Source organism: Myotis lucifugus, unplaced genomic scaffold, assembly GCF_000147115.1.
Source record: "Myotis lucifugus unplaced genomic scaffold, Myoluc2.0 scaffold_314, whole genome shotgun sequence".
Taxonomy (NCBI): Eukaryota; Metazoa; Chordata; class Mammalia; order Chiroptera; family Vespertilionidae; genus Myotis; species Myotis lucifugus.
This window is the reverse complement of record NW_005871362.1, coordinates 870,074-942,162: the sequence shown is the minus strand read 5'-3', so window position 1 is coordinate 942,162 and position 72,089 is coordinate 870,074. Positions and strand designations below refer to the sequence as shown.

Below are 72,089 nucleotides of genomic sequence, written 5' to 3'. Positions count from 1 at the left end.
TAACTAAAAGCTCAATCCTAGTAACCTACTCATTGAGTACCTAACACTTTACGAAAACAAAACAAAACATAAGAATACTGAAACATTGCTGTTTCAGTCCAAATGTGTCCACTTTAGACTTCTCAGTAGAAAAATACTAAAAGATACATTGGAATCTGCTAATAAAAAATGTCTTGGTTCCTGGAGAGCAGATGTTCAGGAAGAACTAGGAAAAAAAACAAAACAAGAACTAGGAGTCCTGAGACCCTGACTCATGTCTCAGATTAGTGTTTCCGCCATCACTACTCACTGCTTAAGTGGATCCTTTGTTGTGTTTGTACATGTCCCTAATTTTGACTAGTATGTGAGCTTCTTGCCTGCCTGAAGGACTCCAGTCACGTCTCTATTGTTGAGGAATTGAGGGCAGGAGTCTCACAGAGGGTTGCCAGCTAGGCTTCAATATCACCCAGGCACTTTCATGTTTAACTTAATTTAGTTCCAAAATGCGTACAGCATGAAAGCTGGAGAAAGGTCCTGATGTGACTTACAAAAAGAAGGATTCATAATGGTCCATGCAGTAATGGTAACTTTATGACATCTCTGCACTTAGGATGTGATTATTCATTTGTTGATCTGGAGATGTGGAATGGACTCCTAGGATGTACCTACCAGTCACTATCCAGGGCCCTAAGGGCATGAGAGTGGATGAGAGGGACAAACTGGACATTATTGCTGATGTCCAACTATTTATTTGACAGCTAATATCTAAAATGCATTTCAAGATGCCCTAAGATCCTTGATCCCCGCCAAACTTCTGACCTCAATGTGCTCCTCCAGAATTTTCCTGAATCTCTCTCACTGTCTCCCATACCCCACATCCAATCTTTCAGCAAATCCTCTTAATTCCATGCTTTCAACAAATACAGAACTGACCCCTTCCTCCCACACTAGTCTGACCACCCTCACTTGTCACCTGAATGACTGCACTTGCCTCCTCACTGGGCTCCCTGCCCTCCACAAAGCAACCACACAGATGCTGAGGAAAGTAGGCTAAGGTGAACATCCTGATTCTTTCTTGAATAAGTTTTTCTGTCTGAATCTATGGCAGGAATGGGGTAGGGAGGTGGGGTCAAAAGTTCTTTCTGAGTTTTGTTTCTTAAAAGCTTGAAATCAATATCCCAAATAGGAACTTCAGAGAGGCTAAATTTTGGATGCCTTCACTAAACACATATCACTCATGCAAACTGGGGCTCTGAGCCCTCTACAGGCTCCTCAGGTCACTCAGAGGGAAACCAGATTTGTGGCTATGGCTCCTCTCTCTGATTCCATCTCCTCTCATCTCCAGCTCTGTCAGTTCCAACCAGCTTGCCTGCTTTGGCTGTCCAAACATTTTAAATGGAAATAAATAAAAATACCCCACACATCCCTTATTTCACTCTAACGTACTATCACATTATTACTGTTGTTGCTGTGTGGGTTACTGGGCGACTGCCCCACCAGCATGACATGTCATTGAGGACTGGGATTTTCTCTGTTCTGTCTCACACCTGCACCCCCAGTACTTAGAGCAGTGTCAGCAGATGGTGAGCAGTAGTTGGTCTTCTTTGATAAGTGAGTAAAGAAGTTACACATGTGATCATGGTTGAAAGGGTAAAATATGGAGCGTCATGACCTCACCTAACTGAGATTCTGACCTAGACTGAGGGACCAGGGAGACTTTCCTGAAGAGCGGCATCTAATAGAGCAAGGGCCCCGGCTAAGCTAGAGCTGATGGGGGCAGGAGTAAGAGGTCCAGGCAGAGGGCACAGCAGATGCAAAGGCCAGGAGATGAAAAAGTCGAAGGAAGTAAATGAACTAAACTGACGCATTTGGGTGATTAAATGAGCTAATAGACCTGAAGTGCCAAGTACTCAGTGTGTGCTCCAGATAGACCAGCTGTTGTCATTATTGCACATTCAGGGTCTTCCCTCCTGGGAACCACACAAGCAACTCCTAATATGAATACTTGATTACACCTTGACTGTGGTAGAAGTGACAGGCAATAAAGCTTGAGTGTGGTATAAGTGACAGGCAATAAACCACACATACGTAAATACACACTCCCTGTCACGCAAAAGTTTCTCATGTGCTTTTGTAGTCCCTCTCTCTGAACCCCACCCCACAGTCATCAGGCAATCACTCATCCTGTCTTTCTTGATAGATTATTTTGCAATTTCTAGAATGTTATATACATGTAATTATATCATAGGCTCTCCTTTTGATATGGCTTCTTTCAGTAAACATAATTTTTATGAGGTGAAATTCTATAACAAGATATTAATCCTTTTAAAGTGAACATTTCACTGGCAGTATAGCCACAATGTTGTTCAGCCACCATAGTAGCTAGTACTAAAACATTTTCATCCCCCAAATAAACCTCTGTACCCAATGAGAGGTTGCTCCCATTCCCCAGCCCCTATCCCTCAAAACCACCAATCTGAATTCTGTCTCCTTCTCTGTCTTGTCCCCTGTTTTCTGTACCATCTACCCTGTCAGCCTGTACATCTGGTGCCCCAATTGTCCCAATGTCAGGGCACTAATCTAAGACTTCCAGACCTTATTCTTCCTCTGAACCCTGTTTCTCACCCCTCACATCCATCTAGCTCTTGGGGAATGGCACCCCAATACCACTGCACTAGCTCCAGTGGCTGCTTTCTCAACAGGTAGGTCAGCCCTCTCGTGTTCCTCAGCCCAACCTAAACTCACACATAGAAAGCCTTCCTACATTACACCCCTAGGTGCCTTTGAAGTCATAAAAAGCCTCTCACCCCTAAACCTCCCAAGCTTTACAATTTCCCATCCTGACTCTGAACAAAATCCAACATTCCACGACACCTTCCTATGCTCCCTTCTGCTTATCCACAATCCAACTATGGCCAGGTCTCCAAAATATTCCACCAAATACCCTAGAGGCCACAATGAGCAGGAAACAAAACAGAACCAGAGGAGAGATTTATTTCCATTTCCCAGGTTCTGCCTGTTGACTCTCTAAGGCCAGGCATATCGAGCTTTCAAAGCAAGAACAAAAGAGAGACAAAGAATGAGGACCCTGATGTCTGGCCTGAGCTCTGGGTCATGGAGGACTGGCAACAGGGTCGTCCAGTGTGGGCCTGCAGGTGGCTGACATCACAGGGACGTGAATGTTTACTGGAGTTGTTCTTTTATCACTGAATATATGTTTAATTCTCTATGATATTGTTCTTCGAAGGTGCAGTGAAAATGAATATAGAATGAGCACACTTTGATGGTCACTCAGCAGGGCAGTGAGACTGACCTGAACACCACTGAAATAAAAGGCTGCAGAGATTTTAAGAACAGGAGAAGGAATCATAGGCATCTGTGTTTGCTAATTGGATAGACACATAAGCAAAATTAAATCTTAACAGGAGGGTTTTCATTATTGTTACATTTAAACCTCGCTCATGGATAAGTATTTATTGAATTGAAGAAAGAGAGAGAGAGAGAGAGAGAGAGAGAGAGAGAGAGAGAGAGAGAGATGCGAGAGATGCGATTGAAAATAATTAGTTGCCTCCCCAAAATGCCTTGACCGAGGATTGAACATGCAAACTTTAGGTGTTCGGGAGAAAGTGCTAACCAACTTGGCAACACTGGTGAGGGTAAGCAGGATTTTTTACATCTTGGTTTTAAGTGTCCCCACCCAAGTTAAGCTCCTCCCTTTCCTCAGAGACTGAAACACAGAAAACAGGAGAATTAAATTTTAGCAGAATGCACCCAAACCCTCTAGGCAGATTTTCTATGAATCATATCACTGGCAAGAAGTTATGTTTTTTAAAAATAGACTTTTATTGATTTCAGAGAGAGGAAGAAAGGAGGGGAGAGAAATAGAAACATCAATGATGAAGGGAATCATTGATTGGCTGCTTCTGGCCCACCCCTATTGGGGATCAAGCCTGAAACCCAGGCATGTGCCTTGACTGGGAATTAAACCATTACCGCCTGGTTCTTGGGTTCATGCACAACCACTGAACCACTCCAGCCGGGACGCAAGAAGCTTTTAAGGAGACTTAGGTATATTTTAAAAGGATAGAAAGAATTTGTAATTACAAATTGCAGTTACATTTGTAAAGAAATGCTCTAAAACAATAGAGATAAGAGTCCTAGTCAGGAAGAAAAATTACAGATTCTGAGAGAATAATGAGGCCTCTTGTTCATAACACAGCTACTTTCTGCACAGTGTAGGTAAACACAACTAAATCCAGTAAAGTCCCAGTTTGAATTGCCATCAGTTCCTGCAACTTATAAAGAAGTACAAGTTCCCAGCCATTTATAAATAGATGCCAAATAGTTGAGAGCCTGAACAGAGATGGCCACTGATCTCCCAGAAGGCTGTGCTTCTGGAGTTTTCCACGCAGACATTACATTTCTCTCTACAGTCACCTTCCCTTTGATCAATGGTAGGCTCCAAGGAAGAAGAGTATTTTGGTCCTATCACATATATGCCTGGTGTCTTCAATTTGCCCTGATTAATGACCTAAGTGCAGAGGAATGACATTCACCCTATAGTTTCCTCTGATGCTGGTTTTTCTTTGAAACCTGAGATAGGAGATTTAACAGCCTCTTGAGGTTAGGCGGCCTCACACTCACACTTCACCTGCAGTCTCTAGCTTTGGGTGATGCCCTCCTCTCAAACAGATGATGAGTCTTCAACAGGTCAAAAACAGCTCCATAAAAGGTGAGGTTGTTTATAATTCTGTGGGCATCAGTTTGAACTAGGACATTTGCTAAGCCATGGTTGCATTAACAACATTCCCAATTTTATTCTATCAACAAAGAGGACAGAGTACTACTGAATTCATGCAAATCAGTCTATTGCTATAAACATAAGAATACTCCAGAAGGCATTAGTAATTTTTTGGGACAAGTCAAACAGGGAGGCAAAGTCACTGTTGCATCTCACATAGGTGTTCTCTTGTCTATTCCCATTAATACAAGTGTCCAGGCACCCTCCACAGGTCTCCCTGGAAAGGGGAGAGAGCTCATGTTCCTGTGAGCTTATCTCTTACTCCTGCCAGTCATCACACAATGACTGTCATTCCTGTGAAACACATGGTGTCCCCTCCATTGTGGAGATGGCGCAAATGGAACCAACCAGAGATTGGGTCTAATGTGGAATGTTACATTACATCAACAATAATGACAATGCCAGCTTACATTTTTTAGTATTTATTGATTCAAAGCAATTCTTCTAAGTAATTTCCTCCAACACAAGAAATCTAATAGGTGCATTTTTATTTTATTTTATTTTTTTTATTTTAAGAGCATAGGGCAAGGGATGAGGATCACTAGTACTTGACATCTAACTCTACAGGCTCACTTTCAGTGGAGCTGACGGGGTTGGAGACTTTACACTGGTAGCTCCCAGCATCCACTCTCCTGGCAGGGTCTATGAGGAGGGTTCTGCGGTCCTTTGTTAGCTTCATCCTCTCCCTGAGCCGCAGACTCCTAGCATTGAATAACCAGTTGGTGGAGCTCTCATCTGTGTTGCAGGTCATGAACACGGCATCCTCATTCTCTGTGACTGTAAAGTTTCTTGCTAAGAGTGTGGGCACACTCACTGGCCTTGTGAAGAAATAGAGGGTGAGACTGATTGAGTGTGGGCTTGAGACCTGGGGCCATGCTCTTTCCTCAAAGATATCAGCCCTGACTCTGATGGTTCTGAGGTATTTGGTTCCACAGGTAAAGTTAATTAATTCTAAATGTGCCATCACTCCCCAGACCAAATCTACCCCTCTGAGCTAAAGACCCCTAAGAAGGAAGGATATGAAACAACGATTGATTTAGGGATCCAAAGACATCTAATAAGGCCACTGGGATTGGAGGAAAACATGGGGCTATGGCTACAGATAGACCTCAAGTGACTCAGATCAATTTTTCATGGTCTTTGGGATTCTGCTTAGGAACTCTATCTCCCTGTGCTTCACCTTCCCCTCAGTGAAGAAAAATGAATATTTGACTGCCAGGCTGACAATGTACTAATCATAAAATATTCACAGTATTTGACATATATATTGGGAAGTAAAACTACTCAAATAAGAGGCATTTGTTATTGATAGATTTCAGGAGAGAATCCCCTGGGCTGATCCCTGGTGGATGAGCAGCTGCCAGGAGCATCTTTTCTCCTGCTCTTCCCTTGGGCACTGTTCTTTCTCTGCACTCTCCTAAGTCCTGTAGAACAGTCAGATAAAAACCTGGGGAGCTAGTCCAGTTGTGCTCTCCACACACAGTCTCAGGTGAAGGAGGGTTCAGCCCCAAATAATGACCAGCTCAAGAGCCTTGTGACTCTGGCACTTGGGAAACTTGCTTTCACTCAGCCCTTCACAGACGGGAAAACCCAACCTGACACAGGCTCCCCAGGGACTCTGCAGTCAGGACATTGTGACAGGGGCCTGAGAGGGGTTGCCCAAGCTGAGTTTCTCTGTGAAGAACCCAGAGAGCCCCTCAGGCCAGGTCCTTACAGAGCCCTGCAGTTTCTACCTCAGGGACATGATCAGGGAAAGGGGCCCAGGGACCTGGACTGAGACTCCTCTTCCTCTGCTGACTCACTCCCATCAAATTGCTCCTTCTTTCTGTGGTGAATGTCTGTGGGGCTGGAATCTGGGAAGGAAACTCTGACCTTAGGATGTTTGTCTCCACTGTTTGTGTCCTGCACTAAATTCCCAAACCTAGCTTGGGACACGATGAAGAGGGGGATGGAGGAGAGTCCAGGGCTGGCAGTCCTGTGTGTGAAGTAGAATTCACCCCACCTGACACGTAGAGGTCAGAGAGCAATCACTCCCGGAATACATTGCACTTTCCAAATCCCATTTCTCTTCGTGAATTTGGAAGGACAGCTAGTATGACGCAAATTCCTAGGTCCCACACAGTGATGTTTCTTATGATCAGGGATTCTTCAAGGTTTATTTCCTCTCGACCACTGTATGCAGACCCTGTTCTATATCGTCTTAAATGAGTTACATACATAATCAAATTTTTGGAGTTAGTCCTATTCCCCTGTACCAAATAAACCCTGTAACATCGGGAGGCTTATTGCTGAGACGTAGACTCACATCCTGCCCTTCAAGAGCAATGGTCGAGTCAATAGCAAATTGTGCAGTGGTGGTGGGGATCCACAAGGTTAAGAGGAAGACTAGAAGGGAGGAGAGAGATTGATCAGTATTTCATCTGTGTATTGGGATGGAGAGATGAAGCATTTCTCTTCATCTCTCAGCCTTAGTCTGCATGAAGGTTCGTGTGTGCATCTCCTTGGTCAAGGTCAGCAACATGGCCACCATGGCTTCAGCATCTGGGAACCTATGCTTTTGTTTGAATTCTCTTTCCCAGCTGTCTGTGTGTCTGTCCCCCTCACTGCCCTCAGATCCCTGTTGACACACAGGGGCATTCTTGGAAGACCTTCCCTGACCTTGTCCTCTAAAGACCCTCTATCTTCACTCTCTGACCTGTCCCTGCTCTGCCCTTCAGGGCACTTGTGGGTACCTGATGTCACAAGTAGATCTCTTCTTGTTTCCTTTCTCCCCATAAAATGTGAGCTGCATGTGGGCAGGGGATTTTGTGATCTTGTGCCCCCAGTGCCTGCAATACGCTGCAAACACCTGTGGGTGCATGAATGAGTGTTCCCAGGCTTGTCCACATCCCATGTTGTATTTTCCCATATTTGTTGTTATTGGTGGGGACAATATTTAGTGCCCCTGGTTAAAATGTTTCTGATATCACCTGAAATAAATTGTTATTACAGTGGTCAGTTGTCAAAATTTAATACTCAGGGATGAATAACTTATCAAATGAACTGCAATTGAGGTTTTCCTGCCCCTCACCACTTGCACATGATGAGATATTCCTGTTGCTGAGCCCCCTCTCTCATCTGACTCTACACACCTGTCCTTTCAATCAGGTCCATAGGGAAGCCCTTCCTCCCCTCTGAGCGCTGTCCTCCCCAGGAGATCTTGGCCAGTTTCTGACTCCCAACTTCCCTTCCATTCCCAGGGATTCTCCCCTCCTTACTGGCCAGAAGGAGCCCCAGCCAGGGGACACGTCCTCTGTGGGCAGAAGCTGCAGGGAACTCCATGGGGACTGCTGCCTGCTCCATCCCTTTCTCTGAGAGAAGAGCACGAGGTCCAGTCAGGCTCCCAGACACTTCTGTCCAGACTGATGTGATGTGCTCTCTTTCCTCCCTGTGTGCTGAGCCTCCTGCTGGGACAAGATAACCTCCCTGGTCATGTGGGCCAGGGAGTGGTCAGGGCCCAGGACCCTCCCTCATCCTCCCCTCATTTTTTCTACCCTGTTGCCCTTTTCAGTTTACCTTTACTCTGTATTTTGATTCCCTGGGAACTCCTGAAGCCTCTGACAACACAAACATATACAAACACAAACTTACACATGCACAGACAGGTGCCCATAAAGCACTGGCCTGGGGCGTCCAGTTCCTGGTCATTCTCCATAGCTCCCTGTCAGTGCACATTTGACTTTTCCCTTCAGAGCAAGAGGTCTGGGGCCACTTCAGGAAAATTGTCACAGGGATGCCCCGGCTCTGCATTGGCTCTCCTTTGAAACTTTGTAAGGATTGAGATGCACAGGTGACATTTTTGAAAGGCTGCTTCAGCAGCTTCCCAGCAACATGGATGCCAGGATGAGACCCTATGATGTGAGGGTGGGGGGCCCTGCCCCTCCCCTGTGCACAGGGAGGGTCTCCACATCCTGATAAAATGCAGATTCTAGCCCTTACCAGTTTGACTTAGTGGATAGAGCCTCGGCCTGCGGACTTAAGGGTCCCAGGTTCGATTCTGGTCAAGAGCATGTACCTTGGTTGCGGGCACATCCCCAGTGGGGAGTGTGCAGGAGGTAGCTGATCGGTGTTTCTCTCTCATCGATATTTCTAACTCTCTATCCATCTCCCTTCCTCTCTGTAAAAAATCAATCAATAAAATATTTTTTAAAAAATGCAGATTCTGACTCGGCAGGTGTGCGATGGATCAGAGACTCTGCATCTAACAAGCTCTCAGGGGAGGTGGATCATACTGGCCTGTGGATCCCACTTGCAACAGCAAGGCTGAAGGAGGCACATGGCCTCCTGTGAGGATGACCCTCTCACTCCAGCATTGGCCCCTGCTACAGCTTGGTCTTGGGTCCATAAGCACCACACTGACAGCCCCACAGGCCCCAAACTGGAGTTTTTTTCTGGTCGTGACACAGAAACAAAGCTGGGCACTGGGTCTTTTCTGTGTTTTCAAATCCCCTAGGAAGTTGGGATTTCCTCCCAGCAGGAAGGCCACAGAGGGGACTGGGGGTGATATGGTGTCAAGCTGAGTGATGACAGCAGAGGAGACCTTCCCTCTATCTCAGGTTGTCACAAGCCTGGCCGTTGTTTCCAGAGACAGACTGAAAGGGCGAGATCTCAAACCTGCGGACACTTTCCAGGTGTGAAGGGAAAGGTGTGAAGCAAGAACTGTGGTGGGAGCTCAGGTGGCTGTGGGCTCCGAGGTACTTGGGGAGGGCCATGTGCTCAGCGGGGCTTATTCCCGGAAGGAGCCTCTGCTAGCTACACCCAGGATTTCTCTGGACTAACCAATGATAATCAAGGGAAGTGCATGCCATCACTATACCACATCCTGTGTAATGAGACACCTACTCACACCTGGCCAAATGGCGGGGCCCACAGTCCCCTCTCCCGGCCTTACTCCACCCCCCTATAAAACTCCTGGTCCCATCAGGCCTCGCTCTCTGGGCCACTTGGCTTGCCGTTGTGTCGGTGAGTGTGGTGGACGGGGAGCTCGAGCTAGCTTGAAATAAAGGACTCTTTGCTTTTGCATTGGACTAGCTGGTTCCCTGGTGGGCTCTTGGGAATCTTGAAATCTGGTCATAACATTTTGGGGCTCGCCCGGGATTCCCAAGACTATTGAGAGACCCTCGATCCGAAGAGTCTGACTGACTGCGGTAGGTGTCTGTTTCGTTGTGTGTTCTGTTCTGTGTGAGCTCGTTTCTGGAATATGTAAGTGCCTGAGGTGTCTAGGCGGACGCACCGTGAAAGACCACAGGCGGGGGAGAGTTGGAAGAATTTCCTCCCCCCCAGGAGGGATGAGTATGCTCCTCACTAGGGATGAGTATGCCCCTCACAAGGGATGAGTATGCCTCTCGCTGATTTGAGACGAGGCGGGTCGCTCCCGCTGGTTTAGCGTAAGGCCATCGTCTAGCTTTCGGGTTTGGCTTCCATGGAGTTGGAAGACTGTTTTGGTTCTGCTTCCATGGAGCTGTAAGGCTATATTTTTGGGCCCATTTAGTTTTCTTTGTTTGTACGTTTCTCTCTGTGGACTTACTGGACGGACGTTATGGGATGGACTCAGACTGCTCCTTTGGGCATTGTGATTGATCATTTCAAGGAGATTGGGGGAGGCTTTAGAGCTCCCTCAGGAGTTGGGAAATTGTTAGGAATTGAATGGATTGTTTAAACTCTGAATGAATGTCTGGTGAAAGTATGTGAATGTGGAGGGAGGGGGCCTGCCTTATCCCCTCCTTTGTGTGGCTATCTGAGTATGCCTAGTATGAAGTCTAAATGATAGAAGTTAATCTATTAATTGAAAATGCCTTATATTTTATTTGAAATGTATCCTTAAACATAAAAGTATTGATTTGAAAAATGCCAAGTATTTAATTTGCTATCTAAGATTTAAAGCTCTGAAAGTTTAAGGTCTCTTTTCTTGCCATTAAAAAGTTTATTTTGGTGGAGGGAGGGGTAGACACGCCCTTCCCCTAGCATTAAGCATGACTTTGGGAAAAATACACCATCTGAGTCATTTGCTGAAACTTCCCCCAAAGCACGATGTGGGGGAAGGGAAGAAGGGAACACATGGCGATCCAATATAGACGCCCCCTCCCCAAGCATTCTAATTTAAAGTTCTTCTTGTAATTGAAAAGTTTTAAAATGCATTCGGGATTTCTGTGCACATGTAAGGGGAAAAGGCCAGTTTAAAAACGAGTGTGCATAGTTTTGAGCTGAACTTGACCTTTTGCTATGTACAGAATAAAAACCCGAGACTGTTTTGGCCTTAAAAGTGGCGGAGATGAACCTGACAAAGAAATGCAGGCTGGTTTCCCAAGGCGATTTAAAATGGCTCTTTTGAAATTTCCCGCCCTGAGACAAGTACCACCAGGAAGTTGATAGTCAAGTTTACATGTGAATAGCTATGGGTTTGCTTCTTGATTTCCCCAGCAGGAAAATTGTGACCATTTTGAAATTTAGCAGCTATGCCAGGCTTATTGGCTGGAAACTTAAAACTTTTAAGTTCAAATCATCTATGAAGCAGAAAGTATGCTTGCCTCGCGGTGGATTTGTTTGTTTGTTTGTGATGAATACCATTTCTATATAAATAAGACATAGGTCAAGAATCCTGTCCTGGGATGTGGGAAAGGAAGACCCCCACATCTGTTCCTGCCAGGCCCCCATCAGGGGACTTGGGCGGTGTTCCTGTTATCTGCTCAAGATCCCAAGACCGTAAAAATACTTGTTCACTGAGAAGGTGTAAGTGTAAATGTTTATTTGATGTTTGTATGTCTACTTTGGTATAATTATTTGTTCATGTAAATGTGGAAGTCTGCGGAAAAAACCACGCGCTTGATTTCTTTGAGGCTGAGTGCTCTGACTGAAAGCAAAGCCCCCCCCGAGCGGCTATCCCCAAGGGCCCTTGCTGTCTGTCAGAGGTGAAATTGGCCTGCCTAACTAGTAAACATCTCTGTCTGTTTTTTTGCTGGGAACTTTGATTTGCTATGTGATATTCTGTGCTGGGTTGGGATTTTGGAATGCTGGGGTAGATTTAAAAGGTATTTGTGGCTTTTCTAGTCTGATTGGGACATTTAATGGTGGGGCTCACAGTTTCTCAGGGTAGAGATTTCATGGGCCCTTCCCCCTGCCTGTGCTGAATTAAATAGTACAGGCCAGTGTCATTTGGCTTGCTGGGTAAAGGAAGACAATGGGCCTTAGAATCTGTAAAGGTGGGCGGGAATGAAGCTGGTCAAATGTACTGAAAGGGTTTGGTACCTGTTGCTGCTAGCAAAGGAGGGGCTGATACCCCCTCCTAGTGCACTCCCTTGAAAGAGGCCTGGTTGCTGCTCTGCCACAAAGGGAACTGGTAGAAAGGCAAGAAAGCAGTGTGCTGTAACTGATAAACAGGGGTTACATAAAAGCCATCAGGACTTTGAAGTTTTCCAAAAAAAAAAGGAAAAATCTGACTCGGAGACTGGTGGGGACTGGGTGGCTCACCTATCATGTTTGGCGGGCGACCCCCTATAAAACCCTTTTCTTTAACTATCTCTTTCCTTGAGAGGGCTTCAGAAGGCGCATGAGGACATTTGGCCGTGCCTCCGCGCCATCTACGAAACCAGCCCAACCCCAACTCCTCATCAACATAGACCAAGAGATTGGGTCTATGTCAGAAGGCATCACCGAGAAACCCTTAAGCCACGTTGGAAGGGTCCCTACACTGTGGTGCTGACGATCCCCACCGCTCTCAAGGTAGACGGCGTCGTGACCTGGGTCCATCACACTCACGTCTGGTCAGCGGATCCATCCATGACCCAGAAAGACTTCGTCACCAAATGGAGCATCAATCAAGATCAACGCAACCCGCTCAAGCTCAAGCTGCGGCGTGCTCGACCTGCCTGATACTGGTAACATGACTCTCAATCACTCCTGTCACCAGGAGCCCCCACAATACTGTGTAATACACTTAGATAATGCCTGCATCTTCATGGACATATCTCCAAAGAGACAAGGACAATTTATAGGATCACATGTTTAGTATCAGAAGATTTGGCTACCTGAAGCGGCCATGATGCCAATATTATGTTTCTTTGTATTGATATGTTATATTAACCTTTGATTGTTTTGCAGGTTTGAATGTATGTTGGCTGTCCTGGAAGGGAGCTGTGTGGGGTGACCCCCAAAAGTAAACGGTGCCTAGCTGCCAAGAGGGCAGGTGCCCAACTGGGCAGGGAACGGTGCCCATCAGGTTTTGGTCTCTGTTGAGAGACAGCTAACAGTTGGCAGCCTGTAATACTGTCTTGCAGGCCTGAGTCACCATGCCCATGTCAGGGGTAGTAAAGCTGGGAAAAAAGCCTGTTTAGAATAGAAGGTCTGAAGCATGGTTATGCATAGAAAGAAGGTTTTATACCAACAGTTACTGTTTTGTTTTAAATCCAAGAAAAGGAATTAGCAAGGAAAGTCAGAAAATCTTAGAGTAGATCAGTATGTGTTTCTCCTTATGTAATTCCTCCGAAATCTGGCAATACGTGAAGGGATTTATTCCCTCCTGGGAAGGCACTTAAGCATTCTGTATTGCCAAGAGGATCCCAATTGTCTACAGCTGTTGTCTGAGCTCTCCGTTCCAGCTGGGTTCATGAAAAGCTGGTGCCATGGATCTGTCTCTTGCCCAATGGCGTAAGCTGGGCCCTCTCTGGAGAAGAAACCTGGGTTCCCCAAGATATGTGATCAATGCCGGGACCCCACCAGCAGGCAAGGGGATCCAAAGGCAGTTGCTGGGCATGGAGGCCACAGGGGCATAGGCTATCAAGGAGACAGAACTGAACCTCACATCACCCTACTTGGCCGAGAGATGGCTGGTAGTCAATGACGGGCAAGACCCCACAGGGTGGGGCAACCTAAGACAGGCACAGCTGGGGGCCAGTAGGAGAAAACTTGGGGTTCAACAGAGGTGGGGCACAGATCGTCACCCCCCCCCCAATGGTGCAGGGGCTTGAACACTCGCCCCCTTCTGAGGAAGGTCTCCTGTCCCCATGGCTGCTTCTTGCTTCCCATGCCCAGCCCAAACCAGGAACCAAATAACAGAAGAGACTTGGTCCAGCTGACCCAGAAAAATGAAGGCTTAGTTTAACGGACTCTAAATTTAAACCTAGCCTAACAAACAGAAATGCCTGAGCCTCCTCAAGGAATCTTGATTTGGCTTTTTGATAGCCATGGAGGAATTTTAAGAAGAAAAATCCTATTTCAATAGAAGTTGTTAAATCTAAAATGGTTTCTTTCCCTTTCCCCGGACCATTTGTTAAGCTTATAGAGATAGTTCAGTTGATAGTTCTGGTGGAATAGAAATGCAGTCTGTCTCATGATTAAGCCGGAAGTTCCAAGACAAGGGAGGAATGAAAGGGCGAGATCTCAAACCTGCGGACACGCGGCCCCCGACCTTCCCCGCATTCTCAGTGAAGGGGCGGGGACTGCGCCCTCCATCTTACCCTGAGTCCTCCATTTTTGGGCAGGACCATGTGCTTGGAGGGGCTTCTTACCGGAAGGAGCCTCTGCTAGCCACACCCAGGATTTCTCTGGACTAACCAATGATAATAAAGGGAAGTGCACGCCATCACTATGACCACATCCTGTGTAATGAGACACCGACTCGCGCCTGGCACAGGCCCCAAACTGAAGATTTTTTCTAGTGGTGACACAGAAACAAAGCTGGGCACCGGGTCTTTTTTGTGTTTTAAACTCGGCCACTTGGCTTGCCATTGTGTCGGTGAGTGTGGTGCACAGGGAGCTCAAGCTAGCTTGAAATAAAGGACTCTTTGCTTTTGCATTGGACTAGCTGGTTCCCTGGTGGGCTCTTGGGAATCTTGAAATCTGGGCATAACAGAGACCACATCACCACGTGTCTTAGAAGGATCTGCAGTATCCAGGTGTGAAGGGTAAGGTGTGAAGCAAGAACTGTGGTGGGAGCTCAGGTGGCTGTGGGCTTCCTGGTCCTTGGGGAATGTTTTCAAGGAGACCCTCCCTCCCTTTGTTGGTTGACCCTCTCCATGTCCTCCCTGACTGTTGGGCAGCCTCTGTCCTCTGCCTGGGGGACTTTATTGAGGTCACATCGCCTTACCCATGTGTGATTCCAGTTATGAGTTGGGAAGCACCATATAGATCCCTGAAAAAGCAGCTGCTCCTAGACCCTGTCAAGGTCAGAAATGTCCAAACCTGTGGAGGATTGTTATGAGTATTTCAGCTGAATTGATGTCATATGACTGCAAGCAAGATCTCAAATACTGAGAAGAAGAGCAGTTTTGTAGCTTATGTTATACATTAAAATCAAAGAAGAAGATGAAAAAGTTGCATGAAATCTATGGGAAAGTGAGGGAAAGCATATTAGGGAGATCTCTAGAAATAAATAAAAGCAAAATGGAGAAACACATATTATTTTTACTTTGGAGGGTCGGACAGTTAACATTTCCAGCAGGTACAGAGGCTGTGCAGATAATCAGGCAACATGAGCACTCTGTGGTCTTGTATTCTGGTGCCACAGGCTCTTCAATGGGTCTAGCAAGAAAATTTGCTGGAGGTATGTGATGTCAAATGTATGTTATCCATGATGCATAAGAACAGGGAAAGGGCTTACTTGAGGTAAAGTCTGACATTTGCTAAGGAAGCTGTGGGCCTGTGACCAGACTACCTGCCATCACCTGCCCAGTGAGGCATTTGTGATCATGCCGCACTGTGCTCACTGAGCTTGTCAGGCCTGCCATGGGGTCCCTGGGATTATCAGGTTCCTTGCACAGCCCCCTTTTCAATCACAGTTTCTGGAAAGAGCAGGTTGGACAGCGCAGGCATGACAGAGGGGCCCAGTAAAATCTGATAGTCAGGGAATGGAAATAGGTCTCCTTCTGCACCTCCTTAAGCAAAGCCCAGTTCAAGTGTGGATTTCCTGTTTTGTATTTGCTTCTCAATATCGCCCCCTGGAAGGCAAAAGGAGACCTGCAGGCAATGTCAGGTACTGCCCTAGGAATGCTGTCCAGGCTCCAGAAGGTGAGAGCTCACTGAGAGCCCTGGACAGAGGTGAGCTCTGATGAATAGACTAAGAGCCAGCCATCCGAGGCTTGGTCCCTGTGTGTCTCATGCCTCCTGACTGCATCCCAGGGCAGGCTGAGCCCAGTGAGAGGACTGGATTTTTCCAGAGTATTATGAATTCAGTGTCTGGGGAGCTGTCCCCTCTGGTCGATGTGCTGTTTCAGGAGGATGTGCCATTCCAGGTTTTCAAAGCCAGGGCCAGGTGAGGCTCTTTTGGGAGAGGGCGCTAGCCTGGATGGTTGATCCACAAAATGCCCTCTGTTTCTCATCACAGCATTAGGATGTAGCATCCAGTCCCCTGTGTCCCCGTCTGTCATCTGCTCTAGGCCTCCCCACCGGGCCCAAGTTCTGGAGCAGCTCCACATGGAGTGTCAACTAGGGGACTCTGTGAGTTCCTCTGTTAGGGGAGGGGGTCCCCCGTGGGAATCTTTGCCCCTCTGAGATGGAAGCACTCCCAGTTCCTGAGTTCTCCTCTCCCATCCTGCTGAGGAAGTTCCCCTTGTTCCCCAGGACACCGTGGGCTGGTGAGATGTTTTTAGGGGACACAGGCAACTGTATTCAGACCAGGGACCTTGGGAATGGGGAGTCATCCCCTAGTTTGCTTGAGGTGGTTGTGAGCACTCTCCTGTATTGGTAGAAACTCTATCTTGGATGGAGAACTCAGAATGTCTGCCAGGTCAGGGATCTGTGATAAAAGGAAGAACATGGGCTGCTTTCCAGTCCCTGAAGATGTGAGGGGTTGGGAGGGCTGTGCTTTCCTGTCAATGAAAGCAGAGTGGTCTGGCACCTCACTGTTAGGAGGTTCCTGTCCCTCTTTCTGAATATAAGTGGGGTAAACACCTGTCCCTGGGACATCTCCTTGTAAAAAGTGGCTGTGGCCTCCTCCCAGGCTGATACCAAGGCCTTCGTGTGGATAAGGAACAGGATCTGACTGCAAGTGTCACACAGGGTGACCGGCTTCCATTATATGACTTCCCTCATCCATTTAATGAGTGTTTACTGAGTATCTGTGGTGAGTGTGGTCAGGGCTGGGCAATGTGAACACCACAGAGAGCAGGGAATACGTGGGCCCTGCGCTCTTTGAGTCTAACTTTTAAGGAGAGACAGGCTCTATGATAAATGTTCCATATACATTTGTGTAGAAAAGTCTTTCACACAAAGAATTAGGTGCTTGTAAAATTATCAAAGTGCTAGAGAAATGGAAGTTGAAGAGTTGCCAATAGTAGTTCGGTTTCAAGGTCACGCAGGCACAGCTCCTCCCACAGGTAAAGAATTAGCTGTTTCTGCCAGAGGCCACCCATCAGACCACACAGTATCAGAAATAATAGGCCCATCTCCTTTCCAGCTTCCAAATTACACACAAGTGCATCTCAGGCTGAGTTTAATTCACATCTGGATTCTCATCACAAGGAAAGGGAGAATGGAGTATTTAAACTTTTAGTCTTCCTGATATCAGAGGGAACATGGAAAGGGGAGGAACATAAATGCCATGTGCCAATCCATTGCATGTCTGAGCCCACATGCAGGCTTTGGGACTCTAGGCAAGTGATCCCACCTCAATAATCTTCAGTTTCCCTATGTGATATCATACAAAGATATTTGGTATTATTTCCTGGTTCTTAGAAATGAGCAACAAAAAATAGTTGGAATTTTCTCATTTATAAGTGTTGATAAAATGTCTTTTGTGATGATGAAGAAACTGACAGGCCCCTGGATTGATGCAAGGTAAGGGCAGGTCACCATGAAGACAAAACCTTGCTTAGAAGCTGGAATTTCCGTGAAGAGATGAGGGAACGTAAAATGTATAGGAATTTGTGGCTGCCAATGTAAGAAGTGTTTAAATCTGCAGATAATTTTTATGAGTTCATTTGAGCCAAACTGATGAGAATTGCTAGAAAGCCAAAACACAATAGACAGAGAAAATGCTCTAGAGAATGGGAGTTTTACTTCTTATTTTATACATTACACTCAAAGCAGAAGGCGTCAGGGGTTACATGAAATCCATTGGTGAAATATTAGAAGGCGGGAGAAAGCAAAGTGGGGAAATCTCTGAGATTCGATAAAAAGTGAAACAAGTAGACACATACTAATTTTACATGGGTGGGTGCAGAATAGTTAACAGGTAACAATTAACATGATAACAATAATAATGAGGGGTTCTGCAGTGCAGTAGGAAGTCTGGAAATAAAGAAATTACAAAAACATTCCATAGGTATGCTACTGTAGACAGGCTCCATTAAACTGAAGATTGGCCTTTGCTAGGGAAGAGATTGGCCTAACACATGACTACCCACCATGGCTAGCTTTTGTTTAGAAAATGTTCATTTCAGACCATCCTTGTGGTTACTGTAGGTCTCTGAGTTTATAATCCCACCAAGGCCTCCCTTGAGCTTGTCAGGTTGAGTATGTGGCCCGTTAATGTCAACAATTTCAAATGTTAACCATAAGTCAATCTAATGGATGCATTAATGACCAACATTTTGATTGGATAATGTGCTCCCTCAGGACTAAGAAGGTTCAATCCTTGGAAGTCTTACTGTAAGCATTTGTCTTGCTGAACAACCAACCATTGGGGATGAGCCAAGACTGTAACATTGGATGGAAGTCAAGGCTGAATTTTCTTAAAAGTGAAAAGCAGGTAAATGGGAGGCAGGAAGTTCCATTGGCCTTCACTAAGAAAAACACTCTGGATTATTTCTAACCTATAATCCAAATTTTGCTGTCTGTCTCATTTCTCTGTATTTTGCATCTAGTATGACATTTCTCATAGTTTGAGGACAAACTCTACAACACTTCAATTATTATAATCTGACCAGGATTTGGGTTCCCATTTACTATGGCCCCTATATTTCCCATTGGAAATGCTCAAGTGCTATTCATTATTAACCTGATTCCTGCTAGTTTTGCAATTGGAAGTTATAATCTTAAGGTATATACAGAAACAAGACTCTAAGAACACAATGCTATAAATTACAATTACCATCTAAACATTCCAAAGTCAAGGAAGACAGTAATGTTTAATCAGTAAATTTCCTGTCTCAGCAGCTATTATAGAGGGCCTTGTTTGTAAAGCTTCTATTTTAATTAATATAGTTTAGTAATCCTTGGTAGGTTGAAGTGTAAGCTTATTCCCATAATCACTTTCTAGCATTCTAAAAAAATATCTTTCTCAATATTTCTTTTCGACTAACTTTCTAGATCTTCCCATGATCTTCTTGATTTATCGCTTTTTACTCATTCAAAAATAATCAACTTATGAAACATGCTCAAAGAAACTAATGATCTGAGAAATGCAAATCAAAATGACAGTGAAGTACCATCTCACACTGACAGAATGACTATCATCAACAAATCAACAAATGACAAGTGCTGCAAGGATGTGGAGAAAAAGAAACCTTCCTGAACTGCTGGTGGGAATGCAAACTGGTGCAGCCACTGTGGAAAACAGTATGGAGTTCCTCAAAAAATTAAAAATGGAACTTCCATTTGATCCAGTAATTCTACTTCTAGGAATATATTCTAGGAAAACAGAAACACCAATCAGAAAGGATATATGCACCCCTATATTCTTAACAGCACAATTTACAATAGCTAAGATATGAAAACTTATTAAGTGCTGAAGAGCAGACGAGTGGATTAGAAAACATTGGTACATCTACACAATGGAATACTCCGCTGCTGTTAAAAAAAGAATTATTACCATTTGCTACAGCAGGGATGGAACTGGAGAACATTATGCTCAGTGAAATAAGCCAGTCAGAGAAAAATAAATATCACATGACCTCACTCATTTGCGGAATATTATGAACAACAAATAATGAACAAAAATAGAACCAGAGACATCGAAGCATCGAACAGACTGTCCAAACAATGAGGGAAGACGGTGGATGAGAGGGTAAGAGATCAACCAAAGGACTTGTATGTATGCATATGAGCATAACCAATGGACACTGACAGTAGAGGTGGTGAGGGCATGTGCTGGTGGGTGGAAGTGGCCGGGGAGAGGTCAATGGGAGTAAAAGGAAACTCATGTAATTCCTTAAACAATAAAAAATTTAAATTTCTTTAAAAGCATAAAAGTGCTTTTAATCTTAAAAAAAAATAAATAAACAACTAACTTGCCCAGCCAGTATGGATGAGTGGTTGAGCATCAACCCATGAACCAGGAGGTCACAGTTCAATTCCCAGTCAGGGCACATGCCTAGTCTTTGTGCTCCTTCCCCCGCAGAGGACTTGCAGAAGGCAGCCAATCTATGTATGATTCTCACTCACCATTGATGCTTCTCTCTCTATCTCCCTCTCCCTTCCTCTCTCTTTAATCAATAAAAATATTTTTTCAAAAAACCTACTGATTAGGAGAAACTACTTACTTTTAATTCTCTTAAAAAAAACCACAAGCCATTCCTTTCCTTTGAAATAGCATTCCTTATAAATTTCAAAATGTTACCAGAAACGGAGCCAGGTCCTGAACTGATTTGCTTAAGGTCGGCCTGCAGTGTGTGGGTTCTTGATTTGGTTCAAGAAATATTTTAAAACATGAGTTCAGGTGATTTGAAAGTATGTTTTTTAAATATTGGAACAGTGAAAAAAGGAAAGGCTTAGGATAGAGACAGTAGGAGGGAGACTAGGCCGGATTGTTTTGGCTCTCTAGACACATGGGAATGAAGTGAGTCTAGGTGGGGCTGCTGTCAGCACACAGGTGAAAGAGTTTGGGGGACACGTCAATGGGATTAGTCCCGGACAAGCTGCTGCTGCCCATTGCTCCCCTGGTTGCAAGATTCATGGGGACCTCATAGAGATTAAAAGAAAGAAAATTCACTCAAAAAGGAGATTTGTTTGGTGGGGGTGCCACAAGGAGGGCACACACTGGCTTCTTTGTCTTGAGAGATTTTTTTACTTTCCAAAGGTGGAGATTTAGCGGAGATCTCAGGGGAAGATCTCAATAGAATTTTCATCAGCTTTCCCATATGTCCCTTTTAAGGGTCATGTTCTCTAATAATGGGTCAGTGCCAGGGAAGGCAGTCTAAACCTCATTATCAGCAATATTACAGGGAAGGGAAGGCCTCCCTCGGGCAGTTTTGCCCATTAGGAGGCACCCGAGGTTCTATACCCTGATGGCCTTCCATATCAGGCTGTAAATTGCTTTCCAGTTTGTTCAGCTATCTGTCTCAGTTGCCTAATTCCACTTGCCAAGGAATTTTCCTAGCTTCTTACTATCCTGTCTCAAAAAGAGAAAACATAAAAGTATTAATAATATAAAAGTTATCATATACACCTTTAGTCATTATTAAAAATCGGGCTATATATACAATGTTTGAGAAAAGTCCAAAGAACAAGTGTAATTATTATTATCACTAGTATTCACAGACAGGTAAAGATAATAAATTTGTAGTTGTACAGGCATTGTCGGTGTCTTGGGATAGCTGTTGATTTCTCATGTCAGTGACCTCTCATTCTCAAAAGTCTTTGTTCACTGTAGGTGGAGGCAAGTTTCAGAGACAGGGCAGATGTCCATTTGTGGTTGGGCACCTGATAAAGTCCCTTCAAACAATGTTGGGGAGTCTTTCATTGATGTGTTTTCCAATTGACAAATAAGTCATTGTCTTTGAAGTCTTCATGTGCTGAGAGCACTCCTGTAAATAAATGTCACTAATTTATCTGTCCCTATAAGCTGGTTAATAAGTTCTTCATAATAATGCAGAAATTCTCCTTTTTCATAAGGTTGATTCATATTTCCCTTCAAGTAGGTACATGGGGTACTGGTGTTTACTTAATGAAGAGAAAATCTATGTGTTTACCAAAAAAGGAGATTCCAGGTTGAGAAGAACCATAAGGAGGGCTTTAGGCCAAGGGAGATTAAAAGCTTCTGAAAATTTACCTAGTTGAGTTTTAATTATGTCATTTGTATATTACACCAATCCAGAAAACTGGACTTATAGGTACAATAAAAAGACTAGTAGAATAGGCCAAATATGAGAAATGCATTGTATTTTTTGAACAGTGAAATGTGTCCCTCAGTCACTATAACTCATCGGGAATTCCCCAATAGGCGTTAATTTTCCCAAATCATAATTTACCATTTAACTGTTAATGTCCTTCAAGTAAATGCCTCAACCTAGTGTGAACAACATACAAATCATAACTAACACATATTCGTATTCCTGAGATGGTGTCACTTGGGTAAAATCCAATTACCATCTTTAAAAGGGATCTACAGGAAGTAGGAAATGACCTTGGGGTTCATGGAATGATTTTCCAGGGTTAGATTTAGACAGTAAAACATCTGCTACACACTTTGCAATCTATAAAGGATAAGGAGTGACATGAAATCCAGTGGTTAAAGATTGGAGAGGTAGAAGAAAAAACAGCAAGACATAGAGAGAATCTCTGGGATTAGATAAAAAGTAAAACCAATCATCGCATACTTCTTTTATATTGGTTGGAATAAGATAGTTAGCAGTAAATAATTAGCATGATAACAATAACATGGAGGGGTCTTGTGCTCTCTGCTCTGGAGTTGTGAGGGGTTGGAAAAAAAAATCACCCTGACATTCCAAAGGTATGTTATTGTAGAAGCAAAAAGTCAATGGATGGGCTCAGTTAAGGTAAAGACTGACCTTTGCCAGGAAAGATACCAGGCTAGCACATGACTACCCACCATGACTCACTTTAAGTTTGAAGGTTTTATTATCAGACCATCCTGTGGGTTACTTCAGGTTTCTGAATTTGTAAGTCCCCCACACAGTCCTTTCCTGAGCTTATGAGGTTGAGTATGTGGCCCCTTTTTCATTCACACAGCCCAACTCCTTAACCTCTTGGTAGGAGAGAGGAGCTAGAGATAATTACCAATGCCAAATTATTTAATCAATTATGCCAACGTAAGGATACTTCCAATAAAAACTTCAAACATGCAGTTCAGAAAACTTTTTGCTGATGCTGGAAGGCTGAGCGTCCAGGGAAAACATGGAAATTTCACACCTCTCCCCATGCCTTGCTCTGCCAGTATCTCCCATTTAGGTATTCCCGAACTGTATACTTACAATAAACCAGTGAAAGTAAGTAAAGTCCTTTCCTGAGAACTGTGTGAAGTTTTTCACACAATTATAAAGCATGAGGGATCATGGGAACCTCCAAATCTAAAGTTAACCAGGCCAAAATGTGAGTTACCTGGGCACCCCATTTGTGATGACGTCTGAAGTTATGTTACTGAGCCTTGAACCTATGGGGTCTGCACCAACTTCAGATAGTTAGTATCAGAACTGAAATTAATTGTAGGTCACCCCATTGGAGAAGTGGTTGTTGTTGGGAAAAAACAGAACAAAACCTTCAGCTCGTATAATTCAACCCGGCAGGGTGATGCTAGAAGTGATTATTAATAGGTGCTCAGGGAGCTTGAGAAGACTTGACTTTCACTCCCCTTTCTCACTAAGCCCTCTCTCACCTTCAGAGTCTACTTTCACCCCCTTTCCTCCTCTTTGTTCTCACAGAACAAGGCTTGAGGCAGTGGTTCTGATCCCAGGAGCAGTGGAGGTACAAGCCTGTAAGTCTATTCATATGGTTGTCCACCCTGAGGTGGGATCTGTTCTCCTAATGCCTAGACAGCCAGTAAACTGACACCAGGTTGCAGTGAAAGGAAAGAACGTATATAATACAAAGGTACCAATGAAGGGGAATGGGGCAGCTGATGCTCAAAGACCAGAACTCACAGTGGTTTATATTTAGGGTCATTTAAGGGGCAAAAGTCATGACGTGGGGTTCAGAGTCATGGTTTTTGAGTATTGGGCAGTTGCAAGTACTCATAATGTGACTTATTTCTCCCTGGCATCATCCTGGCTGGGTTTTTTGGTTATTGGGGCCTAGAGGTCTTCCTTAGTGCAGACAACCCAAAGTACTGCGACCCATTTTGGGGTAGGGTCGGTTATGTTACCTTAAGAGCAGAAAACATCTAACCATCTTGTGCTTAGCAGACAACATCTTTCTCTTAACTCGAGCACAATAACTCCTGCAACCTGTTTCACTGACTAGTTTCCAGGCCCCAGGCTGCATCTGCATTCTTTCCTATCAAACCTGCCAGGTTCTATTTTCTATGTATTCTTTTACTAGAAATCATAACATCCAGCTCTGGGAATAAAAGTTAATCTTCCTCTCATCTTAAATCCTTCTATCTGGGCTAAAAATCAAATAAACAGACTGATTAAACAGGAGACAATATACAAAGTCTGATATATGAACAAATATTCTGGAGCTATAGGAATAGAGACCAAAGGAAGTATTGGGTGGTGGCGGCTTATGTCATTCTGTAGCTAAGGGGGAAAGAGGGTTGTGGTTTGAGGCTTCAAAAGGCACGAACATTGGCATAGAGGCCAAAGCAAATGGGAATGTTCCTCCTGGAGCTGTTATGGGTTGGCTCAACGAGATAGACCACCGACTCAGAATTTAAATTTGAAAGCCGTTTATTAAGCTGGCCAGCTGACCACAGCCCGTACCTTCCCCCTCTGGGAAGCCTCGCGGCATGTGGCAGAGACCAAGGGTGCAGTATGATTCTTTATAGCAAAACAGTGTTCAAAGAATACAAAGCATTTCATTAGAAGTTCACAAAAAGTTCATGAGAACGGAGGGGAGGTAAACAGAGTCACACCTGGCTGGAGCGTATCATATTGTTTTTCTAAGACAATCTAGCAATTTTTCTTCCATGCTCTCTGACCCTGACATAATCCTTCTATAATCATTCTCCATACGTCAGTCCCTCCTCCCAGCACATACACAATCCTCATATCCTGGTCCTCATACATCCCCCTCCCTCCGAGTACATTCAATTTCTCATGTCTTATTTCCTCCCCTTAGCACATTTTGTAACCTTCTGTAACCCTTCCATGCCGCACACCCTAGCACATTCCCTACTGGTCTTATGCCTGAATCAAATCTTTGATTCAGCACCCTCCTCTGAGATTCTAGTGTATTGGGTGTGTAAAACCATTAATTTTACAGCCTGTATTCGATTTTGTATGAAGTTAAGGAGGCTTCTGGCAACACAGGGGCCAAATATCAGCCCTAGGAGGAGTATAATGACTGGTCCTGCTAGTGCGGAAAGCAGGGTAGTCAGCCAGGGGGATCAAGAAAATAAATTTTCATACCAATTGCCTTCTGCCCTCCTCGCCTCTTCTTGGTCGGCCAGCCGTTTACGCAGCTGACTAAGGCTTTCCCTGATTACACCTGAGTGGTTGGTGTAAAAACAGCAAGTTTCCCCTAAGGCCAGACAGAGGCCTCCCTGCTTTAGGAAAAGCAGATCTAGGCCTCTTCTGTTTTGCAACACCACCTCTGCAAGTGAGCTGAGGGAGTCCTCCAGTTGGCTAACAGAGTTCTCAAGAGTGCTTAAATTTTTATCTATCTGCTTGCTTAACTCTTTATAATTTTGGTGGCCAGTTGCTAGGGCGGCTGTTCCGACGGCCGTGGACTCTGCTATTCCTATTCCCATAAGGAGGGGGACTAGGACGGGGGCCCTTTTAATTCTCATAGGTTTGAGGTTTAAATGTTCTTGGCCCCCTTCTCCCGAATAATAGTACACCTGCGGGAGGATATGAGTTAGAATGCATAGTTCAGGGTTTGTCGGATGCTGGAGGGCTGGAGAGAAAATGCAAGGGGTTATACCAGTTGTACATACCCACCAAGTCCCCTCCGGAGCTACTAAGCAGGTGGGGGTCTCTCCTGCATAATTCTTTGGAAGTACAATAGATGAATTACATAGATCATCATACATGGAATTGCTGAGGGGGTAGTTTCTAGGGTACACACAAGTCCCTGGGTTCAGGATGTCCCCAAGAGTGAGTCCTGGTTGTTTGTGTCCCCACATACACAGTCCGTCCGGCAGACTTTCTACCGAAAGGTTCCTGATGGCAAAAGCGTCCCTCCCAAGTTTGGCCTCCGCCCCTATCCCAATATAATAAGGGGGTTCAGGGTTAAGGCGCAACCAGCAATCAGCAGTTAGGTTTGGGGAGGTGCGATTCAGGAAAGAAAACATTAAGTCCAGAGTTCCCAGCAGTTGCTGGTTTGGTCTTCCTGTGCCTGCTCCTAAAAGCTGTTCTGTAGGTGGAGCAGGGCCGGGGTTCCCAGGCTTTTGTGACTCAAGGAAACCAGGAGGCTTTGCTGGGGCTGGGTGCTGTGGCAAGCTCGGCCTCTTTTGTTTGTCTAGGGGAAGTAAGGGGCCAATCGGATTGAGCCACCGGGGAAGGGCCCGGCGCTGAATGGTGAAGAGCTGGCCAGGGTCTCGGCCGCTGACATAAAGTCTTAGCCCCCACGTCTTTCCCCCTTCCCATTGGTCAGTCCACCAGGCAAGAGGCATGAGGATGACGGGGTTGCAATCTCCGACAATGCAGTTCTTCCTTGGGGCCCCAGGTCGAATTTCTCTGGTCATACGGAGGAGCTTGTCGGTGGGAGGTTTCTTCCACAGGGCTAGGGTCTCACAGCCCCAAGAGGCACAATAGAAATTGTCCTCTCCTCCACAGTCACTACCCCCTTCCCGGGGACAGACATAATGTTCAGTGTGCCATAATCCTTGCTCTAGGGACAAGGTTCCGCACCCATAACTCTTGCCTCCGGTGGCCCAGGGTTGGTCCCCCCAGCCATACCTGGTTGACATGGATTGGCTATGGGAATTTCCCCAGTTCTTTCCAAACAGTTTGTAGAGATCGGTCTGGATGACAGGCGCCCCTACTCCTACAACAGAACCTATAACAGTCCCATCAATAGTCCATGTGACCTCCCAAGAGTAATTCTTGGCTGAATGGGGATTTCCCATCCCTGGCTGCACGCAGATGAGAAGAGTCAGGATGAACACCGAGTGAGTCTGACCTTCAACGGGTCTCCGGTCTTCTGGATCTGCCATCTCTCGACGCTGTCGTTTGCCTTCTTCACCTGTGTAAGATGGATCCAGTGTCTTTTTCCTGCAACTTTGATGGCGGTTGGAGTGCTCAGCACCACCTGGTAGGGTCCATCCCATCTAGGTTCTAGGCTGCCAGGGTCGTGATGCTTCACCCAGACGAGGTCACCCGAAGAGAAGGCAGGCTGCGTCGGACTGGTTCTCAGTGCGTCCTCCTCCCGTAAGGCTCTCACCACCCGTTGTGCTGACGTGGCGCTGCTCTGCAAAGCCTGTAAGGACTTAAGCAAATTTCGGGTAGACAGCCGGGCAATTTCTTCCTCCCTTAGGCGGGGAAGAAGAGGTGGCGGTCTATCAAACATAATTTCAAATGGGGTGAGTCCTTTTATATACGGGGTGCAGCTAGCTCTGAGGAGGGCAAAAGGAAGGAGACTTACCCAGTTTTCGCCAGTCTCTAATTTTAACTTAGTTAATGTTTCCTTTAAGGTCCAATTCATTCTCTCTATCTGTCCAGAACTCTGTGGTCTATAAACACAATGTAATTTCCAAGTTATTCTCAGGGCTTTAACTATAGATTGTGTAACTTTGGCGACCCCATATATAGTGGCAGGCCAAACCGGGGGACAATTTCAGAGAGGAGTTTCCTAACTATTACCTGTGCTGTTTCTGCCTTGGTTGGGTAGGCCTCAGGCCATCCAGAGAAGGTATCAACAAAAACCAGCAGGTACTTATATCCTCCTCGTCCTCCTGGTATCTCAGTGAAGTCCACTTCCCAGTGTTCTCCAGGGTTCTGACCTCAGAATTGCTGTCCCGGCGCGGCCACAAGAGGGGGTCCTTGGTTCACCTGGGCACACACTTGGCACGTTCTGGCCAAGTCTTGAGATATTTTCTGGAGCCTTGGGATGTAGAATTCTCTTCCCAGTAGTTCTGATAGCTTTGTTCCCCCCAGGTGGGTACTTTGGTGGGTCTGGGAAGCGATGGTCCGCCCCAGGGCTTCTGGTACTATAGGCCTACCATCTGGCAGAATTAGCCATCCAGCCTCTCCTTCCTGGGCCCTTAGCCTCTCAGCTAGCTCCTGCTCCTTCGGTAGATAAGTAGGCTTCTCTGGGAGCCTCCATGCTGGCAGGGCTATGAGAACCTCCAAGGGCCCTACTGGTCTTTTAGCCACTTCCTTGGTGGTTTGGTCTGCAAATCTATTTCCCTGTGCTTCGGGACTATTTCCTTTCTGGTGCCCCCGGCAATGAATTACCGCCACTTCCTTTGGCCCCCATATGGCTGCCAGGAGGTTAAGTATTTCAGAAGCATTTTTAATGTCCTTTCCTCCTGATGTCAAAAGACCTCTTTCCTGATATAGGGCCCCATGCACATGTACTGTGGCAAAAGCATACCGACTGTCCGTGAAAATGTTCACTCTTTTTCCTTTTCCCCACCGGAGAGCCTGAGTGAGTGCTATTATCTCTGCCTTTTGGGCTGAGGTGCCTCGTTCTAAGGCCTGTGCCCAGAGAATCTCCTTTTGTGTCACTACTGCCGCCCCTGCATACTGGATACCTCCTTCCACGAAGCTGCTCCCGTCCGTGTAGAGGGTCTCATCCGGATTCTGCAGGGGCTGGTCCACGAGGTCCTCTCAGAGGGAAGTGAGGGCAGTCAATGTCTCTTCACAGTCATGCAGAGGGGCCTCTGCCTCCTCGTCCGGGAGGAGTGTGGCTGGGTTCAAGGCAGCCGTTTTCAGGAAACTGACTCGTGGTGGGTCTAGCAGCAACACCTGGTACTGGGTAATGCGAGCATTAGACATCCATCTCTCCGGGGGGCTTCTTAATAAGGTCTCAACTGCATGCGGGGCAACTACTTGGAGATTTTGGCCAAAGGTTAGCTTTGAGGCTTCCTTTACTAGTAGGGCAGTGGCCGCAATGGCTCTCAAGCAGTTGGGCCATCCTGATGCCACTGGGTCAAGTCTTTTAGAGAGATAGGCTACGGGGCGCTTCCATGGTCCCAGGGGTTGCGTGAGGACCCCTTTCGCCACCCCTTTGTTCTCAGCTACATATAGCTGGAAGGGCTTGGTTAAGTCTGGCAGGGCAAGTGCTGGGGCACTTACCAGGGCTTCTTTTAGTTTCTTATAGGCCTCTTCTTCCTTTTCTGTCCAGACCAGGGCGGCCTCCTTTCCCCCCGTTGCAGAGTATAATGGCCGTGCAATTTCTGCAAAACCTAGTATCCATAGCCTGCAATAACCCACCGCCCCGAGGAACTCCCGAACTTGCCTCTTGGTGGTAGGTCTTGGGATTGACAAGATAGCCTTTATTCTGCTGCTGGATAAAGTTCGCCTACCCTCTTCTATGTTGTAACCCAAATATGTCACTCGGGTAGTGCACAGCTGAGCTTTCTTGGCTGAGACCCGATACCCCAAACAATCTAGGGCGGTCAGCAACTCTCGAGTGGCCTGCTTACAGTCCTGTTCCTCCTCTGTGGCCAATAGGAGGTCATCTACATATTGGAGCAGAGTCACCCGTGGATGGTCCTGACGGAACTCACGGAGATCTTGGTTTAGGGCCTCATCGAACAGAGTGGGTGATTTCTTAAATCCTTGCGGCAACCTAGTCCAAGTTAACTGTCCAGACTCTCCTTCTGTTGGGTCCACCCACTCAAAGGCAAAGATAGGTTGACTCTGCTTTGCCAGGGGTAGGGAGAAAAAGGCATCCTTTAGGTCTAAAACAGTATAGAACCGGTGTTCTGGCTTGAGGAGGCTGAGAAGAGTGTAAGGGTTCAGGACCGTGGGATGGATAGTCTCAACCCTCTTGTTTACTTCCCTTAAGTCCTGCACCGGCCTAAAATCCTCAGTCCCTGGTTTTTGTACTGGCAACAGGGGACTGTTCCAAGCAGATTGGCAAGGAATCAAGATTCCAGCCTCTCTCAGCCTCTTAATGTGCTTGGCGATTCCTGCTCTCGCCTTCTGGCTCATTGGATATTGCCGAACTCTGACTGGGGTGGCACTGCTGGTCAGCTGGACTACAATTGGAGGTCGGTGTTTAGCTAGCCCTGGCGGATTTTCCTCCGCCCAAACTCCCGGGATAGCCCGCCTTAATTGTTGGAGATAGGCATCTGCTGAGACTTCCCCAGGCTCCTCCTCGTGTAGTAAATATTCCTCCTGTAGGGGCAATGTCAGGAGATATATCCCCGCAGTCCCTGGGTCTTGCAATTTGACCTCTGGCCCTGGCCCTTCAAAGGAAATTGTGGCCCGTAATTTGCTCAGCAAGTCCCGGCCTAGCAAAGGGCAAGGGCACTCTGGCATTACTAGAAATGAGTGAGTCACTGAGCCATTTCCTAGGTCACTAATCCGACCTTTAGTCCATGGGTAGGATTTTACTTTTCCCGTTGCCCCTTTGATGGGGATTTTGGTCTTAGAGACAGGACCCACTGGCTGTTGCAGGACAGAGAAGGTGGCTCCCGTGTCCACAAGGAAGTCCACCTTTTGGCCCCCCACTGTCAGAGTTATCCTGGGCTCTTGGGGGCCAGCTGAGCCCTGACGACCCTAATCCATCTCCTCCACCAGCACGGGAGTTGACTTCCCCGTACGTTCAGGGCACTCCCTTTTCCAGTGTCCTTCCTTTTTACATAGTGCACACTGATTTTTCCCAAGCCGGGGTCGGACTTCTTTGTTTCCAGGAGGCTTTCTTTTGCCTTTATTGTCTCTCTGGCCCCTTGGGCCTTTTTCCTCATTTAGGGCCAGGAGAACCTTGGCCATCCGGGTGTTTAAATCTGCCGTCGGGTCCTCCCGATTATTGAAAACCTTCTGGGCTACCTCAACCAACTCAGAGATTGATTTTCCCTCAAAGCCTTCTAGCTTCTGTAATTTTTTCCTAATATCTGGGGCCGACTGGGAAACAAATGCAACAACGACAGCCCTCCGATTTTCCGGAGCATCAGGGTCAATGGGGGTATACACCCGATAGGCCTCGCACAGCCTCTCAAGGAAAGCTGCCGGGCTCTCATTAGGCCCCTGGACTGTCTCTGTCACCTTAGAAAGGTTTGTGGGTCTCCGAGCAGCAGCTCGGATGGCCCCCAATAGAGTCTGGCGATACTGATCGAGAGCCTCCTTTCCCCTCTCAGTATTGGGATTCCAAGTAGGTCGCCGGGAGGGAAATACAGCCTCTAATCTGTCTTGTTCAGAAGTGGGCTGCCCATCCGGACCCAGCACAAATCTCCTCCCCTCCACCTTGATTCTCTCTCTCTCCTCTGAAGTGAAAAGAGTTTGCATCAACTGTTGACAATCATCCCAGGTAGGTTGATGGGTAAAAAACACAGACTCTAAAAGAGAAATCAACCCCTGTGGATTCTGGGAGAAAGAAGGATTCTGGTTCTTCCAATTATATAGGTCACTGGTAGAAAAGGGGACATAAACCATAAAAGGCTGCCCATCTGGACCTAAATCCAAAGGGCCTGCTTGCCTTAATGGCAATATGGGAGCTGCAGGACTGGCAGATGCCGCATGGTCCCGCGGCTTCTCCCCCCATCCTTCTCTCTCTCCATACGCTGCCCCTTGCCTCGTGAGAGAAGGGGAAAGCGGAGCCGGGCCCTGGACTGGGGCTTCCGGAGGAACGGAAACCGGCTGTGGAGAAGGCCGGGGCTCCTGACCGGGGTCATTTGCCACCGTGGTACCGGTGGAGGGAGGAGCATACGGGGGAGGTCTGGCCTCGGGGAGTGCCTCCTCACCCGTATCCTGCAGAACAGGGGGAGTTTTGCCCTTCTTGGCTGAGGCCAAGAGAACTGTCTGTCTCTGTCCCAATTTCTTTTCCTTATTTTGACAAATTTGTAACCACCTTGGTTTTTCAGTCAAAATATCAACCCACACTTGAATATAGGGAATTTGGTCGGGGTGACCCGGCCGGCCGTAGACAACATGGTGAACCCGAAAAGCAGTGGTTAAATCATAAGTCCCTATGACCGGCCATCCCACCTGGAAAGTGGGCCACTCCCTTTCACAGAATTTCTGCAAATCAAAAGCATTAACATTATGACCATATCCTTCAGCTCGCTTCTTGAAGTCCTGAAAATTGTTCAAAAAACATTGCAGCGGGGTGCACACAGAAGCAGACGACGACCCTTGACCTATTTTGACAAACACCAAGACAACAAACACCAGACAGACAAACCCAGTGCAGCCTACAGCCGCACAAACCAGGGACCCCGGCCACCGTCGTGGCCGCGGGTCAGGACCAGGAGTACCGCTGCATCCAGCCCTCCGTATCGGTCCTTCCGTGGGACGTCCCAATTCCAGTTTAACGACCAGTCCCTTACCTCTCTCGAGAGTCTAGGTGGCTTGGTTTCCGAATTGAAAGTTTTGGGTGGACTGGAGGCCTCCTTGGTAGTCGTTCTCCACAGGTGTGGGGTATCTCGCTGAGTGCCCGGCGACAAGCGGGGGAGAGCCTCCTGCCCTGAATAGGGGGTCCCTCTCCTCCCTTCCGGGGGAGAGCCTCCTGCCTTGAATAGGGGGTCCCTCTCACCCCTGCCGGGGAAGAGCCTCCAGCCCTAAACAAGGGGTCCCTCTCCTCCCTGCCGGGTATCTCGCTGGGGCCTCCAAATGTTATGGGTTGGCTCAACGAGATAGACCACCGACTCAGAATTTAAATTTGAAAGCCGTTTATTAAGCTGGCCAGCTGACCACAGCCCGTACCTTCCCCCTCTGGGAAGCCTCGCGGCATGTGGCAGAGACCAAGGGTGCAGTATGATTCTTTATAGCAAAACAGTGTTCAAAGAATACAAAGCATTTCATTAGAAGTTCACAAAAAGTTCATGAGAACGGAGGGGAGGTAAACAGAGTCACACCTGGCTGGAGCGTATCATATTGTTTTTCTAAGACAATCTAGCAATTTTTCTTCCATGCTCTCTGACCCTGACATAATCCTTCTATAATCATTCTCCATACGTCAGTCCCTCCTCCCAGCACATACACAATCCTCATATCCTGGTCCTCATACATCCCCCTCCCTCCGAGTACATTCAATTTCTCATGTCTTATTTCCTCCCCTTAGCACATTTTGTAACCTTCTGTAACCCTTCCATGCCGCACACCCTAGCACAGAGTTAGTCCTCCATCTATACACATTGTAGGCAGTTTAGTGGGAAGGTCCAAGGCTTATTTCTTAAACCTTTTTTTTTTTTCAATGAGGATATCAAAATCAATACCCTAAAAGGCACATCAGGGGTAAACACTCAGCTTCCCTTCACAGCAGAGCCACCACTCTTAGTAAGGTTTAAAAGTCTAACTAAAAGCTCAATCCTAGTTACCTAGTCATTGAATGAACTCATTACCAAAACAAAACAAAACAAAACAAAACATAAAAATACTGAAACATTGCTCTTTCCGTCTATATGTTTCCACTTTTGACTTCTCATTAGAAAAAAACAATTAAAAGATACAATGGAATCTACTATAAAAAATGTCTTCATTTCTGGAGAGCAACTTGACACACATCATCCATAGCTGTTCATGAAGAAGTAGGAGTCATGAGACCCTGACTCATGTCTCAGATTAGTGTTTCTGCCATCACTGCTCACTGGTTAAACTGTTCCTTTGTTGTGTTTGTACATGTCCCTAATTTTGACTAGTGCTGGGAGCCGGTCCATCAATGCTGCTTGACACAGTCGCTGCAGGAATGAAACATCTGCACAGCATATGTTTCAAGGGACCTGGCATATATAGCATATTGTTCTTAATATGTTTGCTCTCCTTAGCGCCATGTGTTTTAACCAAGGTCACCTCTCCGAGAAAGGTTGTTTCCCCAGGTGGGGATTTTTACCTGAGGTTAGGGAGGGGATACAACCTCTTAACTAAGTGCCAGGCGGGTAGTTAATCACTTTAACTACAAACAATCACGCTTAAGCTACATAATCTTTACTCCCTAGAATGGAGATAAGAAACGCCCTAACCTTTGCAATAGAAATTGACAGGATTAAAATCGACTGGTATAAATACAGATGTAACAAAACAATAAACCTCAAATCCTGAGCAGATCCTAACCAGAACTTGGCTGGAGATCCTGGCTAGAGGTCCTGACTAGGCTGCTGATCAACTGAAGGCTGTCTCCTTGTCATTCCTTCTTCGCCGACTCCTTCCACACCTTTAGGGACCCCTGGACCTGCTGGGGTTGGACCCCAGCAGACTAGTATGTGAGCTTCTTGCCTGCGTGAAGGACTCCAGTCACCTCTCTATTGTTGATGAATTGGGGGCAGGAGTCTTGCTGAGGATTGCCAGCTAGGCTTCAATATTACCCATGCACTTTCATGTGTGTACAGCATGAATGCTGGAGAAAGGTCGTGATGTGACTTGCAAAAACAAAGGGATTTATAAGGGTCCCTGCAGTCATGGTAACTTTATGGCATCTCTGTATTTTTTCAGTCACTAAGAGATATTGTGTATGAGTGTGCAGGATAGGATCTGATTGTTCATTTGTTGATTCTTGGAATATGTAATGGACTCCTACTATGTACCTCCCATCACTAACCAGGGCCCTAGAGGCACAAGAGTGGATGAGAGAGACAAATTGGACATTATTGCTGATGTCCAACTATTTATTTACAACTAACATTTAAAAGGCACTTCAAGATGCCCTAAGATCCTTGATCCCCGCCAAACTTCTGACCTTAATGTGCTCCTCCAGAATTTTCCTGAATCTCTTTCACTGTCTCCCACATACCACATCCAATCTTTCAGCAAATCCTCTTGAATCCATGCTTTCAACAAATACAGAAACTGACCCCTTCCTCCCACACTAGTCTGACCACCCTCACCTGTCACCTGGATGACTGCACTTGCCTCCTCACCGGGCTCCCTGCCCTCCACCCAGCAGCCACACAGGTGCTGAGGAAAGTAGGCTAAAGTGAACATCCTGATTCCTTTTTGAGCAAGTTTTTCTGTCTGAATCTATGGCAGGAATGTGGGGTGTGGGGTGGGGAGGGGTCAATAGTTCTTTCTGAGTTTTTTTTTCTTAAAAGCTTGAAATCAATTCCCAAAATAGGAACTTCAGAAAGGCTAAATTTTGGAAAGGCTAAACACAGATCACTCACACCCTTTGCGGCTCTGAGCCCTCCAGAGGCTCCTCAGGTCAGTCAGAGGGAAGCCAGACTTCTGGCTATGGCCCCTCCCTTTCTAAATCCATCTCCTCTCATCTCCAGCTCTGTCTGCTTCAACTGGTTTGCCTCCATTTTTCTGCGCCAACATTTTAGTTGTTATTTTTTTTTATTTTTTTATTTTTTATTGCTTAAAGCATTACAAAGGGTATTACATATGCGTCCTTTTTTCCCCCCGCCCTTGACAATACCCCGGCTTCCCATACCCCCTTTATTTTTTTAATGCTTAAAATATTACAAAGAGTAGTACATTTGTCTCCTTTTCCCACCCTTGACCTTCCCCCGGCCTCCCCTATACCTCAGTGTCTTGTGTCCATTGCTCATGCTTGTATGCATGCATGCAAGTCCTTTGGTTGATCTCTTACCATCCCCCAATCCTTCCCAACCTCCTGCTGTATTTTGCCAGTCTGTTTAATGCTGCTGTGCCTCTGTATCTAGTTCTGTTCATCAGATTATAATGGTCTTTATTATCCATAAATGAGTGAGATCATGTGGTGTTTTTCTTTCACTGACTGGCTTATTTCACTGAGCATAATTCTCTCTAGTTCCATCCATGCTGATGCAAATGGTAAGAATTCCTTCTTTTTTATAGCAGCATAGTATTCCATTGTGTATATGTACCAAAGTTTTCTAATCCATTCATCTACTGATGGGCACTTAGGCTGTTTCCAGATCTTAGCTATGGTGAATTGTGCTGCTATGAACATAGGGATGCATATATCCTTTCTGTTTGGTGTTTCTGGTTTCTTGGGATATATTCCTAGCAGTGGGATCAATAGGTCAAATGGGAGTTCCATTTTTAACTTTTTGGGGAAACTCCATACTGTCTTCCATAGTGGCTGCACCAGTCTGCATTCCCACCAGCAGTGCACGAATGATCCTTTTTCTCCACATCCTCTCCAGCACTTGTCGTTTGTTGATTTGTTGATGATAGCCATTCTGACAGGTGTGAGATGGTACCTCATTGTTTTGATTTGCATCTCTCAAATGATTAGTGACTTGGAGCATGTTTTCATATGTCTCTTTGCTTTCTGAATGTCCTCTTTTGAAAGGTGTCTATTTAGGTCCTTTGCCCATTTTTGATTGGGTTGTTTATCTTTCTTTCGTTAAGTTGTATGAGTTCCCTATAAATGTTGGAGATTAAACCCTTATCCGTGATAACATTGGCAAATATGTTCACCCATGCAGTGGGCTTTCTTGTTGTTTTTTTGAAGGTTTCTTTTGCTGTGCAGAAGCTTTGTATTTTGATGTAGTTCCATTTGTTTGTTTTCTCTTTAGTTTCCACTGCCCTAGGAGATGTATTGGTGAAGAAATTGCTGCGGCATATGTCTGAGATTTTGTTGCCTTTGGATTCCTCTAGTATTTTTATGGTTTCCCGTCTACATTTAAGTCTTTTATTCATTTTGAGTTTATTTTTCTGTGTGATGTAAGTTGGTGGTCTAGTCTCATTTTTTGCATGTATCTGTCCAATTTTCCCAGCACCATTTATTGAAGAGACTCTCTTGACTGCATTGTATGTTCTTGCCTCCGTTGTCAAATATTAATTGAGCATATTGGTTCGGGTCGATTTCTGGGTATTCCATTGATCTATATGTCTGTTCTTGTGCCAGTACCAGGCAGTTTTGAGAACAGTGGCTTTGTAATACAGCTTGATATCTGGTATTGAGATCCCACCTACTTCCTTCTTTCTCAGGATTGCTGCAGCTATTCGGGGTCTTTTTATATTCCAAATGAATTTTTGGAGAGTTCGTTCTAGATCTGTGAAGTATGCCATTGGTATTTTGATGGTAAGTGTGTTGAATTTATAGATTGCTTTGGGTAGTATGGACATTTTAATGATGTTGATTCTACCAATCTAAGAACATGGTATGTTCTTCCATCTGTTTATGTCTTACTCTATCTCTTTTTTCAACGTCCTGTAGTTTTCTGAGTAGAGGTCTTTTAGCTCTTTAGTTAAGTTTATTCCTAGGTATCTTAATTTTTTTGGTGCAATGGTAAATGGGATTGCTTTTTTCGTATCTCTTTCTGTAAGTTCATTATTGGTGTATAGAAATGCCATAGATTTCTTGGCGTTAATTTTGTATCCTGTTACATTGCAGAATTCATTTATTAAGTCTACTAGTTTTTTGATGGAGTCTTTAGGGTTTTTTATGTACAATATCCTGTCATCTGCAAATAAGGACAGTTTTACTTCCTCTTTTCCAATTTGGATGCCTTTTATTTCTTCTTCTTGCCTAATCGCAATGGCTAATACTTCCAGTACTATCTCGAACAGGAGTGGTGAGAGTAGGCATCCCTGTCTTGTTCCTGTTCTTAAGGGAAATGGTTTTAGATTTGCCCATTGCGTATGATGTTGGCTTAGGGTTTGTCATATATGGCTTTTATTATGTTGAAGTATGATCCTTCTATTCTAACTTTGCTGAGAGTTTTTTTCAAAAATGGGTGTTGGATTTTGTAAAACGCTTTTTCTGCAGCAATTGATATGACTATGTGGTTTTTATCTCTCAATTTGTTTATGTGATGTATTACGTTTACTGATCTGCAGATATTGTAACATCCTTGCATCCCTGGGATAAATCCTACTTGGTCATGGTGTATGATCTTTCTGATGTACTGCTGGATCCAATTTGCTAGGATTTTGATGAGGATTTTGGCATATACGTTCATGAGGGATATTGGCCTGTATTTCTCTTTCATTGTGTCTTCTTTATCTGGTTTTGGTAATTGGGTTATGCTGGGTTCATATGATGAGTTTGGAAGTGTTCCTTCCTCTTGAATTTTTTGGAATAATCTGAGGAGGATAGGTTTTAGTTCTTCCTTGAATGTTTGGTAAAACTCCAATGTGAACCCGTTTGGCCCTGGACTTTTGTTTGCTGGAAGCTTTTTGATGACTGCTTCAATTCCTTCCATAGTTATTGGCCTATTGAGATTTTTAGATTCTTCCTGATTGAGTTTTGAAGGTTGTATTTTTCTAGGAATATGTCCATTTCCTCTAGGTTGTCTAGTTTGTTGGAGTAGAGCTGTCCATAGTATTTTTTAACAATCATTTGTATTTCTGTGGGGTCTGTTGTTATTTCGCCTCTATCATTTCTGATTTTGTTTATTTGGGTCCTCTCTTTGCTTCTTGGTGAGCCTGGTTAGAGGTTCATCAATCTTGTTTATTCTTTCAAAGAACCAGCTCTTGGTTTTGTTGATCTTTTGTATTTTTTGTGGTTTTTTTTTTTTCGTCTCTATGTTGTTTATCTCCACTCTGATCTTTATTATTTCCTTCCTTCTGCTTACACTGGGCTTTTCTTGTTGCTCTCTTTCTAACTCTTTGAGTTGTATGGTTAGGTGATTTATTATCATTGTTTCTTGTTTTTTGCAGTAGGCTTGTAGAGCTATGAACATCCCTCTCAAGACTGCTTTCCCTGTGTCCCATAGGTTTTGGATTGTTGTGTATTCATTATCATTTGTTGCCATGATGTTTTTTATTTTTTCTTTGATCTCTCTGGTAACCCAGTCATTGTTTAATAGCATGCTATTTAATCTCCATATGTTTGATTTTTTGGGATTTTTTTATTGTAGTTGATTTCCAGTTTTATGCCATTGTGATCTGTGAAGATGCTTGATATGATCTTTATCTTCTTGAATTGGAAGAGACTTTGCCTGTGACCCAATATATGGTCTATCTTTGAAAATGACCGAAGTGCACTTGAGATAATGTATATTCTGTAGCTTTGGGGTGAAATGTTCTGAAGATACCAACTAATTCCATCTGATCTAGTGAGTCATTTAGGATTGATGTTTCTTTGCTGATTTTTTTTTAGAGGATTTGTCCAATGAAGATAGTGGGGTATTAAAGTCCCCTACTATGATTGCATTGGTGTCAATCTCTCCCTTGATCTCCTCCAGAAGTTTTATTTATTTATTTTTTACATATTTGGGTGCTCCTATATTGGGTGCGTATATGTTTACCAGAGTTGTTTCTTCTTGTTGGATTGCTCCCTTTAGTATTATGAAGTGGCCTTCCTTATCTCTTTTTATGTCCTTCACTTTGAGATCTGATTTGTCAGATATAAGTATTGCTACCCCAGCTTTTTTTTTTTTTCATTTCCATTTGCTTGAAAAACCCTTTTCCATCCCTTACCATCAGTCTGTGTGTGTCTTTTTTTCTGAGGTGGGTTTCCTGTAGACAGCAGATATCCGGGTCATGTTTTCTCATCCACTCAGTTACCCTATGTCTTTTGATTGGGGCATTTAATCCATTTACATTTAAAGTTATTATTGATAGATACTTGTGTGTCGCCATTTTTATTCTTTATCCCTATGTTCCTTCTTCTTTTCCTATTTTTTTTTTTACAGCAGACCCTTTAGCATTTCTTGCATTGCTGGTTTGTTGGTAATAAATTCCTGTAGTCCTTTTTTGTCTGTGAAGCTCTTGATTTCACCCTCAATTTTGATTGATAGCCTTGCTGGTTACAGTATTCTTGGATTCAGACCTTTCCTTTGCATGACTTTGTATATTTCATTCCATTCCCTTCTTGCCTGATGAGTTTTTGTTGAGAAATCAGTCGCTAGTCTGATCGGGGATCCTTTGTAGGTAACTTTCTGTCTCTCTCTAGCCGCTTTTAAGATTCTTGCTTTGTCGTTGGTGTTTGCCAATTTAATTAAAATGTGCCTTGGTGATGGTATTTTGGGGTTCATTTTGTTTGGGACTCTGTGAGCTTCTTGGATTTGTGTGAGTTTTTTCTTCCATATATCATGGAAGTTTTCTGTCATTATTTCTTCAAACAGGTTTTCTATTCCTTGCTCAGATTCCTTTTCTTCTGGCACCCTATTATGCGGATGTTGTTTCATTTCATGTTGTACCAAAGTTCTCTTAGGCTCTCCTCCTGCTTTTTAATTTTTTTTCTAGAAGCTGCTCTGCTTGGGTATTTTTTCTTACCTTGTCTTTTGGCTCACTGATGCAGTCCTCTACTTCTTCTAGACTACTGTTGATGCTTTCTATTGAGGTCTTTATAGCAGTGATGTCATTTTTCATCTCTTCTTGGTTCTTTTTCATTTCCTCTTGGTTCTTACACATATTATTGAATTTGTCTTCCATTCTTTTCATCCACTTTATGGCCATTTCTATGAATTCTTTCTCTGACAGGTTGCTTGCCTCCATTGCCTCCAATTTGTTTACTTCCTTTTCTGGTGATGCCTGTTTTTCCTTCATATGTGGGCTGTTTCTTTTCTCCCCATGATCTCTCTTCTCCAGGTGTTATTATTTTTTTTTATGTAGTTCTCTCTCTGCTGCATTGATTTAAAGCCACAAAATACAACAAAAGAAGGCACAATGCACAAGGCACTAAACACAAATATATTCACGATACTAATAACCCCAAATAAAGGTGACCACCTGAGAAAAGAGAATTAGCGGATAAGGATGAAAAAAGAAGAGAAAAAATAAAAAAGAGGAAAAGAAAAAAAGGAGTGCAAATTGAAATTGGGAAAAGAAAAAAAAGTAAGAGAAAAAAAGAGAATGAAATAGAAGAGAGGAAGAAACTATTTAATTGGGGAGAAAACTCCAATAGAACAGCCTCAAATCCCAACAAATTCTAGCAACAGGAACCTAGACATGAATGCAAAATACAAAAAACAACTAATATCAAGCTAGGCGAGGTAAAACAGAAGCAAAATATAACCGAATAAAACAACAAAAAGAGAAAAAGAAAAAGCGAAACAATCTCACAAACAAGCAGAAAAAATCCCAATACAATCAACAATCAAGCAAACAACAAAACGACAGAGAGAACAAAAATGTGGATAGTGAAGAAAGAGAAGAGAGAGGTATATATGGATGTTGAGCAGGGGATTGGAAATTAGATATATAAGTAGGGAGAAATTTTAACAGGGGGTAAAAAGAAGGAATAGGAAAAATCTAAAGCAGAATAGGGTAAGAGAAACAGGACAACAAAAGCGGAAAAGTGCCCTAACAGGTTTGGCTCAGTGGATAGAGCTCAGCCTGTAGACTGAAGGGTCCCAGGTTGGATTCCAGTCAAGCGCATGTACCTTGGTTGTGGGTACATCCCCAGTACGATGTGTGCAGGAGGCAGCTGATCGATGTTTCTCTCTCATCAATGTTTCTAGCTCTCTATCCCTCTCCCTTCCTCTCTGAAAAACATCAATAAAATATACTTTTTTAAAAGGGGGGGGTGAGGAAGAGAGTTTTGGCATAATGGTAAACTTGAGATAAAGTAAAATGATGCTAAAGAAAAGATGAAAATAGAATGTAGAACACTAATCCCAAAATAAAATAAAAAGAAAATAAAATGACACTTAAAAAAAAAGGTAAAATGGTAGTAGTAATAATACTGGTTAAAAATAAAAATGTAGTAATTAAAAAAAGGTAAAATCAGGTGACAAAAAAAATTTAGTTTCTTAAGTAAAAGGTGAAAAAATAAAAATGTGCTGTAGTGAAGGTCCTTCACTTCCTATACTCTTCTGTTTGGCACGCCTCAGTCCTGTCAGGTATTCAGGAGAGTGTTGAAGTACCCTGCGATACTCTGTTCCTCCGTGTTGTAAACCACAGTCCTGATTTTAAAGCAGGCAGTATTTCTTTGTTTCCCAGACTGCCTTTATTTGTGTTTACAGAAGAGTCAGTTTGTGGTTCAGCCCCTGGGTGCCAGTGTTTCTGGATTGATGTTTGAAGCTATAAGTCCTCTCTAGCCAGTATTTAGGTTTTATTTTCTCTATCACACTTAATACTGGTTTGGGATCGTCGACTGCCCCAGAGCTGGTTCCTTGATTGTTACTCCTGCTCTGATTCCCAGGTTCCACAAAAACAACTTTCCCGTGCAGTCTCTGTGAATAACCCCAATTGGATGATCCTATGTATTGGGTTTAATAATCAAAAGCAAAGATTTAAGGAGAAAAGAAAGAAAAAAAAAGAGCCAGAGTAGGTACATGAGCTCGCAACCCTCCACCATCCAGCTCTGTGTGAAATTCTCCCAAAGTCTCTTCCGCAAGTCCCCTCTCCCCTGGCACTAAGCAGCAGGCACACTGGGAAAATATGAGACTGCCTTTTTCCACCCAGTTCAGCTATGGGCTGATTTTTACAGTTCCCTTCTGCCAGCAGCCCTGTTGGTTCCTTTCCAAACTCGTGGATCACGCTGGCCTCAAAGGCCTCAGACTTGGTGGGGTGCAGATTTTCTCGCAGGTTCCTCTCTCAAACCTGAATTACAAACCGCACCTTTATCTAGGTGAAATCTGACCTTTCTGAGAGGAGGAGCAGGGCTATTCTGAGTCCACTTATTCGCTCTGCTTGAAAACCAGTGTTCCTGGGTTCCTACCTGATCCCTTGGTCTGCTCCAACATTTTTAAATGGAAAGAATCAAAAACACACCACACATCCCTTATTTCATTCTAACGTACTATCACATTATTACTGTTGTTGCTGTGTGGGTTACTGGGGGACTGCCCCACTAGCATGCCATGTCCATGAGGACTGGGGTTTTGTCTGTTCTGTCTCATACCTGCACCCCCAGTACTTAGAGCAGTGTCAGCATATGGTGAGCAGTAGTTTGGTCTTCTTTGATAAATGAGTAAAGAAGTTACACATGTGATCATGATTGGAAGGGTTAAATATGGGGTATCATGACCTCACATAACTGGGATTCTGACCTAGACTGAGGGACCAGGGAGACTTTCCTGAAGAGAGGCATCTAATTGAGCAAGAGCCCAAGCTAAGCTAGAGCTGACGGGGGCAGGAGTAAGAGGTCCAGTCCGAGGGCACAGGAGATGCAAAGGCCAGGAGGTGGGAAAGTTGAGGGAAGTAAACCAGTTAAACTGACTCATTTGGGTGATTAAATGAGCTAATAGACCTGAAGTGCCCAGTACACACAGTGTCTACTAAAAAATAAAATAAAAGGCCAGCTGTTGTCATTATTGCACATCCAGGGTTTGCCCTCCTGGTAACAACAATAACAGAATAAAAGGGTTCTTCCCTCCCGAACTACAAAAGCAATTCATAACATCAAGCCTTGATTACAGCTTGACTGTGGTATAAGTGACAAGCGATAAACCACATATATGCAAATACAAACTCCCTGTCACCCAAAATTTTCTCATGTGCTTTTGTACTCCCACTCTCTGCACCCCACCCCACAGTCAACAGGCAATCACTCATCCTGACTTTCTTGATAGATTATTTTGCATTTTCTAAAAAGCTATATACATGGAATTACATCATATGCTCTTCTTTTGGAATGGCTTCTTTCAGTAAGCATAATGATTTTTATGAGGTGGAATTCTTATAACCAGATATTAATCCTTTTAAAGTGAACATTTCACTGACACTATAGACAAAATGTTGTTCAGTCACTATGTTACCTAGTACTGAAACATTTTCATCACCACAAATAAAACTCTGCACCCAAAGAAAGGTTGCTCCCAACTCTACAGCCCCTATCCCTGGACACCCCCAATCTGAATTCTGTCTCCTTGTCTTTCATTTCCCTGTTTTCTGTACCATCTACCCTGCCAGCCTGTACATCTGGTGCCCCACTTGTCCCAATTTCAGGGCCCTAATCTAAGCCTTTAACACCTTATTCTTCCTCTGAACCGCATTTCTCACCAGTCACATCCATCTAGCTCTGAGGGAATGGCACCCCAGTACCAATGCACCAGCTCCAGTGGCTGCTTTCTCAACAGGTAGGTCAGTTCCCCTCATGTTCCTCAGCCCAACCTAAACCCACACATAGAGAGCATTCCTACATTAAAGCCCTAGGTGCCATTGAACTCATAAAATGCCTCACACCCCCAACCTCCCAAGCTTTACAATTTCCCATTCTGACTCTGAACAAACCCCATCCCTCCACGACCCCTTCTTATGTTCGCTTCTGCTTACCCACTATCCAACTTTGACCAAGTCCAAAAACAATCCACCATATACCCCAGAGGCCACAATTAGCAGGAAACAAAACAAAACCAGAGGAGAGATTTATTTCCATTTCCCAGGTTCTGCTTTTTGAATTTCTATACCAGACACATCGAGTTTGCAAAGCAACAACAAATAGAGACAACGAATGCAGACCCTGATGTCTGGCCTGAGCTCTGGGTCATGGAGGGCTGGAAACAGGGTCGTCCAGTGTAGGCCTGCGGGTGGCTGACCTCACAGGGACGTGCATGTTTACTGGAGTTGTTCTTTTATCACTGAATATTTGTTTAATTCTCTGTGATATTGTTCTTCAAAGGTGCAGTGAAAATGAATATAGAATGAGAACACTTTTGGTGGTTAGGTCGCATCTTCTCAGATCTGGTGCAAGGGCCACTCAGAGGCAACCTGGGAAAGATCTGGAAAGTCAGGCCATCTATTGCTGTAAACACCACATCAGAGGAGAGGAAGAAAAGTGGGAAACATTTTTTTGGAGGATTGTAGCCACATAAGGAAAGAAATGGGAAAATATGAAATTATGGTAAGGATGGACACTGTAAGATGACAGGTTCAGATAATTACAGGAAGATGATGTCAAAGTAAAACTTGAGCCATACAAATTTCGGGAGGTAAGAAAGTCCTTATTCAAGACCATGCAGCAGGGCAGTGAGACTGTCCTCAAAACACCTGAAATAAAAGGCTGGAGAGATTTTAAAAACAGAAGGAATCATAGGCATCAGTGTTTGCTAATTGGATTGACACAAGAGATAAATAAAACTCATTAAATCATGACAGGATGGTTTTCTTTCTTATTATATTTAAACCTAGTTGAGAGAGAGAGAGAGAGAGAGAGAGAGAGAGAGAGAGAGAGAGATGTTTGTGAGAGAGAAAATATCAGTTGCCTCCTCTAAATGCCTTGACCAAGGACTGAACATGCAAACTTTAGGTGTTTGGGAGAAAGTGCCAACCAACTTGGTCTCGCTGGTGAGGGTAAGCAGGATTTTTTACATCTTGGTTTTAAATGTCCCCAACCAAGTTAAGCTTCTACACTTCCTCAGAGACAGAGAAAAAGAAAACAGGCGAATTACATTTTAACAGAATGGACCCAAACCTTCTATGCAGATATTCTATGAATCATATTACTGACAAGAAGTTATGTTTATTAAAAATACACTTCTATTGATTTCAGAGAGAGGAAGAAAGAATGAGAGAGACATAGAAACATCAATGAGGAAAGAGAATCATTGATTGTCTGCTTCCTGCACACCATAACTGGGAATCAACCCTGAAAGCCGGCATGTGTCCTGACTGGGAATTGAACCATGACCTCCTGGTTCTTGGGTTGATGCTCAACCACTAAGCCATTACAGCTGGGAGGCAAGAAGCTTTTAAGGAGACTTAGGTATATTTCAAAAGGACAGAGAAAGGATCTGCAATTACAAATTGCAGTTATATTTATTTCTAAAGGAAATACTCTAAAAAATTAGAGATAAGAATCCTAGTCAGGAAGAAAAATTAAAGATCCTGAGGGAATAATGAGGCCTCTTGTTCATAACACAGCTGCGTTCTGCACAGTGTAGGCAAACACAACTAAATCCTTTCAGCCAAGTCCCAGTTTGCATTGCCATCAGTTCCTGCAATTTCTAAAGAAGTGCAAGTTCCCAGCCATTTATAAATAGATGCCAAATAGTTGAGAGACTGAACAGAGATGGCATCTGATCTTTCAGAATGAGACACTACATTTCTCTCTACAGTCACATTCCCTTTGATCAAACCTCACCTCCAAGGAAGACAAGTATTGTGATCCTATCATATATATGCCTGGTGTCATTCAATTTGGCCTGATTAGTGACCTAAGTGCAGAGGAATGACATTCACCTTCTACTTTGCTCTGATGCAGGTTTTTCTATGCAACCTGAAATGGGAGATTTAACAGCCTCTTGAGATTAGGCGGCCTCACCCTCACACTTCACCTGCAGTCTCTCTAGCTTTGGGTGATGCCCTCCTCTCAAACAGATTATGAGTCTTCAACAGGTCAAAAATAGCTCCATAAAAGGTGAGGTTGTTTATAATTCTGTGGGCATCAGTTTGAACTAGGACATTTGCTAAGCATCTCTTAAATTACCAACGTAAGAAGGACAGAGTGCTACTGAACTTATGCAAATAAGTCTGTTGCCATAAGCATAAGAATACTCCAGAAGGCATAAGTAATTTTTTGGGAGAAGTCAAACAGGGAGGCAAAGTCACTGTTGCATCTCACATAGGTGTTCTCTTGTCTATTCCCATCATAATCAGTGTCCAGGCACCCTCCACAGGTCTCCCTGGAAATGTGAGAGAGCTCATGTTCCTGTCAGCTTATGTATTACTCCTGCAGGTCTTTACACAATAACTGCCCCTCCTGTGAAGCACATGGTGTCCCCTCCATTGTGGAGATGGTGCAAATGGAACCAATCAGAGATGGGGTCCAATGTGGAATGTTACATTACGTTAACAATAATGACAATGCCAGCTCAAATTTTTTAGTATTTATTGATTCAAAGCAAGTCTTCTAAGCAATTTCCACGACCACAAGAAATCTAATAGGTGCATTTTTTTTATTTTTTTTTAGTTTAAGAACATAGGGAAGGGGAGGAGGATCACTAGTACTTGACATCTAACTTTACAGGCGCACTTGTAGCGGAGAAGAAGGGGTGGGAGACTTTACACTGGTAGTTCCCAGCATCCTCTCTCCTGACAGGGTCTATGGTGAGGGTTCTGTGGTCCTGGGAAAGCTTCATCCTCTTCCTGAGCCACAGACTCAGGAATAACCAGTTGGTGGAGCTCGCATCTGTGTGGCAGGTCATGACCACGGCATCTTCATTCTCTGTGACTGTGGTGTTGCTGGCTAGGAGTGTGGGCACACTCAGTGGCCCTGTGAAGAAATAGAGGGTGAGAATGATTGAGTGTGAGCTTGAGACCCGGGGCTATGCTCCTTCCTCAAAGATCTCAACCCTGACTCTGATTGCTCTGAGGGTAATTTGGTTCCACAGTAAAAATTAATTTATTCTAAATTTGTCATCACTCCCCAACCAAACGTATCCCTCTGAGCTGCTGACCCCTAAGAAGGAAGGATCTAAACCAATGTTTAGTCTAGGGATCCATAGACACCTAATAATGCCCTCAGGGTGGAGGTAAAGATAGGGCTGTGGCTGCACAGACCTCAGGTGACTCAGATCAACTTCTCAGAGTCTGTGTGACTCTGTTAGGGACTGTATCTCCCTATGCCTCACTTTCCCCTCAGTGAAGAAAAATGAATATTTGACTGATAGGTGGACCATGTACTAATCATAAAATATTCACAGTATCTGACATAAATATTTGGAAGGAAATTTGCTCAAATAAGAGGCATTTGTTATTGATGGACTTCACTAGAGAATCCCCTGGGCTGATCTCTTGTGGATGAGCTGCTGCCAGGAGCATGTTTTCTCCAGTTCCTCCCTTGGGACACTGATCTTTCTCTAGACTCTCCTAAGTCCCCCAGAACAGTCAGATAATAATCTGGGGAGCTAGTCCAATTTTGCTCTCCACATACAGTGTCAGGTGAAGGAGGGTTTAGCCCCAACTGATGACTAGCTCAAGAGCCTTGTGACTCTGGCACACGGGAAACTGTTGTTCTCACTCAGGCCTTCACCGGAGGCAAAACCCAACCTGACACAGGCTCCCCAGGACATTTGCAGTTAGGACATTGTTACAGGGGCCTGAGAGGGGCTGCCCAAGCTAAGCTCCACTGTGAGGAACTCAGGAAGCCCCTCAGGCCAGGACTTTACAGAGTCCTGCAGGTTCTTTTTCAGGGACATGATCAGGGAAAGTGGCCCAGGGACCTGGACCGAGACTGGTCTCCCTCTTCTCACTCACTCCCATCAAATTGCTCATTCTCTATGTGGTTAATGTCTGTGGGGCTGGAATCTGGGAAGGAAACTCTGACCTTAGGATGTTTGTCTCCACTGTGTGTGTCCTGCACTAAATTCCCAAACCCAGCTTGGGACATGATGCAGAGGGGGATAGAGGAGAGTCCAGGGCTGGCAGTCCTGTGTGTGAAGTAGAATTCACCCCACCCAACACCTAGAGGTCAGAGAGCAATCACTCACGGTATATACTGAGCCATCCAGATCCTCTTACTCTTTGTGAATTTGCAAGGACGGCTACTACGACATACGTATCTTCGTCCCTCGCAGTGACGTTTTTTATGATCAGGGTTCCATCAAGGTTTATTTCCTCTCGACCACTGTATTTGGGACCTGTTAGATATTCACTGGAATACCATGGACGAGACCCAATGAAATTATGGTAGTTCATCTCTTCTCCCCTGTACCAAATAAACCCTGTAACATCAGGAGGTGTATTGCGGAGATGTAGAATCACATCATGCCCTTCAAAAGCAAAGGTCGAGGCAATAGCAAATCGAGCAGTGGTGGGCGTGATCCACAAGGTTAAGAGGAAGACTAGAAGGGAAGAGAGAAATTGATCAGTATTTTGATCTACGTATTGGGATGTAGCGATGAGGCATTTCTCTTCATCTCTCAGCCTTAGTCTTCATGTGAGTTCATGTGTGCATCTCCTTGGTCAAGGTCAGCAACATGGCCACCATGGCTTCAGCACCTCAGAACCTATGCTTCTTGTTTTCAATTCTATTTCCCAACTGTCTCTGTGGCTGTCCTAATTACTTCCCTCAGATCTCTGTTGACATTTGGTGGCCTTCTTGGAGGACCTTCCCTGACCACGTCCTCTAAAGACCCTCTATCTTCACTCTCTGACCTGTCCCCGCTCTGTGCCCTTCAAGGCACTAGTGGGTACCTGATGTCACAAGTAGATCTCTTCTTGTTTCCTTTCTCCCCATATAATGTGAGCTGCATGTGGGCAGGGGATTTTGTGATCTTGTGCGCCCAGTGCCTGCAATAGGCTACAAACACCTGTTGGTGAATGAATGACTGTCCCAGGGCTTGTCCACGTCCCATGTTGTATTTTCCCATATTTGTAGCTGGTGGTGGGGACAATGTTTAGCACCCTGGTAAAATGATTCTGGTATCACCTGAAATAAATTGTCATGACTGTGGTCAATTGTCAAAATTTAATACTCAGTGATCAATAACATAGCAAATGAACCATGATTGAGGTTTTCCTACCTCTCACCACTTCCACATGATCAGATATTATTGTTGTTGAGCTCCCTCTCTCATCCTACTCTGCACACCTGTCCTTTTACTCAGGTCCAAAGGGAAGCACTTCTTTCCCTCACAGAGCGCTGTCCTCCCCAGGAGATCTTGGCCAGTCTCCGACTCCCAACCTCCCTTTCATTCCCTGGGATTGTCCCCTCCTTACCGGCCAGCAGGAGCCCCAGCCTGGGGACACGTCCTTTTAGGGCAGAAGCTGCAGGGAACTCCATGGGGACTGCTGCCTGCTCCGTCCCTTTCTCTGAGAGAAGAGTGTTAGGTCCAGTAAGGCTCCCAGACACCTCTGTCCAGACTGGTGGGATGTGCTCTCCCTCCTCCCTGTGTGCTGAGCCTCCTGCTGGGACAAGATAACCTCCCCGGTAATGTGGGCCAGGGCTGGGTCAGTGCCAAGGACATTCCCCTCATTTTTTCCAACACTGTTGCCCTTTTGAGTTTACCTTTACTCTGTATTTTTGTTCCTTGGAAACCCCTGAAGCCTCTGAGAACACACACCCATACACACACAAACTTAAACATGCACAGACACGTGCCCAGTAAAGCACTTGCCTGGGGCATTCAGTTCCTTGTCATTTTCCACAGCTCTCTGTCAGTGCACATTTGACTTTTCTCTTCAGCGCAAGAGGTCTGGGGCTGTTATGGGTTTACTCAGCGAGATAGACCACCAACTCAGAATTTAAATTTAAGAGCCTTTATTAAGCTGGCCAGCTGACTACAGCTACAGCACCCTGCCTAAGCAAAGGCTGAACTGCAGTGCCAAATTCCATGGCCAGCGACTACAGTTACAGCACCCTGCTGGAGCAGAGGCCAAACTGCAACGCTAACTGCAAGTGTTACATTTTATTATTAAATTATGTGGAAGCCCAGAGAAAAATGTGTCATTCAAATTCTGGGTCCCCAATATGGAGGAAACTCTTTTTATTTATACTTTTTCTAGTCCTTTGTCTCCCAAGTTTGGAATGAGAGTTTTGGGCCTTCTGAGAAAGAAGGCCTGTGTGCTGGAAAGGGGCCATGAGACCATATCTCAAGGCCTGGCCTGATGTCAGTACCTTCCTTTGTATGTGTTTTAGGAACAGACAGCACAGCATGACCCGTCAGGCCAAAGCGCCACATATGCAGCCCAGCACATTCCCCACTGGTTTTATGTACATGAGTCGAATCATTGACTCTTCTGGGTTATTGTTGGGGAGGGAGTTATATTGACCGTTGAGGACTATAGAATTAATTCTTTGCCAAATGAAGTCAGTGGGACTGTTTATAAGATAAGGGCCTGGAATGAGGGCCCACTGAGTCCTGGACTTTTTATTTTGCCTGGGCTGTCTTAAGCCAGGTGTGATGAAGCCATGTCAGGATCCTGTTGACCTTGGTTGCCATGGGGGTGGTCCTTTCCAGGCAGGAGTCAGTCCTTGGGTGGAAAATTTCTTTACCCAAAAAGAGTCACCAGGTTGGTAGGGATGAACCGGATACAGGCAAATTATCTCGGACGTGCTTCTGGTCTGCTTTCTGGGTAGACTGTAAAGCCTGAAAGAACTTGAGTAAACTGGTGAGATGAGTAGTTCAGGGTCTGGAAGAGTCACTAGAATCTGTAAAGGCCCCACTGGTTTTGGGACAGCCTTTCGGGCTGCTTCGTCTGCAGCCTAGTTCCCTCTTGCTTCTGGGGAGTCTGTGCCAGTTGGCCCATCATCCTTGCTCTGCTCATGTCTGTCTAACTGCCTACTATATTACCTCAAGGATCCTGGCTCTGAATTCTTTCAGGGAAAATGGGCGTTGGATTTCTTCTGTAACTGCTTTGAGCTGAGGAGGGTCAGAAGTTTCTCTCAACGCCAAGGGATCCTTGCTGTCTGTCAGAGGGACGATGAGGCCTGGGCACAGAAGGAGGTGGGCTTGTGACCTGGCGGAGACAAACTATAACAAATGGTCTGGTGGGAGGGAAAGAAAACATTTCAGTTTTAATAACCTCTATGGAAATAGAGTTTTTCTCCTTAATATTACCCCTCTGTTTATTAAAATACTAATTTATTTACTGTATTCAATTTGGCCTGATTGTTTGCATAAAAATAACAAGGATGGTAACCGACTACCTTTGCTGGAATCCTATGATTGAATCTTAATGTGTCCCATAAGGCCAGGAAGCCAAGCCATCCAGCTGCCATCAGGCCTGCCTGCAGTATCTGCTGCCCATTGTCCTTGTTTCAAGGCCCTTCTCAGCAGCCCTCCTACTCATCGTGGCCCAGAGTGCATGGGGGTTCCATGCTCCCCTTCTACTCTGACCAACTGCCAGTGATGGTAGGGCATGGGCCTGACGCCAGCGCCAGCTATTTTCAGGGCTCCCAAGCAGGATACCAGTCTTTCTCCATGGCACTCTTATTGGCTTCAAGTCTTCAGAGCTCAGACAGGGCTCTTTAAAATATGATACTCCAGTCAAAGTTTCTAATTAATAAAACCACTATTGGAAACCGGTTTTATTGAATTTATGCAAAGAAATGTATTGCCATGATTTATTTAGCATTGCCAAATTTCGGAGGAATTATATAAGGAGAAAAAGCCACTGACCTGCCTTAAGATCTTCTGATTTTCCTTGTCAGTCCTTTTTAAGGACTCTCCAGGGTTATAAAAAAAAAGTAATTGTTGTGTTTCTTTTATCAGTCCCCTCTAAGTACTTTGGCATAACTATTTACTCTCTCTGGCTTACTGGCCTGTAACATTTGGTTACTTTCCTTTCAATATTTCTTTTCTCCTTCTTATCACATACACAACCTTTCTAAATTTTATACTTTTAAATTAGCCTTTAAACCTTCTTTCTATGTCCTTTAAAAATGCATAACTATGCCTCAGACCTTCTACTCAGTAATTCCTTATTCTTAGAAACCTCAGTCCTTTAATGATTACTATAAAGTAAATAGCCAGTATTTCATATTGTATTAGTCTAATTTAGTATTGGAAAGGTTAAATAGAACAAAACGGGGCAGAGAAAAACTTACTGTGCTCAGTAGCAGCTTTCGGCCTTGAGTCCAGCACAGTTCAGATAAGTAAAAATCAACAAAACTTCTGGTCTGCTTTCCCTGCTGATGGCCCTCCTCTTTTCTGAATTAAACATTTCCTTAGCTGCTCTCTCTCCTAGATTTTTCCTTCTCTACTCTAAGCCCTAGAGGCTCAAATTATTCTCCTCCTTTACCACTTTTGACCTCTCTGACTATCCCCCTGTCCCCCAGCCTAGGGCTCCTCCATCTCAGCAGGCTGAGAGCCTACCACCCTATCTAGTGAATCCTACCACTACTACCCCATCTCACACCCACTCTGAAATAGTTTTCAGCTCTCTTCCTCTCACAGTTAGAGCGGATGCTGTCCCCAACAGAGACCTACTGTAAATCTATCAGGAAGGGCAGGCAAGTCGTAGGTCTTGGGACCACATGATAAAAATACAGCAGTCCCTCTCCATCACCCTATACAAGCTATAAGAAAATGTACTAATCTTAACCTAATAAGCCTTTGTTTAAACTTCTTTGGGTTGCAACCTTATACCTTTAAATTAACCCTAGACTTCTAAAATTTTAACCTAACAAAGCAAAATTATACATTAGGGAAAAGCATTTAAAAGTTCTCTACATTCTTCCCCTTAAAGCACAGTTTGCCCTATCTTTAAACAAACAACAGAAAGAGATAACAAATACTCTTATGTGTACATCCAGACAGCACAAAGTAGCTTTCGCTTCATATAGACTCTTACACTTACATTCATACACCAGACAGTCCAAGTTTTTGACTTCTACCAAATGTTTACTTAGAGTTTAAGCAATCCAACCAATTCCTGACTAATTGCCTAAGGGAGCTCCATGGCTTCCAGGGAGGTGATCAAGCTCCCCTTCCACTCACTTGGATTGGGCCTGATTGATAGGGGGTCGATGAAGATGACTGACCCTGACCCATTTTGACAAAGACAAAGACAACAGAGAACAAAGACAACAAACACCAGACAACAAACACTAGTCAGACAAACCCGGTGCAGCCTAAAGCCGCACAAACCAGGGACCCTGGCTACCATTGTGGCCGCAGGTCAGGACCAGGAGTACCGCTGAGTCCAACCCTCCATATAGGTCCTTCCGTGGGACTTCCCAATTCCAGATTAACGACCGGTCTCCCTTACCTCTCTCGAGAGTCCAGGTGGCTCAGTTTCTGAATTGAAAGTTTTGGGTGGAGCCTCCTCCGGCTCCCTGGGACCCGGGACAGAGACTGGAGGCCTCCTTGGTAGTCGTTCCCCCCAGGGATGTGGGATATCTCACTGCGTGCCCTGCGATAAATGGAAGAGAGCCTCCTGCATTAAATAGGGGGTCCCTCACACCTCTGCTGGGGGAGAGCCTCTTGCCCTAAATAAGGGGTCCCTCTCACCCCTGAAGGGGATCTCGCTGGGGCCTCTGAATGCTTTGGGTTCACTCAGCGAGATAGACCACCGACTCAGAATTTAAATTTAAGAGCCTTTATTAAGCTGGCCAGCTGACTATAGTTACAGCACCCTACTGAAGCAAAGGCTGAACTGCAGCGCTGACTGCAAGAGTTATATTTTATTATTAAATTCTGTGGAGGCCCAGAGAAAAATGTGTCTTTCGAATTCTGGGCCCCCCAATATGGAGGAAACTCTCTTTATTTATACTTTTTCTAGTCCTTTGTCTCCCAAGTTTGGAATGAGAGTTCTGGGCCTTCTGAGAAAGAAGGCCTGTGTGCTGGGAAGGGGCCATGAGACCATATCTCAAGGCCTGGCCTGATGTCAGTACCTTCCTATCTATCAGACAGCACAGCCTTACCCGTCTGGCCAAAGCCCCAGATATGCAGCCCAGCCCAGGGCCACCTCAGAAAAATTGTCACAGGCATGCCCCGGCTCTGCATTTGATCTCCTGTGAAACTTTGTAAAGATTGGGATGCACAGTTGATATTTTTGAAAGGCTGCTTCAGCAGCTGCCCAGCTACATGGATGCCAGGATGTGACCCTATGATGGGAGGGTCTCCACATCTTGTTAAAATGCAGATTCTGACTCGGCAGGTGTGCGGTGGACCAGAGACTCTGCATCTAACAAGCTCTCAGGAGAGGTCGCATATACTGGCTTTGTGGAGCCTGCTTGCAACAGCAAGGCTGATGGAGGCACATGACCCTCTCACTCCAGCATTTGCCCTTGCTACATCTTGGTCTTTGGTCCATCACCACCACACAGAGAGCCCAACAGGCCACAAACTGGGGATTATTTCTAGTGGTGACACAGAAACACAGATGGGCACTGGGTCTTTTCTGTGTTTTCAAATCCCATAGGATGTTGGGATTTCCTCCCAGCAGGAAGGCCACAAAGGTAACTGGCAGAGAGAAGGCATCAAACTGGGTCATGACTGCAGAGGGGACCCTCCCTCTGTCTCAGGTTGTCACTAGCCTGGCCGTTGTTTCCAGAGACAAAGACCCCATCACCACGGGGAGCAGAAGGACCTGCATTTGTGAGGTGTGAAGGGTAAGGTGTGAAGCAAGGACTGTGGTGGGAGCTCAGGTGGCTGTGGGATCCCTCGTCCTTGGGGAATGTTTTCAAGGAGAACCTCCCTCTCTTTGTTGGTTGACCCTCTCCATGTCCTCCCTGACTGTTCTGGCAGCCTCTGTCCTCTGCCTGGGAAACTTTTTTGAGGTCACCTTGCCTTAACCATGTGTGGTTCCAGTTATGAGACGGGGAGCACCATAGAGATTCCTGAAAAAGCAGCTGCCCCTTGTCCCTGTCAAGGTCAGAAATGTCCAAACCTGTGGAGGATTGTTATGAGTATTTCAGCTGAATTGTTGTCATATGCCTGCAAGCAAGATCTCAAATCCTGAGAAGAACAGCAGTTTTGTAGCTTATTTTAAACATTATAATCAAAGGAGAAGATGAAAAAAGTTGCATGAAATCCATTGGAAAGTGAGGAAAAGCATAGCAGTGAAATCTCTAGAAATAAATAAAAAGCAAAATGGAGAAACACATATTATTTTTACTTTGGAGGGTCAGGACAGTTAACATTTCCAGCAGGTACAGAGGCTATGCAGGGAACCAGGCAACATGAGCGCTCTGTGGTCTTGTATTCTGGATCCACAAGCTCTGCCTTCAATGGGTCTAGCAAGAAAATTTGCTGGAGGTATGTGATGTCAAAGGTATGTTATCCATGATGCATAAGAACAGGGAAAGGGCTCACGTGAGGTAAAGTCTGACATTTGCTAAGGAAGCTGTGGGCCTGGGATCAGACTACCTGCCATCACCTGCCCAGTGAGGCATTTGTGATCATGCCGCACTGTGCTCACTGAGCTTGTCAGGCCTGCCATGGGGTCCCTGGGATTATCAGGTTCCTTGCACAGCCCCCTTTTCAATCACAGTTTCTGGAAAGAGCAGGTTGGACAGCGCAGGCATGACAGAGGGGCCCAGAAAAATCTTTTAGTCAGGGAATGGAAATAGGTCTCCTTCTGCACGTCCTTAGGCAAAGCCCAGTTCAAGTGTGGATTTCCTGTTTTTGTATTTGCTTCTCAATATCGCCCCCTGGAAGGCAAAAGGAGACCTGCAGGCAATGTCAGGTACTGCACTAGGAATGCTGACCAGGTTCCAGAAAGTGGGAGCTCACTGTGAGCCCTGGACAGAGGTGAGCTCTGACCTCTAGACTAAGAGCCAGCCATCCGGGGATTGGTCCCTGTGTGTCTCATGCCTCCTGACTGCATCCCAGTGAGAGGACTGGCTTTTTCCAGGGTATTATGAGTCCAGTGTCCAGAGAACTGTCCCCTCTGGTTGATGTGCTGTTTCAGGAGGATGTGCTATTCCAGGTTTTCAAAGCCAGGCCCTGGTGAGGGCTCTTGGTAGAGGGTGTTTGCCTGGATGGTTGACCAGCAAAATGCCCTGTGTCCCTATTTGTTATCTGCTCTAGTCCTCCCTACAGAGCCCAGCTTCTGGACCAGCTCCACATGGAGTGTCAACCTGGGGACTCTGTGGGTTCCTCTGTTAGGGGAAGGGAGGCCCCTGTATGACGTTCAGCACCTCTGAGATGGAAGCTACCCCAGATCCAGGGTTTTCCTTTCCCATCCAGCTGAGGACTTTCCTCTTGCTCCCAAGGACACAGTGGGCTGTTGTGATGTCTTTAGGTGCCACAGGCAGCTGGATTCAGACAAGGGACCTTGGGGATGGGGAGTCATTTCCTAAATCCCTTGAAGGGATTCTACCTGGAATGGAGAATCCAGAATGTCACCTAGGTCAGGAATCTGTGATAAGAGAAAGAGCACAGGCTGCTTTCCAGGCCCTGAAGAAAGAAGGGGTGGGGAGGGCTGTTATTTCATGGCAATGAAATCAGAGTCGTCTGACCCCTCACTGTTAGGAGTTTCCTGTCCCCCTTTTCTGACTGTAAGTTTGGTAAAGACCTGAACCTGGGACATCCCCGTGCCCAAAGGGGCTGTGACCTACTCTCAGACTGACAGCAAGGCCTTCGTGTGGATCAGAAACATGATCTGACTGCAAGTGTCACACAGGGTGACAGGCTTTCATTGTGTGGTTTCCCTCATCCATTTATTGGGTGTTTACTGAGCATCTGTGAACTCCACAGAAAACAGAACCTACATGGCCCCTGAACTCATGGAGTTTACCTTGTAAGGAGATAAAGGCTCTCAGATAAATCATAGCACTAAGAATACAATTATAATCTAGAGAAGGGCCATGAGTGGAAAGTTCTGGTTCATCCAGAGCAAGTACTTGAGTCTCAGCTGGTCTAGGGATCCCAGAGAGAAGTGATTAAGTGATCTTCTGGCTGAGATGTGAAGCATGAGTGGCCCTGTGTGCCTTGAAGGACAGGGGCTGTCAGGGAAGAGCTGCCTGCAGAGCACTGGCCTTTTGTGAGCAGATGCCTGGCTGGATGTAGGAGCTGAGGGAGTACAGTGTGGGCAGTGGAGAGCGAGAAGGACTGAGTGATGCTATTGAGGTTGGACCCTGCTGGGCTGTGGGTGCTGCTCAGGTCAGGTCACCAGCCACCTGGGGATGCTCCCAGCTTTGGACTAGCTCTGCCGCCCTCTGGTGGACCAAAGCTAAATGTGCAAGAAAAGGTCATGTTACAGTTGGGTATTTTTTGAGTTTTGTATTTTTCATTCAACTTACACTTTAAAAAATCTTTCATATTTGTATATATAAATTTAACATATTTATTGAATTTTAGTTGACATATAATAAAATTAACATATTGAAAACATGGAATTAATTAAGTTTTGCTAGTGTATGCACCAGAGAATTTCTTACAATGAAAATAATTAACATGTCCCTCACTCTTTTTTTAAATTCTTTATTGTTGAAAGTATTACATATGTTACCTTTTCCCCCCATTGAACTCTCCCAGCCAGCCCCCACCCCCCAGCACAGGCCCTCATGCCCAAATTGTCTGTATCCATTGGTTATGCTTATATGCATGCATACAAGTCCTTTGGTTGATCTCTTACCACCCCCTCCCACCCTCCCGGCCTTCCCTCTGAAGTTTAATTGTCTATTCGATGCTTCTCTGTCTCTGGATCTATTTTTATTCATCGATTTATGTTGTTCATTATATTCCACAAATGAATGAGATCATGTGATACTTATCCTCCAACTGGCTCATTTCACTTAGCATAGTCCATCCATGCTGTTGCAAATGATGAGTTCTTTCTTTTTTATACCTGTGTAGTATTCCATTGTGTACATGTACCACAGTTTTTTATCCACTCAACTGCTGATGGAAATTTAAGCTGTTTCCAAATATTAACTATTGCAAATTGTGCTGCTATGAACATAGGGGTGCATATATCCTTTCTGATTGCTGTTTCTGATTCCTTGGGATATATTCTGAGAAGTAGAATTACTGGGTCAAATGGGAGTTCCATTTTGATTTTTTGAGGAAACTCCATACCGTTTTCTACAGTGGCTGCACCAGTCTGCATTCCCACCAACTGTGTACAAGGGTTCCCTTTCTTGCCAGCACTTGTAGTTTGTTGATTTTCTTATGACAGCCATTCTGACACGTGTAAGGTGGTACCTCATTGTCGCTTTTATTTTCATCATTCGGATGATTAGTGACTTTGAGCATGTTTTCATATGTCTCTTTGCCTTCTGTATGTCTACTTTCAAAAAGTGTCTATTTAGTTCCTTTGCCTATTCTTTAATTGGATGGGTTATCTTTCTTTTGTTGAGTGAGTTCCCTATAAATTTTGGAGATTAAACCCTTATTGGACGTAACATTTGCAAATATGTTCTCCCATGCAGAGGGCTCTCTTTTTGTTTTATTGATGGTTTCTTTTTCTGTACAGAATCTTTTTATTTTGATGTAGTCTTATTTGTTTATTTTCTCCTAAGTTTGTTTTGCCTAGGAGATGTATCCATAAACATATTTCTATGAGACATGTCTGATATTTTGCTACATATAGCTTTTTCTAGGATTTTTATGGTTTTGTGACTTACATTTAAATGTTTTATACATTTGGAGTTTATTTTTGTGTATGGTGTAAGTTGGTGGTCTGGTGTCATTTTTTTCATATATCTGTCCAATTCTCTCCCATTTATTGAAGAGACTGTCTTGAATTCATTGTATGCTCTTATCTCCTTAGTCAAATATTAAATGAGCATAATGGCTAGGGTCAATTTCTGGGTTCTCTGTTTTGTTCCATTGGTCTATATGTCTGTTCTTGTGCCAGTACCAGGCAGTTTGAGAACAGTGGCTTTGTAATACAGCTTTATATCTGGTATTGTGATCCCTCCAACTATGATTTTCTTTCTCAGATTGCTGCAGCTATTCGGGATCTTTTTTATTCCATATGAATTTTTGTAAAGTTTGTTCTAGGTCTGTGAAATGTGCCTTTGGTATTTTAATGGGGATTGCATTGAACCTCTAGATTGCTTTGGGTAATATGGGCATTTTAATGATGTTGATTCTATGGATCCGTGAACATGGTACATTCTCCCACTTGTTTGTATCTTTCTCTATCTCTTTTTTCAACATCCTGTAGTTTGCCAAATACAGGTATTTATCTCCTTAGTTAAGTTTATTCCTAGGTATCTTAATTTTTTTGTTGCAATGGTAGATAAGATTGTTCATTAGTTACTCTTTCTCTGAGTTCACTATTGGTGTATAACAATGCCACAGATTTCTGGGTGTTAATTTTGTATCCTGCTACATTGCCAAAATCATTTATTAAATCTGGTAGTTTCTTATGGAGTATTTAGGGTTGTCTATGTACAATATCATGTTATCTGCAAATAAAGACAGTTTTACTTCTTCTTTTCCAATTTGGATATCTTTTAATCTTCTTCTTGCCTGATCACTATAGCTAGCACTTCCAAAACTATGTAGAACAGGAGTGGTGAAAGTGGGCATCCCTGTCTTGTTCCTGGGAAATGGTTTTAGTATTTGTCAATTGAGCATGATGTTGGTTATAGGTTTGTCATATAAGGCTTTTATTATGTTGAGGTATGATCTCTCTATTCCCACTTTGCTGAGAGTTTTTATCAAAAAAGGGTGTTGGATTTTGTCAAGTGCTTTTTATGCATCAATTGATATGATCATGTTGTTTTTGTCTTTCAATTTGTTTATGTGATGTCTCACATTTATTGATTTGCGGATGTTGTACCAGCCTTGCATCCCCGGAATAAATTCTACTTGGTCATGGTGTATGATCTATATAATGTATTGCTGGATGTAATTTGTTAAAAATTTGTAGAGGATTTTAGAATCTATGTTCATCAGGGATATTGGCCCGTAATTCTTTTTCTTTGTAGTGTCTTTATCTGGTTTTTGGAGTAGGGTAATGCTGGCTTCATAGAAAGAGCTTGTAATTGTTCATTCCTCTTGAATTTTTTGGAATATTCTGAGGAGGATATGTTTTAGTTCTTCTTTGAATGTTTGGTAAACTCCCCTGTGAAGCTGTCTGGACCCGGCATTTTGTTTGCTGAAAGTTTTTTATTATTATTATTATTACTGCTTCAATTTCATTGGTAGTTATTGGCCTATTTGGGTTTTCTGATTCTTCCTGATTGAGTTGTGGAAGATTGTATTTTTCTAGGAATATGTTTATTTCATCTAGTCCATTTCTCTACTTTTTCTATTTTGTTGGAATAGAGTTGTTAATAGTATTTTGTCATAATCCATTGTATTTCTGTGGGTTTGGTTGTTACTTCATCTCTTTCATTTCTGATTGTTTATTTAAGTCCTCTCTCTCTGCTTCTTGGTGAGCCTGGCTAGAGGTTCATCAATCTTGTTTATCTTTTCAAAGAAACAGCTCTTGGTCTGATAAATCTTTTGTATTAGAGGCCCAGTGCACAAAATTTGTACACAAGAGGGAGGAGGTTCCCTCAGCCCAGCCTGGGCCCTCTCGCATTCCAGAACCCCTCGGGGGATGTCAGGCCTAAACTGGCAGTCAGACATCCTTTTTACAATCTGGGATGCTATATGCACCAGTGACCATACTTTTTCATACAGCTGAAAGCATCTTTCTGTTGTATGGGCAGCTACATTTTTTTGCCCTGATTATAAAGGCAGTAGTATTATTTTCCCCATCTTATGAGTGGAAAAACTGAAGCAGAGAATAGTTAAGTAATTGGCTTTGTCACACAGTTATAAGTTTCAGAATCAGGTCTGACCACAAAATGTGCAAGCCGGAGTCCATGCAAGTCATCACTGCATCATCCTGTTTTTTTCAGTATTAGAGTAGCCTTGTCAGGTTTTAATGTTTAAATCTAAGAGACTGGTCCCAATATATAGGGTAGGATCACTAGGCCTGGCCTGCAATCAGGGCCATCTGCGGGGTAACCGGCAGTCGGGGTGATTGGGGGGCCCCCACTGGTACCTGTCTTGGCTGGTGGCCTGGCACTGCCCGCTGGCCGTCCCTGCTCCCCGATTGCCACTGCTGTACCTCCTTCTCGGGGGACAGTGAGCATCATAGCAACTGGTCATTCCACCATTTGTTCTGTTGTTCGGTTGATTTGCATATTAGGGTTTTTTTTTACAGGACTAGAGGAGTGGTGCACAAATTTGTGCATAGGTGGGGGTCCCTCAGACTGGATGGTGTTTGGAGCCGATCAGGGCCATATCGCCCAGTCCTGATTGAGGCCGGTTGGCTGGGGGGAGTGGCTGTGGGAGGTTGGATGGCTGGGGGAAGGCACCACAGAATGCTGGCTGTCTGGGGGGGTGGGAGGAGCCACGGAAGGTTGGCCCACCAGGGGGAGGGGCTGTGGGAGGTTCCGATTGGGGATATTCGGGTGGGTCAGCCAGGGGGGGGGGCCATGGGAGGTTGGTTTTGGGAGTGCACTGACCACTAGGGGGATGCCCACTGGTGGTCAGTGCACGTCATAGCAACTGGTCGACAGGTCATTCTGATCGTCTGGTCGACAGGTCATTCTGATCGTCTGGTCATTCCAGTCGTTTGGTCCTAACAGTCGCTTAGGCTTTTATATATATATATATATATATATAGATTGTTTGTTTGTTTGTTTGTTTGTTATTCCTTCCCAATATCAGGAAAGTTTTCTGTCATTATTTCTTCAAACAGGTTTTCTATTCCTTGCTCAGTTTCCTCTCCTTCTTGCACCCCTATTATGCACATGTTGTTTTGTTTCGAGTTGTCCCAAAGCTCACTTAGGCTCTCCTTCAGCTTCTTAATTTGTTTTTTCAGTTGCTGCTCTGCTTGGTTGTTCTTATTACCTTGTCTTCTAACTCGCTGATTCAGTCCTCAGCTTCTTCTAGTCTACTGTTGAAATCTTCCATTGTCTTCTTTATTGCACTTATGTTTCCTTCTTCATTTCCTCTTAATTCTTACACACGTTGGTGAACTTCTCATCAAGACATTTGAGCATCCTTACACCATTATTCTGAATTTTTTCTCTGAGAAATTGTTGGCCTCCATTTCATTTAGTTCACTTTCTGGTGATTCCTCCTTTTCTTTCATTTAGAGTTGTTTCTTTGTCTCCCCATTATTGCTACTCCTTTGTAACTGTTTCTATGTATTAGATCATACTGCTATGATACCCAGACTGTTTGAATTGGCCTTATGTAGTAGACATTTTGTGGGTCCCAGTGGTGCAGTCTCTCAGGTATCCTGGGCTGAGTGTCCTACGGAGGCCCCCTGCTGGAGATATTTGGGTTCTCCTGTTGTAGTTAGATCTTGAATACTATTGTCCCGTTCATGGATAAAGTCTCCTCTCAGGATGTCGGATTTTGTGACTCACTCCCTACCACATCATGCCAACTGTTGTGGAGGTGTTGACCAAACAGGACAAAATGCAACATGACAAGACACGACATAGAAGGAACAAAACATGAATGTACATAAGACACCTGTACCCCAAATAAAAGTGACCACCAGAGAAAAGGGAATCAGTAAATAGAAAACAGAACAAGAATGATAGTGAGAGAAAAGAAAGACTAAGGGGAGAAAACACAACAAAACAAACAAAAAACACCCAGAAAAAAGGGGAGGGACAGAACTGTAGATGCAGTGTTTAAATAGAGAAAATAAGGTGGAGGAATTGGATGAGTGTGGAAGGACCATGGTTTAGAATATTTGTTGGGGAAAAGAAATGTGAAGACATGAAGAAAAATAAAAATAAATAACTTTTTAAAAATTCCTGTCATTTTAAAAAGGAGAATAGAGGAAATGTTACAGAAGAGCAAAGAAATACCAAGCACGCTTCCTAGAAAAAGGGAGGAATGCCGTTTATTAACACTAGTGGACTCTGGGAATAATTTTCAAGTCAGAGTGAAGTAACAGGCAGAGGCTTCGCTTTTTATAACCTTCTGGAATTATTGTCTTGCAGATATGGTTCCGCCCCCTTTCAGGGGCTTACAGGAAGGCCCCCAGGTGTTGATGATCTGCCCTGGGGCCAGCGATAATGTCCTTTCCTCCTCCCCCCTCCCCCCAGGGCAGTGCATTACTCACTGTTTTTATGGCCTGACAAACCTTGCAAGACCAGTTTCCTCCTCATTCCCCCCTCCCCTTGACCCACAAGCTTCTTTTAGCCTTGTGGAGCAACAACTACCGGATGTTATGGTGAACAGGGGTGACGACCACTCTTAGTTACTTCCTGCTGGAAAGGGATGATGACCTAGGGGTTAGCATCCTGCTTCTTCCTCTCAGAGGGGTTTTTAGGGAGTTCTTCTGGTTTCAGCCAGGCAGAGGTAAGTAGTGGTCCCACATGCATAGAATGTTCCTGCAAGGGGCACCAGGGGTAGGTGGTGTTTTCAGCCTTGGGGGTAGAGTTGCATAGTTCATCTGGGAGATGACCTGTTGGATGTTGGGCCTGCATACTGCTGAAACAAATAGAAGCAACATTAGTTAGCTTCACATTAGCCATGGAAGTTCCTATCCAATACAGTTCCACCCCCCACCACGTGCATTTGGTAGTAGAGTCGTAACATGCCGCAGGCTGATAAGTATAGCTAACAAAAATCTGGCTCAATTGGGTTTTCTCCTGGACTACCTGGTCTAGCATATTTAGGTAGCAAGTTTCTAAGCAAGGAGCAAATGATGGCATGACAAGGTGTAATCCCAACAATTTCTGATAAGCCCTTTGTTTCCTTGCTGTGTGGGAAGCAGTAATTTTATGGTGCTTCTGTGTCCCAGCAAGAGCAGATGAGTTCTCCTCCTGTTATTAATCTTGGATTCTGCTGGCACTCATCAAAAGACAAAATAATAATTATTAGATAAAACCAGTGATTATCCAGAAATACTAGAGCATGTTATATTAGGAGGAGATAAGAAAGAAAGCTTAGTTTTAGAGAGAATTCAGCAGGGTGTCATCCGAATTCCTTGGAGCAGGTTGCTCGGCCAGGTCTGCTGTCTTCTTGAGGGTGATCTGCAGGGGGTGTTACTGGCCAGAGGTCACCTTCCACTCAGACTGGATGTCACTCGGCTGGTGGTCTGCCTTCACCCGGGAGTGGTGGATCCAGGTGTTTAGTCCTGTAACCTTAAGAGCTGTGGGGGTGATTAATATGACTGGATAGGGTCCCTTCCAGGTAGGCTTGAGGGGCTCCTTTTTCCAATCCTTTACCCAAACCTGGTCTCCAGGTTTATAAGGATGCACGGCTGTTTCTGGAAAGATGGGTAGTCGGTCAGTAACCCACCTGTGGACCTCAGAGACAGTTTTTCCAAATCCTTGTAGTTGTTTCTGGATTTCTAAGTTTCCCCCAAATCTCCCTTTGGCCGAATTAAGGGAGGGGGTCTATATTCTTTGAATATAGTATTTCAAAGGGAGAGAAACCTACCCTGGCCCTTGGGGCACAGCATACCTGCAAGAGTACAAGAGGCAAAATACCTGTGCAGGGTAAGTTTGTCTCTTGGCATAGCTTAGCCATAGTCTGCTTTATGGTCTGATTCATGCATTCCACTTTCCCTGAACTCTGAGGCCTGTAGGCTGTCTGTAGGTTCCATTTAATTCCTAAAACTTAGCTACCTCTTGTACTATTTCTGCTACAAAGGCTGGGCCATTATCAGACCCTATGGTCAGAGGCATTTCATACCATGGAATTATATCCTTCAGCAATGCCTTAGTGACTTCTCTTACCTTTTCAGTGCGAGTGGGATATGCCTCGACCCAACCTGAAAATGTGCAAACAAAGAGTAGCAGGTATTTATTCCTTCTGCTAAGCCCTATTTCTCTAAAATCTACTTCTAAGTCCTCAAAAGGAGCTTGCCCACAGCGCTGGACTCCTATCGATCCCACAGGACCCTGTTTAGCATTGTTCTGAGCACAGAGGAGGCAACACTGAGAGACTGAGGCACACAAGGAGGGTAGACAGGCAATTAGGGAGTACCTGCCTAACAAAGCTTTTAGGGCAGTCTTCCCTAAATGAGTAAGTTCATGCTGCTGAAGAACTACCTCATGGGCTAACTGATCTGGGACATATATAATCTGGGAGTATCCTCCAGCCTTCCTTTGTTCTCTTGCCCCCTTCATGCTGGGTCCATTTCTCTTCTTGAGGAGTGGTATTTTGGAGGTTCACGTAATTCGGGGGCCAACATGATCCCTGCAGGTGCTGCTTGTTCTTTAGCAGCCAGCTTGGCTGCGGCATCAGCATGCTGGTTTCCTTCTGATACTGAGTCATTGGAGCATGAGTCAGCCAGTGCTTCCCCTGGCTTCCATCAGGGTGACAACAGCATGAGGTATTTTACATTTTAGTTTTGTCCTAAGGTAAGCTTATCCGCTTCCTTGACTAATAATGCCGTGGCTGCAAGGTCCCTGAGACAGGGGGGCCATCTGGAGGCAACTGAGTCAATCTGTTTGGAGAGATAGACTACTGGTCTTTGCCAGGGTCCAAACTCCTGGGTTAGAACTCCTAGGGCTACCCCGCTGTTCTCGTGAACAAAAAGATTAAAGTCTCCTGTCACATGTCACATCTGGTAGACCTAGTGCTGGGGCCTCAGTGAGCTTTGCCTTTATGGTGATGAAGGCTTTCTCCTGATCGGGACCCCAGTTGATGGGTGCCTTCTCTTCTCCTTTTAAAGCTTCATAGAGAGGTTTAGCTCGGTCTGAATACCCTGGGATCCAAATTCGTCATAACCGTGCTGCTCCCTGGAATTCCTGAATCTGCCACTGGGTGCAAGGGACTGGGATGGTGCATATGGCCTGCTTTCTTTCAGTCCCTAGCCTTCGTTTCCCTGGGTGATTCGGAAGCCTAGATACTTGACTTCTTTCTGACAAATCTGTGCTTTTTTTTTTTTCTTGGACACTCTGTAACCTGTTTCAGTTAACAGTCTCAGGAGGGCTCATGTTCCCTCCCAGCACTGAGCTCATGTGGAGCTGGCCAGTAGGTGGTCATCTACATACTGGAGTAGAACACACCCCAAGTCCTGTCCTGGGAACTTAGACAGATCAGATGCTAGTGCTCCACTCAAAAGAGTAGGGGAGTTCTTGAACCCTTGTGGCAGTCTGGTCCACGTGAACTGCTCCTTGGCCCCTGTAGTTAGGTTTTCCCATTCAAAAGTGAAGAGAGGCTGACTGGAAGGCACTAATCGAAGACAGAAAAAGGCATCTTTCAGATCTAGGCATGTAAACCATTCTGCCTCTGATGGGATGACTCCCAGAAGAGTGTAGGGGTTTGGCAGTGCTGAATGCAGGGTTATAACAGCCTCATTAACAGCCCGTAGATGCTGTACGGGGTGGTAGTCATTAGTCGCAGGTTTTTTCACAGGCAAGAGAGGCGTGTTCCATGGAGACCTGCATCATTTAACAAGTCCCCACTGAAGCAGCTGGTCTAAGTGGACCTGGATTCCTAGGCGTGCTTCCCTTGGAATTGGATATTGGTGGATTTTATCAAGCTGTGCCCCAGGCTTTAAGTCAATCAGTACCGGGCCGTGGTCCTTAGCCAGGCCTGGAGGATTCCCTTCTGCCCAGAACAGCTGGAACACTTTCTCTAATTCAGGTTCTAATGGTGAGGTCTTTACTCTGGGGGGTATAAAGTCTCCATTCTTCCTCCCTTGGCACTGCTAAAGACAGGATCATTGGGGAGGTCTCTTCACCTAGGCGAAGCTGTGCTGAGCCATCTGGAGCAAAAGTGGTTCCTGCTCTCATTTTGGCTAAAAAGACTATGCCCGTTAGAGGGACCAGGCAATCTGGAAAATACAGAAATTCATGAACCATCTGGTAGCCGCCTAAGTGACATCAATGGGGGCGGCAGAAGGGTCTGCAGCTGTGGTCCCTGGTAGCTCCAATAATGGTGACTTCCTTTCATGGTGACTTCCTGTCCTGAGAGGGGAGCTACCTACTGAGTAACTACCGAGTGCTCTGCCCCTGCATCAACCATAAAGTTCACAGTCTGGCCTCCTATTTTCATTTCGACCATGGGCTTATGGAGGCCCAGTTGGAAAGAGCCCAGTCTGTCCTAGTCGGAGTCAGCTGTTGCCAGTCTGATGAGGTCTACCTCAGGCGGCTCTGGTAGATAGCGGCTGGGTTTTTTTGATGGCCTTGCCAGCTTCTTCTGGCTTGCTCCTGCCCTGCCTGCCTCTTCACTCCTGCTACTAAAACTTACTCTGTCCCTTCTTACACACACAGAACCAGACCCAAGGCAACAAGGTTTGAGCAATTTCTAACCAGCTGTCTATATAAGGGAACTGATCTGGGTGACCTGGGCCTCCTGTGATAATTCGGTGAACATTCCTGATGTGGGTGACCTGGGCCTCCTGTGATAATTCGGTGAACATTCCTGATGGTGGGGATATCCAATGTGCCCTCTGGTGGCCATCCTAATCCTTTTTAACTCCCAGGGGACTAGTTTACTCTGTAGTCCTCAACAATCCCTTTTTAAAATTCCTTAATATACTTTCTAAGATAGTCCAATTTGAGGAGGAGCTATTACCCATGTTGCAGGGAAGGACTCGGTTGCCTCCTCTTTAAAAAATACCTGAATAAAAGAACTAATTAAAATAAGGCTTATTTCCTATCTTCATTTGTCCTTGGGTATGGACAGCAAATGACACTAATAAGATTGACATAAATTATTTAACCTCTGTTAAGGGAGTCAAATGCAAATCATTTACTCCCAAGTGTCCATGGTTTAGGTAAGACAGGATTTAAGGATTTAGGAAGACAGAATTTCTGCTCAGTTTCCCTATTCTACTTGTCCCAGCTTACTGGCCTGTCATCCATTCAACTTTCTTTCAACATTTCTCTTTACCTTCCTCCATTACACCAAAGCCATACTTTCCAGTTAGTTAGAACTCTTAGCTTTAATTTCTAGGTGACATGTAAATATTTAACATTCCTCAGATTAGCCATACATTCATATTTTTTTAAGAGACACAAACAGAAATTTCACAAGCTAATCAATTTTAAACAAACAACAAAGACACATATTTAAACAATAAAGACAGAAAACATTCCCCATTAAAAACTTTGAATCACCATGGAAACACAGGAGAGCTTTAGAAGGGTCTTTTTTAAAAAATAAAACAGAAAGAAACAAACATAAAAAAAAACAATTTTACACTGGCAGGCACCACATTTACACCACAAAATACCAACAAATCAGTTTCAATAGTGCAGAGATACAGAACAAGTCCCTCAACAAAGGCAGTAGAAAACTGCCTAGCAACGCTTCTCTCCTACCTTGTTTTTTTAAGATAGGCCAGACTCGAACCCTTAGCCAGTCTGAGTTTTGACTTCCCTCCCGGAAGTCCCATTATCTATGAATACCATCTAGAAGCCATTCCTCCAGATACAGGACAAGTCCCTAGTACACAAACATAGACAGAAATTTTTACTAAGTGGGCTGATTCCTTCCATGATAGAGAGAAAACGTCTCTGAGAAAACTTACTCAACAATGCTGCTTGCGACTTTTGCAGACCATCACAGGTACAACCTTCAGCAAATCAAAGGTTTTAACCAGATGAGCAAACAGAAAATCAAAATAGCTTTTGCTTTCATACAGACCAGTTAATCAGCAAACATCCGTATCCACACTCTCTCAGACTAGCCCAGACTGCAGCTGAGCAGATAATGCCCAATTCCCCAGATGGGCATGGGGGAACTCCCTGCACCCACGCCCTAGATCAGAATTCTCGACAGACCTCTTGGTGAGAACCTACCAGAGGAGTTACAGCTGTGTCCAGCCCACCTTCTTAGTAGCAAATTGGCTAGACCCACACACAAACAAACAAAAGAGTGAACCTATAATTCCTTAATCGAATCTGAATTCACTCACCTCCAGAGTCCTGATTCCTGATTTACCTGACAAAGTCCTATGACTTCCGGGGAGGTGATCAAGCTCCCCCTTTTACTCACTTGGAGTGAGCCTGACTGACTGGGGCCCCTAACTTACAGATTCTGTCTACAGGTCCAGAGGTGTCCGTCCACTTTCTCCAGATGCTGGCTGGGTCCTGGGCTAAGGTCTGGGAGAGCCTGGAGTTCCTCCCAGTTCAATTCTGCTAAAATCAGCAGTGTGCGCCTTCCAGAGGCCTGTCCTGCAACCCCGCGCCCTAAACCTCGACCACTCACCAGAGGCAAGAGCCAAACGCGGTTACCTTCCCTCTTCAGGGAACTATATGATACAGAAGAGCAAAAAAATACCAAGCACGCTTCCTAGAGAAAGAGAGGGACGCCAGTTATTAACACTAGTGAGCTCCCGGAATAATTTCCAAATCAGAGTGAAGTAACATACAGAGGCTTCACTTTTTATAACCTTCTGGGGTCTTTGTCTTGCAGATATGGTTCTGCCCCCTTTCATGGCCTTATAGGAAAGCAACCAGGTGTTGATGATCTGTCCTGGGGCCAGCATTAAAGACCTTCCCTCCCCCGCAGGGCAGTGCATTGTTCACAGTTTTTATGGCCTGACACACCTTGCAAGACCAGTTTCCTCCTCAGAGAGAGTAGATAGGCCTATATGTAGCAAGTGAAATAAGTTAAAAATTAGTAAAAGCAAAGAGCAAGAGAAGGGAGAAAAAAATTGAGTAGTGAAGAGAAAGGAAAGAGAAGGGGAAATGGAGTAGGAGCAGGAAAAAGGAAATTAGATATTTGAATAAGCCAACAGAGACTAGAATACTAACACATCAATAAAGCAGATAAAGAAATCCATTTTTAAAAGGGTGAAAGAAAGGAAAGAGAAAAACTAAAATGGGCATAGGAGAAGAAAAGCAGGAGGATAAAAACAGAAGTGAGGAAGATAAAGGTGCCAGAAATTAAATAAGATAAAGTGAAAAATAAAAAATAAAAGTGAAACTCAAAAAAAAAAGGGGGGGGGTCATTTGCTTCAGCTGAGTTTTAATGCCCCATGGGAGCTCATTTAGGACCTCACTCTTCTGTTCTGTCTGCTAATTCTGGGCTTCCTGTTAGGTACTTAGGTGCTGGCCTCTGTCAAACACTTTCTTTGACTTTTAGCCCTCTGCTTGAAACTCCAGATGATCCACAGGACCTCTGCTTGTGTCTGTCTCCAAGGGCCTTGGCTGGAAGCTGATGGAGGCAAACTGCCCTCATTGCCTGTCTTCCAGCTGTCAGTCTTAATCACTCAGGAGTCTGTTTCTGACAGGGCTTTAGGTGGGGTTAGTGCTGTTTCACATTCAGGGAGTAGGATGGGTTTTGTTGTGTGTTTTTTCTGACCTAGAGCTACTCCTCCTTGGTGGCCCAAAATATTACTCTGGCCTTGGTTGGTCATAGATCCTTCTATGGAGACCAATGGGGTTGGCTAGCAACCTGGAGTTTTAATCAGTCTGGTTTCCAGAATAGCGGGGTGGACCAGCCCCTCTTCCAATCCAGTTACTGAGGGATCTATTCAGACTTATAAACTTGGCCTCTGCTTTCGTTTCCTTTTTATAGCTCAAAATGCAGGCAGGGTATGGCAGACTGTATTGCCTGCCTTGAGGCTACAGGGAGGGGCTAGATCTTCTGGAGATAAATGGCCACTTAGGTTGGTAAGCTTGAGAATACCCCAATGCAGGATTCCTGGCCAAGACTCCCTGCCCTACTTCCCTCCCCAGCCTCTCCTCAGGCACCTCAATTCTGTGCCTCTCTCCCTGTGCTGAGGCCTTGGGTGAGTGTTTGAAATTGAAAAGTCCTGTTTTCTGGGTTTAGCAAATAAAATCAAGGACAAACCAAAACCAAAACAACCATGAAACTGTGGGTTTCTCTCCCCCCACTACTGTTCTGCTCGGGCAGCCTTTTCGGGTGCCTTTCACAGTGCAGCCTTTTGGGGGTGTGGTCTTAGGTCCAGATCCCCCGGTGCCAGCAGCCCTGTGGCATTTCCTTTCCACAGTTGTATGTTATGCCTGTCGCCAAGGGATGCAACTTTGGTGCAATGCAGCTTTCTCCTGGCACTCTTGGCCCACCGGTCGGGTGTCCCTCTCAGCCCACATCCTTGATCCTACCATTCTCCAGGCATCCTTTACCATTCCTGGTAAATTGTCTCCTCAGCTGTGTCAATTTGTTAATTCCAGGTGGATGTTTTCCAATTTGGTTGTTATTCAAGTCTGGACCCAGGACGAGGTGCATGAGATGTCTGCTTACTCAGTCGCCATTTTCTCTCCTCTGTCCCACACTCTTAAAGCCTCCTCAAGCCCTCTTGTGTCTCTTCATTCTGTCCTTCTTCCACCCTCATTCCCCGTGTTAAGGAAACTCTCATCTGCTTTCTGGAATTATAGATGAGTTTGCATTTTCCAGAATTTCCAAAAGTTGAATCATACAGTATGTAATTTTGGGCAGAGTTTGGCTTCTTAACTCAACATGATTTTATTGTTTTAATGGGAAGCAAGGAGCATCCTGAAGTCTAAATAATGTTTAATGCTGCCTGTCAAGCTGCAGCACCAGCTAAGTGGTTTCCTTTTGCTTTAATGGTGGCAGCTTTAAATGTTCTAGAATTTTTATAATTGCCAATTGTTTTGATTTCTTTGACATCCAATAAGTCTGCAGCCTATTTTCTATTCTTTATGCATTGCCATGAGAAGGTTAAGAACCCTCACTACTTCCATGGCATTCTAGAGTTGTGAGCTATACCGAGGGCATAGTTACTATTAGAGCAAATATAGGCTATTTTATTTTTGGTCAATTGACAAGCCCGAATTAGAACAATTAGTTAAGCTTGTTGGGCATATCTTATTCAGGTAAATAAGAACTTTCAATTGTGTCCATCATGGAATTTGTTGTATATTCAGCTGGGTAACATACCTGATTATCTATCACATGTCCATCTATAGACCAAATTAAGTCAGCATTAGCAAGGACTTTCCTATAAACCATTCCTAGAATCAAGAAGCTGGTCAGTGGAAAAAAAACAATTGTGGATGTCTTCATCCTGCAAAAAAATGTAGCAAAGTTGTTGGGTTAAGACCTTTACATCGATTTCAAGACATTTTAATAAGAGCCAGTAGACTGACATAAATGTTGAGTGTGATGAGAATTCAGGGAAGATTTAACAGAATGAGGAAAATAAACAAAGTAGAGCCCATAAATACATTTTGTTAGTTTGCATATCTGTCTTCAGCAGAGATGACTTTCATGCAGGGAGGGAGCCCTTTGGCTATTGAGTCTAAGTGCTGACTATAATATTCTACAAGTATATGATAATCTCTGTTTTTTATCTAAAATTTCCTAAATATTTTGTTTATTTTTATGTACAAAAAGTTAGAAAATTTATACTTAAGTTGTCCCAGAGCATGAGCTTCA

The 72,089-nt window shown here is 44.6% G+C and overlaps 1 protein-coding gene across 1 annotated transcript; it reads right to left on the bottom strand.

Moving 5' to 3' along the window:
- Positions 1-24,974: 24,974 nt before the first annotated feature.
- On the bottom strand, positions 24,975-49,240 carry LOC106699118. Its single transcript, XM_023764055.1, is given in 6 exon segments — positions 24,975-25,427; positions 26,711-27,327; positions 27,330-31,773; positions 46,491-46,666; positions 47,883-48,236; positions 49,114-49,240. Coding segments are annotated over 6 exon segments (6,108 nt in total). The 5' UTR covers positions 49,178-49,240.
- Between the last annotated feature and the right edge of the window lie 22,849 nt (positions 49,241-72,089).